Source organism: Hippopotamus amphibius, chromosome 4 (assembly GCF_030028045.1).
Source record: "Hippopotamus amphibius kiboko isolate mHipAmp2 chromosome 4, mHipAmp2.hap2, whole genome shotgun sequence".
Lineage (NCBI taxonomy): Eukaryota > Metazoa > Chordata > Mammalia > Artiodactyla > Hippopotamidae > Hippopotamus > Hippopotamus amphibius.
Genome location: NC_080189.1, coordinates 156,328,385 through 156,400,473, shown reverse-complemented (window position 1 = coordinate 156,400,473; position 72,089 = coordinate 156,328,385). Strand labels below are relative to the sequence as shown.

General features: G+C 38.9%; 1 protein-coding gene across 2 annotated transcripts; it reads left to right on the top strand.

Annotated features, from left to right (window-relative positions):
• Positions 1–26,899: 26,899 nt before the first annotated feature.
• Positions 26,900–71,661, top strand: SYNJ2BP (synaptojanin 2 binding protein). Of its 2 annotated transcripts, XM_057732131.1 has the most exons (5): positions 26,900–27,065; positions 50,321–50,457; positions 61,107–61,202; positions 69,001–69,262; positions 70,930–71,065. In XM_057732131.1, exons 1-4 carry the CDS (start codon positions 27,002–27,004, stop codon positions 69,232–69,234), a joined length of 531 nt encoding a protein of 176 aa, XP_057588114.1. In that variant the 5' UTR covers positions 26,900–27,001; the 3' UTR covers positions 69,235–69,262; positions 70,930–71,065. The 2 variants fall into 2 exon arrangements, with proteins under 2 accessions (XP_057588114.1, XP_057588115.1); XM_057732132.1 differs by lacking the exon at positions 69,001–69,262 and having other exon boundaries at positions 70,930–71,661.
• The last annotated feature ends 428 nt before the right edge of the window (positions 71,662–72,089 follow it).

Sequence of the window (72,089 nt, the reverse complement as noted above, 5' to 3'; positions counted from 1 at the left end):
ATGAAGATAGAGGCAAAAATCCTCAAGAAAATGTTAGCAAGTGAAATCCAAGAATGCATAAAAACAATTACACACCACAACCAAGTGGGATTTATCCCAGATATACCTTGAGTATACAAGGCTGTACACAGGCTGGTTCAACTTTCAAAACTTATTTAATGGGGCTTCCCTGGTGGTGCAGTGGGTAGGAATCCTCCTGCCTATGCAGGGGACATGGGTTTGAGCCTTGGTCCAGGAAGATCCCACATGCCTGTGCACCACAACTACTGCCTGCTCTCTAGAGCCTGCAAAGCCACAACTGCTGAACCCGTGCACCACAACTACTGAAGCCCATGCGCCTAGAGCCCATGCTGCACAACAAGAGAAGACAACACTATGAGAAGCCCACGCACTGCAACGAAGAAAAGCCACTGTCGCTGCAACTAGAGAAAGCTCTGTGTGCAACAACAAAGACTCAACACAGCGAGAAATAAATAAATAGTTAATGTGATCTATCTCATCAACAGGCTAAAGAAGAAAAATCATATGATCATATAAATACAGGCAGAAAAAACATTTCACAAAATCCAACACCTATTAATGATAAAAGCTCTCAGCAAACTAAGAATGCAGGGGAGCTTCCTCAAACTGATAAAGAACGTCTACAAAAGAACATCTACAAAAATCCTACAGCTGTCATCATATTTAATGGTGAAAAACTGGATGCTTTCTCAGTAAGATCAGTAGCAATACACAATGTCCCCTCTCACCACTCCTATTTAACATCACATGGAAAGTCCTAGGTAATGCAGTAAGATGAGAAAAAAAAAAAAAGGTATTATGGATTGGAAAAGTAGAAGTCAATATCTGTATTAACAAGTGACATGGAGAATGTCTTGGAGAATCAACAACAACAAAAACCTCCTGGAACAAGTAAGAAATTAAAACAAGGTTGCAGGATACTAGATTAATATACAGAAATCAATCACTTTCCTATATGCTAGCAATGAACAACTGGAATTTGAAATTAAAAGCACAGTTTCATTTGTTAGCATAAAAAAAACCTTTGGTAACTAACAAAACATGTACAAGAGCTAAATGAGAAAAACTACAAATCTTCTGATGAAGGAGATCAAGGAAGATATAAATAAATGGAGTGATATGCCATGTTCATGGATAGGAGGACTCAACATTAAGATGTCAGTTCTTCCCAATTAAATCTATAAAATCAATGCAATCCCAGTTAAATTCTAGAAAGTTATTTTGTGGCTATAAAGAAACTTATTATAAAGCTTTTTGGAAGGAATTCATCAAATAGAGAACATTGATAAAGAATTAGAAATTACAAAATAGAAACAAATGGAAATTATGGAGTTGAAAAGCACAATGACCAAGATGAAAAATTCACTAAAGGCAAAACAGTCGTTTTGAGTGTAGAAGAAGGATTTGAGTAATATGAAGATGAGTAGATTATGAAATTTGAAACACAGAAAGAAAAAAAGTTAATCTAGATAAGAAGATGAAACAATTATAAATATATATATACAACTAGCAACATAGCTCAGTAATACAGGAAGCCAAAAGTTAGATAAGGGCAATTCTACAACAATAGTTGGAGACTTCAATACCCTACTTTCTAATAATGGATAGAACAACTACACAGAAGATCATCAAGTAAATAGAAGACGTGAACAACACTGTAAACCAACTAGACATCTATGGCTCACTCTACGTGACAACAGCAGAATACATAAGTGTACTTGGAACATTTTACAGGATAGACCCTCTGCTTAGCCATAAAAGAAGCCTCAGTAAATTTAAATGCATTTCAGTCATACAACATTGTGGGAACATAATGGAACTAAATTAGAAATCAACTACAAAGTAAATGTTGGAAATTTACAAATATTTAAATGTAATTAAATGTCCAACTGGCCATTTGAGAAGGAGTCACAAAGGAAGTGGGAAATACTTTGAGATGAATTACGAAGATGAGTCAAAAATTATTTGCACTCTGATTATATTAAAACTTCTATAAATTCTACAGCCAGAGTGTGGATAATTTTTGACTCACCTCATGAAATGTAGATACAACATACGCATGTTACAAAAATAGAAAGAGATCTCAGATTTAGTAACCTAAACTTCCATCTTAACATACTTGAAAAAGAGCAAAAAAAGAAAACTACACAAAGCAGAAGAAAGTAATGTTAAAGATTATAACAGAAGTAAATGAAAGAGAATAGAAAAACAACAGAAACCAGTGAAACCAAAAGTTGTTTCCTTAGTCTTTAAATAAAATTAAAAAAAAGACTCAAATTGTCAACATCAAAAGGGGACATTTAAACAAAAGGGGACATTACTAGTGAGCTTACAGAAATTTTTTTTAAAAAGAAGTATAAGGGAATGCTATGAACAATTCTATGCCAATAAATTAAATAATTTAGATTAGATAAATGAATTTTTAGAAAGATGCAAATTATCAGAACTGACTCAAGAAGAAATATAAATCTGAACATACCTATACCAAGTAAAGAAACTGAATTAGTGTTTAAAAAATACCCACAAAGAAAAGCCCAGACCCAAAAAGCTTCACTGGTGAATTCTATCACATACTGGAAAGAAGAATTAATACCAATTATTCACAAAGTTTAGCCCCAAGAAAGAAGAGGACAGAATACTTCCCAACTTATTCTGTGAGACTAGTATTATCCTGATACAAAAAGTGGGCAGAGACATCATAAGAAAGTTACACTCCAAAATCTTTTATGAATGTAGATGTAAAAATCCCCCCCAAAAAAACTAGCAAACTGAATCCGGCAATGGATAGAAAGGATTATGCATCATAATCAAGTGAGGTTTATCTCAGGAATGCAATATTGATTTAATATTTTAAAATCATGTAATAGACTATCAGTAGAATTAAGGACAAAGACTACATGGTCATATCCAATTGCAGAAAAACACTTGACAGAATTCAGCACCGCCTTATGATAAACAACACTCAGCAAACGAGGAACAGAAAGAAACATCTTCAACCTCACAAAAGGCATCTACCAAAAAACCAAACAAATAAAACAAAACAAAACAAAACAAAACCAAAAAACGCCTCGCAGCTAACATATTTAATAGGCAGAGAAAGAGTGCTTTCCCTCAAAGATCAGAAAGAAGACCAGAATGTACGCTGTCACCACTGCTATTCAACTTTGAGTTAGAGGTTTTAGTTAGGATAATTAAGAGGGGAAAAAAATAAAATAAGCATCCAGATTGGAAAGGAAGAACTAAAGCTATCTCTGTCTGTAGATGACATAATCTTGTACATAGAGCATTTTAAGGCATTCACTAAAACTTATTACAGCGAATAAATGAGTTCAGCACTCATATGGGTATAGGACACTTATAGGGGTGGCATTAGGATTTGGTAAGACTGTAAACCTCAAGGGCAGAGAATATTTAGTAATCAATGTAAAGTAAATGGAAGATTTCCTAAAGAAGAGAATGTTTACCCTGCATAACTCAAAAAATACACTTTCTAAATTTCTCGTTCCCGCAAAGTCTCATGGGTGCTGTATCCTCTTCTCACTTAGCCATTTCTCTCTGTAGGGCCCAGCCTTGATAGATCCTGTCTTTTCTCTTTCTGGATCTTCTCTTGTTCTGCCTCCCAGCTCATTCCCTTCCCCTCACCCCACTTCAAACTCATTGCTTTTATGCGCACAGCTAGTTAGCTTTTCCCCACCTCCTGCAAACCAGCACACCCATCCCCAGAAGCTCATTCTGTCACAGGGAACTAGTGAGGAGTCATAGTGAGGAATGCTATATTCTATAAATTAAATATACAAGTATTATCTTGGAAAGATTACTTATCTACTTGGTGCCTCAGTGTCCTCATGTGGAAAATGGGGATCACAGTAGAGACATCACAGAGTTGATGTGAGCTGACTGATGCAAAGCAAATTATGCCAATAATTATGCATAGAGAAAGCACTCTACAGATGTTAGCTATTATTAAACAGGGAAGAATTGTTAGTAACAACAAAAATACTTATCAAAATGACACATCAAGGAGAGTATTTTAATAGCATTGCTCAGCAGTCTATTAAATTAATAGCAGTTAAACTTGTGTTTGTGTTGCTTTTTTGTCTGAAATCTTGTTTTGGATAATAAATGCTTTTTATATGAAAACTGATGGATGGATGAAATAAAAGTTTAGAAGGAAAATTTTTAAAAAAAGGAAAAAGGAAAGATCTATCTAAGTAATCTTGTCTCTTCCGTAGACAGCAAAGTTTAGTGGGAAAGTATGCAAACTGATAGACCTGAATTTGAATCTTGGCTCTGTCAGTTTGTCAGATTACAAACCGGGTAATCTTATACAAATTACATAACCCATTTGAGTCTCAGTTACCTTGTTTGTGAATTGGCATTTTGTAGTTGTCTATGTCAAATAACCTACATGAGGGATGTGAGGAACTCAGGAAAGGAAACATAGGTGATAAAAGAGTGGCTATTATTATTGACCAGTAGACGAAAAATAGTCTGTTTACAGATGACAGATACTCTGTCCTAAATCACTGCTTCCAGTACTTCTGTTTTTAAAAACTTTCTCTGGTTTGTTTTCTGCCTTTTGACCCTTAAACAATATTTAACTGGCTGGAAGCATCACCAAATGATGGGAGGAAAGTGGACAACAGGCTTCTGAAATGGGGTTTTCGATTTCCTCTAGATTGGGAAAGTGGAGACTAGACTTTGAGGACAGAAGTATTGAGAGGCATAATTGGTCTGCAGTGTTCCCAACAGAAATCATCCTGGTGTGGGAAAGCTTTGGAGTCACTGCCTATCACCACTGGAGGGTGTGCTAAGACCACACAACACTGAATTTGGTGGTCCAGCTCTTAAGTAAAGTCCAGCTCTGGTGCAGGGTGCACTCTCCACAGGGGTCCCATAGTCATCAGTTCTGCCTTGTTCTCTCTCTGCATTCTTCCTTTACCTACTGTGAGACCAGGAGATTCCAGGGTGGGTGAATCACCTTGGCTACCTCAGCTACTGCATCCTTGTGCAGGTCTGCCTCCCCGAAGAGTGGCTGATCCCTGCAGCCCAGGAGAGCCACATAAACCCTGGACTACACAAAGAGGAGATAAAAGAAACTATAGACGAGAATGTCTTCCACATCTGGTGCTTCTAGGACCTGCCAACCACCTCTCTCTGAGCTGTGCTCTACTCTCTGTCTTCATCTATATCCTTCTGCCTTCACGCTTTGTGCTCACCTTTCTGCTATTCCTTCTCAGCTTCTCTTTCCTTGCCAAGGTATATTGACCATAAGAAACCAGGGCTCTTTTGCATCAGATGCCTCTAGGAAATCATGATCAAATCTTCCTGTTGGTCCTTGAACCTACTGTTCCAAAAACATGCTGAAGCATATGCACATGTGTGGGCACGTGTGTGTGTGCGCACACACACACGTGCACCAGCCAGTCCCCCCATGGTGAGTGCCTGAGTGAGAAGAGGCCATCTGGGACAGCAGCCCTGGGAGGTAACTCTGAGGCCTGCCTTTGGTATAAGTTACCAATCTGTATCATATCCCCAGTGGTGTGTTCACTCTTGTGCACTGGAGGGATAATGTCCTTGCAGGTAGCATTTCACTTGACCTGGGGAATCTCTTTTGGGCAAATTAAAGTTTTCCTCAGGCACTGGGAGAGCAAGATAAGAAACTCCAAACCCTGTATTAGACACTGGGAGAAGACGCCCTTCTTGCAGAAATTCAAGCACTTCACCAACAAATGTTCAGTCGTGATGTTCTTTAAGGCTTATTTAGTGGTTTTTTTTTTTATGGTAGGCGTCCTGAGTGAGCAGACTGATTATACTAGAGCATGACTCTTTGCAAACACACAGGAAAAGAATCTTGACAAAACGCTTGCAAAGGTGTCTATTCCTAACCAGTTCCTTGGATTTTACAATGCAGTGAAGGCCCCAAGGGCAGCCCTCGCTCCCCTACCTCCTGCCTCCCCATCCTTCCCCATCAAAGAGGTTGTCACCGTTTTCCTCTTCTTTTGCTATGTTCTGTTAATTGCTTTTACCATGAACTTTCTCTGAAGTCCTAATATGTGAAGACTAGAGAGACTTGTACAGATAACCAAACAATATCATCCCTCGGTCTCAGGCCACTGTTTCTGATGCAGCCTCAGAAAATACTACCTTCTACAATTTACTAGGGAGAAAAACCAAACAGGTGTTTCATCAATTTTCCCGAGTTAATAACTTCAGCTTTTCTGACAACTGATACAGGGCCTATATTTATTAAAGTGTCAGTGAGTTAGAGAATATGAAAGTGAGAAAGAAGCTTAAGATCACCCATCTTCGACTAAGATCCTCATTTTACAAAAAGGATAGATGAGGCCACATAAGAAAGGCAACGTGCGTAGGGTCACACAGCTAGTTAGTGGAAGATTGTGGACTGAAATCCACAATCTTCAACTGGTAGTTACCCTGGCTACCAGTTGAAGACAGTCTTTCTGTTTTCACCCTCAGTTTAAAGGATTGAGTGGGAAACCATTATTTTTTCCCAAAGGTGATAAAGTCTGCATGTCTGTATTTGTGAATGTACGTGAAGAAAGAAGCCTCTGAGAGCTGGTACAATGTTTTCGGCATTTGTAGCAATGCTAGGTGAATACATGCTAAGAATATTTATTGAATGGATGGATGGATGTGTGTGAACAAGAAGGGGAGTGGCCATACCTACAATATTATCTATGACTCAACTAAAACAGACAAGTCAGTGACAAATAAATGTTAGGGAGTGTGTTTGTCCTCTGGGTACAAAGCTTGGGTGAGGGAGAGTGTATCTGTGTATAAGTGATATCTGTAAGCACCAGGTATGCAGAGAGTCCAGTCTGTGATCCCAAGATGAGCCTTAACCTCCTTGGGCTCCAGTTCATTATCTTCCTGAACATTAAGTGACTAGATAAGATCTCTAGGGATTGTCCCAGATCTATGTCAGATCACAGACCTCAAGGAAGGAATGGATTTCATTTCACTGACATGTCTTGTGGCCTTGTGACACTGTGCTGGTTTGTGTGTGTGTGTGTGTGTGTGTGTGTGTGTGTGAGAGAGAGAGAGAGAGAGAGAGAGAGAGAGAGAGAGAGTTGGTGGGTGGGTATGGGTGTCTTGCTGGAACTTGTAATGGCTAGAAAATCAGCATTCCTACCTATAGACCTCCAACATGTCTGGCTCCACTCCCAAATCCCAAGCCCCAGTTCTTGCTCTCCTCTGTTCATGAGGAATGAGAACTTGGAAAAAAGATAGAGGATTCAGTTTTGAAGTGCTTGTAGCTGATGAAACAATCTCAAAATAACCTGTGGGCTGTTTATATTTTTAGCACCTAGCTGGCCATTTATTTCATCTCATATCTCAGTCCATATCCATTGAAATCAAAGTCCTGTGAGTATTTATTCTTTTACCTTTTAATGGAAAATGTTCCAACACCATCCTCCCACCCCCCACTCCCCAGCAAAGGACCTGGTTTCTTAAATTACATTTCACACTACCATTCCCAGACTACCCACTGCCAGTCATGACTATATCTGCCCCACATCTCCAGTGCTGCCATATCAGGTAGAAAATGAGGCACAGGGGAGGGGACTGGAAAAAGAGTACCAGCGTAGACAGTTCTTCTCCTTTGGAGACTAGTTCCTGGCACTTGATAAGTCAGTTAAAGGAGGGTAAGTAAGTCTCTGAAGGTTTGCTGGGCAAACTCTGCTGCCTGCCTCCAACATCTGAGAGCAGGCTTAGCTGCTCCACCTGGGTCTGTGATCCCTAGCACAGGGAACTATAATACCGTGACTGGAGGATATCCTTAGTGCTGAGCCAAATTATAATTTGTTTCTCTAGAAATGCAAATTAACCTGAGCTTAATTTCTACCTCTCTAAAATAAAAATCAGATAAATTAAAAGTTTATACACCCTGACCCACATGATTTTCACTGAACTTGTTGCATGGAATGGGCTCATTTAAGTTCATTTTGACCTCATCAGCTAATGGATATCAGATTTAAATTCAGGTTCCAGCCTCTTTACTCAAATCATTTGTATGATACATTGCAGTGCACAAAAATACCCCTGGGTACTAGGGATTTGGTTCCTGATAGGCATGATGGATACACTGTGAAAATAAGTTCTATGAAGAAAAAAATGCTAGGAATGGAAACATTTAGTCTGAGACTGGTCAGGGTGAGGCTGGCTTAAATATGGTCCCCAATTGCGGGAATTTTGCAAAGCAATTGCTGATCAGCTTTTGTTTGTATAAGGGTATGAGGTTAAGGAAAAGCACCAAATGCTTTATTGGCAGCAAAAACATTAGAGATCCTGGACTGATGTTAAACAGGCCCACTTGGTATAGTTTAGGCTTTTCTAGTGGGCAATATGGGATCAGGGGCCTTAAAAGCTCAACTCACCTACTCTGGCTCATTCCAGCTGTTTTTTTTTTTTATCAAAACAGGGAAGAAGTTGCCTTTGAACAAAGTGTGCCTCAAAGCTCCTTCACAGCACCCACTTGATCAAGGCACTGGCATAGAAAACTTAGTAAAATCAACTACATCATTATTCATTCAATGAACATTTATTATGTGCTTGCCATATCCTAGGGAGTTTTCTGGATGCTGGGGATTCAAACGGGAAGGCTCTCTCCACTTTTTATCCTGCTTATACATCTGGAAGTCACCAACGTTTTACATTAAAAATTAATAGACTATGATATGTGCCTTGTGATATATATGAGTCCAGAGTTCTGAGAAAGGATTAACTTACATCACCTGCAGAGAAGGGGAGGCTTCATGAACCTGGTTCCCTGGGAGCTTCATTTTAAAGTTGTGGAAGTTCATGGAATACTTGAGGAATGGAGTGTGGTGTGAATAGGGGGTAGTGGTAGGAAGTCATGTCAAAGTCATATTACAAGAAGCCTGATATTCCCTGCTAAGAAAATCAGAATGAACACTGAAGGCAAAAGCAGGAGAATCCCATCATCATTTATGTCTTTTAGGTAACTTTCAGCAGTGTCAAAGATAGACTTGAAAATCATGTTTCTTTCCTTTCTTTTTTCCCTCCATGTTTGACACTGTAGCTCTGTTGACATGGGTATTATTAGATCAGCCTAAAGGCAGGAAAGAGATCAGGAGTTTCTTCTCTGGAGACCACTTAGGGGTGACTTTAATTGGTGGAAAGATGTTAAGGGATTAAGCCAGGAATGTTTTAGTGGCAATAGAGAGACAGGAACAAATGGAAAGATTTCAGTGATAGCATGGGAAATGTGACTCTGTCACTTGCACTCTCTACTATATGTCATCTCACACAGCCTTTGAGAGGGGAGGTTTTCTCTGACTGACCATGGCAAATGGCACCCGTGGGGCTGTTTCCCAAGCTACTGATGTACTCCAGACACACATTCATTTGATTGCCCCTTAGATTGCCAGGCTCCTTAAGGCAGCAATCCTCTTTTCATCTCTGTGTTCCTCAAGCCTCCTAATGACCCACAAAAAGGTGTCCTGGATGGTTGTTGAATGCGTGGAAACTAGACATTCATAAATGACTGAAGATTACAGGCTATTGGCTGCATTAAAGGTTCACCAATACCAAGAGATTACACCAGTTACCATTCAACCTAAACTCTCATAGCACGTTTTTTTTTTTTTTTAAATTAACCTGGTAAACTACCCATCCCACAAATAACCATAGAGGCTAGAGTACTAGCTCCAAACTAACCTTTTTACTTGGCTGATTTTATCTCGTAGCTATGTGCCAGGGAATGTTTTAAGAAGACATTGGTCACAACCTGGAACATGGCAGTTAGCAGTTTCCCTATAAGTTTGATGGCGAGGGTGATCTCAATACAAGCCTCTAAATCACAACTGCAAGCCAACGTGCTGGAACTGGACTGTGGACACTGTAATTTCAGGGCAGACTCTGTGAGTACGTGATGACTGACTGATTGCTCTTGTCTGACAGAGGCATATCAGGAGGGGACTGGGAGCAAAGAGGCTGTGTTAAGGCCAGGAGTCTGTGATGTTCTTGTTGGGATGGACACTGAGCCCCTGGGATCTGAGAGGCCATGCAGGGCCCGTTTGGCAGGGTGTCACGTTGGCCCACGTGGTGATGGGTGCCTTAGGCAAGAACGAGACCCTTCGCTTTGGAGTCTCCACGGTGGTGATGGAATTGAAGAGGTGAGAGCAAGAGTATGGAGGAAGAAGTGTCCAGCGGGATTCCAGAAGGGGTGGGGCCTTCTGCTTGGCCAAATGGAGACTGCAGGGTATCTGTATTGTGTGAGGCCAAAAGTCTGGGATGCAAGCGGCTGTCCGTGGATTGGGAGTTTTTAGAGAATCCTTCTTTTCCAGGGTGAGAGACTTTCAGGAGGCAACAAAATCAACATACCAGAGCCAGGTTTTCACTAAGTCTGGGTGATCACAAAGCTTGTATTCTTCTACTTACTACAGCATGACTCTTCTCAGGATCACTGGGACTAAACGTAGTTACTTAATAATTATACAATTTTGGCATCTCCCATACATCAGTTTCCAAGTTCGTGAAATGGGCTTAGTTCGTATTTCATATGGTTGTTGTAAGGACATATACAGTGTTTAGCACCCTGTCTGCCAAATGGTAGGGACTCCCAAGGTGGTAGCTGTGTTATCCTCTGTGTTTGTCTTTTTTTCCCAAAGGAATGCTGAGTTTTTAATGAGTCCCTTTAGCCTATGCCCCACTTCCCTCAGGGGTCTAGTTCCCCTGTCACAGCTTTCAGTGGTGTTCCCATAGGAAAGCTTGAGAAGCACTGAAGTAGAGCAACACCCCCCAAAGGGTGGCTCTTGGACGTTCATCAACAGCATCTCTTGGAAACTTGTGAAAAATGCAAATTTTAGGCCCTACCTCATATCTTCTGAATCTGAATCTCTGGAGAAAGGGGCCAGGAATTAGTATTTTAACAAGACCTTCAGATGATTCTCTTTTTTTATTTTTTATTTTATATTAGGTGATAGTTGATTTACAATGTTGTGTTAATTTCAGGTGTACAGCAAAGTGATTCAGTTATACATTTACATATGTCCATTCTTTCTCAGATTCTTTTCCCATTTAGGTTATTACAGAATATTGAGTACAGTTCCCTGAGCTATACAGTAGGTCCTTATTGATTGTCTATTTTATATATAATAGTGTATATATGTTAATCCCAAACTCCAAATTTATCCCTCCCCCAACCTTTCCACTTTGTTAACCACAGGTTTGTTTTCAAAGTCTGTAGGTCTGTTTCTGTTTTGTAAATCAGTTCATTTGTATCATGTTTTTAGATTCCACATATAAGTTCTGTCAGATGGTATTTGTCTTTCTCTATGTGACTTACTGTAATCAGTATGACAATCTCTAGGTCCATCCACGTTGCTGCAAATCGCATTGTTTCATTCCTTTTTATAGCTGAGTACTATTCCATTGTATATATGTATCACATCTTCTGTATCCATTCCTCTGTTGAGGGACATTTAGCTTGCTTCCCTGTCTTGGCTGTTGTAAATAGTACTGCAGTGAACACTGGGGTGCATGTATGTTTTCAAATTATGGTTTTCTCCAGATATATACTAAGGAGTGGGATTTCTGGATCATATGGTAGCTCTCTGTTTAGTGTTTTAAGGAACCTCCATACTGTTCTCCATAATGGTTGTACCAATTTACATTCTCACCCACAGTGCAGGAGGGTCCCCTTTCTTCCACATCTTCTTCAGCATTTTTTTATTTGTAGACTTTTTGATGATGGTCATTCTGACTGGTGTGTGGTGACAGGAAAACATACACAATATGAAAAGACAACCCACAGAATGGGAGAAAATATTGGCAAATGAAGCAACCAGAAAGGGATCAATCCCCAAATATATAAACAGCTCGTGCAGCTCAATAAAACAAAACAAAACAAAACAAAAACAAAAACAAAACAATAAAAAAAATGATCAGAATATCTAAATAGATATTTCCACAAAAAGACATACAGATGGCCAAAAAGCCCATGGGAAGCTGCTCAACATCGCTAATTATTAGAGAAATGCAAATCAAAACTACAATGAGGTATCCTTTGTGTTTCTACAGCTCTTTGTATGTACCCTTCATGTATCACTGCTCAGATGCTTTTCGATTGTGAGTGTCCTGAGAATGGGGTCTTGTTCCACTGATCAAGGGAATGCAAGTAGACAGTGCTATAACAATGGAAGGATTAGGCCTTGGAATCAGTTATACCTCAGTTCGAATCCAGATAATTTGCTGTATTTGCTGTGTGACCTTGGGCACTTTGTTTGCTTTTGCAATCCTCAGTCTTGTCCATAAACAGCATAATTTGCATAAAGGTTCAGAACACAAGGTAGGCCTTCCAATCCAAATCTAGTTATACTAATGAGGCCAAGGAGAAAGGCCACTTAATTTTAAACACAAAATAGTCTGTGTTTGGCAAGGGTTATAAGCCTTATCCCTGGTGGCCTGTCAAATATGCTAATTGACCTGTTGGCACAGGTGGAGTCAAGCAGAGAGAAAATACTGAATTCAACACTCTTAAACCCAACAAAACTATTGGTATGAACTCGAGTAAATATCAGTACATCCTCTTTTCTTTGTCGGAGTATTATGTAAAGAACAGCATATTATTGTTACTGTATTAACTATAATTACTATAATAATGACAGTAATTGTTATAATAATTACTATAATCACTTCAAAGTAGACTGTATCCTCTGACAAATGTTAGTAATCTTTATGGAACAACATAGAGAAGAGGGTTTTCCGTACACTAATAATCTTCTCTTTTCCTTCTCTGCTGAACCTTTTGAAAAAAAGAATGAATTTGCTGCTTCAGTTTCTTCTTACCCATTCATTGGTATCATCAGTGATCTGCTAGTTTCTAAATCCAATACTTTCTCATCTTACTCTACCCTGTTTTATATAGTATGTGCTACCAATGCTGACTTCAGGCTTTTCAAAACCCCTGTTGTCTTACATACACCCATCATGCTTTTTTTTTCTTCTAGCTTGTAACTCTTTCTTATTTTTCTTCATGGTTTTCATTGGTCTTTTCATTAATCTGTATTTTTCAGTACTCCATCCTAGGCATTTCTAACTCCATATGTTCAAAACCAAATTTGGCTTCTTTTCTAAGCTTTGTTCTTCACTCTTCATCTCCCTTCAGCCACCACTACCAGAGTTCACCAAGTTCTTATTCAGTCTGTGTCTTTAATGTCTCTCTATTCTCTCACCTGTTTACTTTCCCCACTACCTTGGTTTAGTTATGTCTTATATTTCTACTCAGAGTCTCACATTTCCTACTCCAAGGGCAGGAAATTGAATGGCTGGAGACTAGGATTACCTTGAGGCTTCTTCATGCCCATATTAAATTCCTAGGCTTTTTGCGGTAGCTTTTTGTGGTCCTTCAGTGTGACCCCTCCATGCTGCTCAGCGCATGGTACTGGATTCCCAAAGGGAGCATTCTGAAAGGGAATATCTGGAGACTGAGTTCCAAGAGAACCAGATGGAAACTACTTCTTTTTTAAAAATCTAGACTTGAAAGTAACCCATCTTCATCCCTGTAGCATTCTGTTAGTTACACCAAAACCACTAAAGCCAGCTGAACCCAGATTCAAGGGGAGAGGAGAGGAATTAAGACTCCATCTCCCTCTCACTGTGTGATACCACTTACATGTGGAATCTAAAAAATACAGCAAACTAGTGAGTAAAACAAAAAAGAAGCAAACTTACAGATAAGGAGAACGAACTAGTGGTTACCATTGGGGAGGGGAGAGGAGCAGCAATATTGGGCTGGGGGGGTGGGAGGTACAAAGTTGGATGTAAGATACAGGGAATATAGCCAATAATTGGCAATAACTGTAAATGGAAAGTAACCTTTAAAAATTCTATAAAAGGTAAAATAAAGTGTTTTAGGAAAATAAAAAAAAGAAAAATCTTTAAAATTGAAAAAAAATGTTTAAAAAGACTCCAACTCTCTATTTCTGTATTTTATTTTATTTTATTTTATTTTATTTATTTACTTATTTATTTATTTATTATTTTGGCCTTGCAGCACAGCTTGTGGGATCTTAGTTCTCAGACCAGGGATTGAACCCAGGCCCTCAGCAATGAAAGCACTGAGTCCTAACCATGGGCAGCCCGGCAATTCCCTGATTGTTTTAAATTTACATTTTATGAGGTAACTTTCATTTGTGACACTATGTTTCTTGCATTCAACTTTATATCCTACTTCTGTATACAGTAGAGGGTGCTCACCATCAAAAATTCAATTTCTATCCTTCAGCATATAGTTGATCCACGTTACCCATTTTGCCCTCCCCCTGCCCCTTCCCCTCTAATAACTACTACTGTATTCTGTGTATCTGCATTTTTGTGTAGTTTGGTTTGTTCATTTATATTCTTTGTTTGTTTTTCTGTTCTACATATGAGTGAAAGCATATGGTTTTCATCTTTCTCCATCTGACTTATTTCACTTTAACTTAATACCCTCAAGGTCCAACCATGATGTTGAAAATGGCAAGATTTCATCTTTGTTTATGACTGAGTAGTATTCCTGTGTGTGTGTGTGTGTGTGTGTGTGTGTGTGTGTGTGTGTGTGTGTGTGTGTGTCTGACATCTTCTTTATTCATTTCTCTCTTGATGGGCACTTAGGTTGTTTCCATATCTTGGTTGTTGTAAATAATGCCATGAAGAACATATGGATGCATGTAGCTTTTCAATGTAGTGTTTTCATATTCTTTTGATAAATACACAGAAGTGGGATGGCTGGATCATACGGTAGTAATATATCACTGTGGTTTTGATTTACATTTTCCTAATAATTTGTGATGTTTAAAATTTTTTTCATATCCCTATTGGCCATCTGTATATATCCTTTGGGAAAATGTCTTTTCAGGTCCTCTGCCCTTTTTTTAATTGGATTTTTTTTTATTGAGTTGTATGAGTTCTTTGTATATTTTGGATATTAACCCCTTATGCGATATATGATTTACAAGTATCTTCTCCCATTTGGTGGGTTGTCTTTTTGTTTTCTTGATGATTTCCTTTGCTGTGAATTAGCTTTTTAGTTTGTTTCCTTTGCTTGAGGAGACACATCTAGAAAAAGGTGGCCAAGACTGATGTCAAAGAGCATACTGCCTATGTTTTCTTCTAGGCATTTTATTAAAGGTTTCAGGTCTTATAGTCAAGTCTTTAATCCATTTTGAGTTTATTTTTGTGTATGGTGTGAGATGGTGGTCCAGTTTAGTAATTTTGCATGTGGCTGTCCAGTTTTCCCAACACCATTTATTGAAGAGACTGTCCTTTCTCCATTGTATGCTCTTGCTCCTTTGTCATAAGTTATTTGTCCATATATGTGTGGGTTTATTTTTGGCTCTCAATTCTGTTCCATTGATCTGTGTAATCTGTATTTCTGCCAACTCCATGCTCTTTTGATTACTATGGCTTTGTCATACAGTTTGAAATCATGGAGTGTGATACCTTCAGCTTTGTCCTTTTTTCTGAGGATTGCTTTGACTATTCCGTGTCTATTGTTATGCCATATAAGTTTTAGAATTTTTGGTTCAATTTTTGTGAAAATGTCCTTGGTATTTTGATTGCAATTGCAGTGAATCTGTAGATTTCTTTAGGTAATATGGACATTCTAATAATATGAATTCTTCCAATCCATCAGCACAATATCTTTCCATATATTTGTTTCCTTCAATTCCTTTCAGCAATGTCTTTTAGTTTTCAGCATACAGGTCTTTCACCTCCTTGGTTAAATTTATTCCTTGCTGGAGTCTTTAGGATTTTCAAAATATAATATCATGTAATCTGCAAATTGTGACAGTTTTACTTCTTCCTTTCCAATTCAGATGTCTTTTTTTCCCTTGCCTAATTGCTCTTCTAGGACTTCTAATACTGTGTGGTAAAAATGGATATCCTTTTTTGTTCCTGATTTTAGAGCACTAGCTTTCAGTTTTTCACTATTGAGTATGTGTTAACTGTGGGTGTATCATATATGTCCCTTATTATGTTGAGGTACATTCCTTCTGTACCCACTTTGAGTGTTTTTATTGTAAATGAGTGTTGTTGACTCTCACCAACATTTTTTTTTCTGCATCTGTTGTGATGATCATGTGGTTTTTATCCTTCATTTTGTTTATGTGATGTACCATGTTGATTGATTTGCAGGTGTTGAACCATCCTTCCATCCCTGGAATCAACCCCACTTGATTATGGTGTATGATCCTTATAATGTATTGTTGAATTCAGTTTGCTGATATTTTGTTGAGGATTTTTGCATCTGTATTCATCAGAGATATTGGCCTGTAATTTTCTTTTTGTGGTGTCTTTGTCTGGCTTTGATATCAGGGTGATGTTGCCCTTGTAGAATGAGTTAGAAGTGTTCCCTCTACTTGAAATTTTTGGAAGAGTTTGAGAAGAATAGGTACTAAGTCTTGTTTGAATTTTTGGTGGAATTCACCTGTGAACCCATTGGTTCTGGACTTTTGTTTTAGGGGAGGTTTTTTTTTTTATATAATTTTATTTATTTATTTATTATTTTTGGGGGGTACACCAAGTTCAATCATCTGTTTTTATACACATATCCCCGTATTCCCTCCCTCCCTCGAGTCCCCCCCCACCCTCCCTCGAGTCCCCCCCCCACCCTCCCCGTCCCAGTCCTCTAAGGCATCTTCTGTCCTCGAGTTGAACTCCCTTTGTTATACAACAACTTCCCACTGGCTATCTATTTTACAGTTGGTAGTATATATATGTCTGTGCTACTCTCTCACTTCCTCTCAGCTTCCCCTTCACCTCCCGCCCCCCTCCTAAACCTCGAGTTCTCCAGTCCATTCTCTGCACCTGCGTCCTTGTTCTTGTCACTGAGTTCATCAGTACTATTTTTAGATTCCGTATATGTGAGTTAGCATACAATATTTGTCTTTCTCTTTCTGACTTACTTCACTCTGTATGACAGACTCTAGGTCTATCCACCTCATTACATATAGCTCCATCTCATCCCTTTTTATAGCTGAGTAATAGTCCATTGTATATATATGCCACATCTTCTTTATCCATTCATTTGTTGATGGGCATTTCCATTGCTTCCATGTCCTGGCTATTGTAAATAGTGCTGCAATAAACATGATGGTACAAGTTTCTTTTGGGATAATGGTTTTCTTTGGGTATATGCCCAGGAGTGGGATTACTGGATCATATGGTAGTTCTATTTGTAGTTTTTTAAGGAACCTCCAAATTGTTTTCCATAGTGGCTGTACCAACTTACATTCCCACCAGGGGAGGTTTTTGATTATTGTTTCAATCTCTGTGCTAGTGATTGGTCTATTCAGTTTTTCCATTTTTTTATGACTGAGTCTTGGAAGAGTGTATGATTCTAAGAATTTGTCCATGTCTTGTAGCTTGTCCAATTTGTTAGCATATAGCTATTCACAATATTCTCTTATAATCCTTTGTATTTTTGTGGTATCCATTGTTATTTCTCCTCTTCCATTGTGATTTAGCAGAGCCTCCTCCTTTGTTTCATCAGTGTAGCTAAACATTTGTCCATTTTGATTATCTTTTCAGAGAACGAGCTTTTAGATTCATTGATTTTTCTGTTTTGTTTTAGACTCTATTTCAGTTATTTTTGCTCTGATCTTTATTATTTGCTTCCTTGTACTGACTTTGGGCTTCACTTGTTCTTCTTCTAGTTCTTTTAGGTGTATATTAGATGGTTTATTTGAGATTTTCTTGTTTCTTGAGGTAGGCCTGTATTGCTATAAGCTTCCCTCTTAATACTGCTTCTGCTGCATTCCACAGGGTTTGGTATGTCATATTTTCATTTTCATTTGTCTTCAGGTAATTTTTCATTTCTCCTTTGATTTCTTTGTTGACCTAATAGTTGTTCTGTAGCATGTTGATTTCTGTTTTCATACCATTGTGATTGGAAGAGATGTTTGATATGATTTCAGTCTTCTTAAAGTTATTGAGATTTGTTTTGTCCCCAACATATGGTCTATCCTTGAAAAAGTTCCACCTGCGCTTGAGAAGAATGTATGTTCTGCTGCATTTAGATGGAATGTTCTCTGCAAATCTGTCCAATCCATCTGGTATAATGGTTTATTTAAGGGTGTTGTTTCTTTGTTGACTTTCCATCTGGATGATCTATCCATTGTTGTAAGTGAGGTTTTAAAGTCTCCTACGCTTATTTTGTTGCTGTCAGTTTCTCCCTTTGTGTCTGCTAATACTTCTTTTACATATTTTGGTGCTGCTATGTTAGGTGTGTGTGTATATATATATATATATATATATATATATATATACACACACATATATATTATTAACTATTCTGTCTTCTCGATGAACTATCTCCTTTATCATTATATACTTTTCACCTTTGTCTCTTGTTACCTTTTCTTGTCTTCAAGTCTATTTTGTCTGATATAACTATGGCTGCATTTGCTTTCTTTTGGCTGCCATTTGCTTGGATTATCACACTCCATCTCTTCACTTTGAGCCTATATTTGTCCTTAGAGCTGAGGTGAGTCTTCTGGAGGTGGCAAATCATTAGGTCTTGTTTTTTAATCCATTGAAGTGCTCTGTGTCTTATGATTGGTGACTTCAATCCACTTACATACAGAGTAGTTACTGACAGATGATGACTTGGTATTGCCATGTTATCTTTTGTTTTCTAGTTCTACGTCTCCACTATTTGCTTTTCCTTGTGTTTCTGTCTGACTATCTTTTTTCTGTTTCTATGATGCTTTTCTCAGTTTACTCTTTTTAAATATTTTGTTTCATGTCTGTGGTCTAGATCTATGTTCTGTGGTTACCATGAGGTTGGTATAAAATTTCTCATAGATAAAATAGTCCTTTTTCTGCTGATACCATGTTATCTTTATTTACCTATATGGGTTTCATCCTTTTCCCTGTCCCCTTTTGTGTTTTTGTTGTCTCAAATTATCCCTTTTTATATTGCAAGTTTATTATGAAACTGAAGTAGTCAAACTTATTTTTCTGCTTCCTCCCTGCTTTAAACTTTATGCTATGATAAAGTGTTTAAAATCCTATTGTGGGGGGACTTCCAAGGTGGTACAGTGGTTAAGAATCTGCCTGCCAATGCAGGGGACACGGGTTTGAGCCCTGCTCTGGGAAGATTCCACATGCCATGGAGCAACTAAGCTCATGCACCACAACTATTGAGCCTGTGTGCCACAGCTATTGAAGCCCTAGTGCCTAGAGCCCATGCTCCACAACAAGAGAAACAACTACAATGAGGAGTCCATGGACCACAATGAAGAGTAGCCCCCACTCGCAGCAACTAGAGAAAGCCTGTATGCAGCAACAAAGACCCAATGCAGCCAATAAAGAAATTAAATAAATAAATAAATAAATAAATAAATAAACTTATTCAAAAAAAAAAAACCTATTGTGGGGAACTCCTTGGTGATCCAGTGGTTAGGACTCTGCATTTTCATTGCAGAGGGCCTAGGTTCAATCCCTGGTTGGGAAATGAAGATGCCACAAGCTGTGTGGCACTGCCAAAAAAAAAAATAAGAAATAAAAATAAATAATAAAAACCTATTCTGATAAAGAGTTGAGATTTTCTGATTCTGTGTGCCTACTTATTACCTTCCTCAAAGTTTTGTGTACTTTTCCCTTTTTGTTTCTGGTAGTAGAGCTCCTTTCAGCACTTCTTGTAAGGAGGTCTAGTGTTGATAGACTCCCTTACTTTTGTTTGTCTGGTAAGGTATTTATTTCTCTTTGTATCTGCATGGTCTCTTTGTTGGATAGAGTATTTGTGGGTGAAAATTTTTATCTTTCATTATTTTCAGTGTCATTTTACTCACTCCTGGCCTGTAAAGTTTGTGTTGAGGAATCTGCTGATAGCCTAGTGGGGGTTTCTTTGTAAATTACCACCCATTTTTCCCTGGCTGACATTAAAATTCTTTTTCTTTTTTAAATAAATAAATAATTAATTAATTTTTGGCTGCATTGGGTCTTCGTTGCTGTGTGCTGGCTTTCTCTAGTTGCTGGGAGTTGGGGCTACTCTTCGTTGCAGTGCTCGTGCTTCTCATTTTGCTGGCTTCTCTTGTTGCGGAGCACGGGCTGTAGGTGTGTGGGCTTCAGTTGTTGTGGCTCGCGGGCTCTAGAGTGCAGGCTCAGATGTTGTAGTGCATGGGCTTAGCTGGTCTGCAGCATGTAGGATCTTCCTGGACCAGGGATTGAACTAGTGTCCCCTGTGTTGGCAGGTGGATTCTTCTCCCTCTTTTCTCCTTCTGGGATACCCATTGCTCTGTTGCCCTTCCTAAAAGAGTCAGATAGTGCTCATAGAATTTCCTCACTTTTTAAGTATGTACTGCTCTTTCTTTTACTGGTACCACTAGATTTCTATCTTTGAGCTCACTGATTCTCTCTTCCATATGTCTGCCCTTTTTCCAGTGATTTCTAATGAATTCCTCATCTCATATATTGAGTTCTTCAGCTCCCGAATTTCTGTTTGGTTCTTTTTTTAGAGTTTCAATATCTTTGGTAAAGTGTTCTGTTCATTAAGTTTATTGCTGAGCTTATTGAACAGCATTTCTTAGTTTTCTTGTAGCTCACTGAGTTTCTTCATGACAGCTATTTTGAATTCTCTGTCACTTAGATTGCAGTATTTCATGACTTTAAGTTTGATTTCTGGAGAATTATCATTTACTCTCTGTGGTACACTGTTACTGTGGTGGGTATTCATGGTGCTTGATGAGTTAGTTGTTCATCTACTGATGCATTTGAAGTAGCAAATACCCTTCTACTTGATTCTGATTCAACACGTTGGAAATTAAAGGCTTTTCTTTTGTTTTCCATTAGATGACACTCTAGCACAGGTTTTGGTTTCTCTTACTTGGGCTGCCTCTGGTTAGAATTGAGAGTTAGTATTTTACACCCTCCACTACCTCTGTCAGAGGTAACACCCTGAGCCCTTGTTATGGCTTCTTGTGCCTCTGGGGTCATTGACGCCTTGTTGTTGCCAGTATCACTGGTGTTGCTGCCTGGGGCGCCAAGATGGTGGGCTCTTCTGCTGTGTGCAGGATCCCCTGAGTGTCAGGCTCTGCTGCTGCAGGGAGAGAGGGAGGCTGGAGGATGGGAGCCAGGATGCATGGGAGCCTCTGCTGTGTCTCATGTTTTAAGCTTCATGAGCTCTGCTGCTGCAGGATTGTAGGAAGCGGCTGGCATCGTGGGCACTTCAGTAGCTAGAGGGTCGGGGTCCTAAGCCCCACTGCTGCCCATTACCTGTGGCCACAGGTGCCACTGCAGCCAGGAGACTGGAGTTGTGTGCACCACCTCCCCTGCTAACATGGCATTCTCTGGAGGGCCAGGATTGCAGGCACCACCTCCGCTATTCCCCTGGTACCACCTCCTCCATGACACCCAGTCCAGCCATCTTTAGATGTATAGGTGTGTGGAATTCTTTGGCATCCTGATATATTGGGTAGAGGCACCTTTGTTGAGTTGTGGATGTTTTACTGGTTGTAGACTGAAGGGGAGAGACTGTGTCACTGTGTCATGCTGCTGATGTCATAAGACTCCATCTCTTGATGGCAGAATGGCAAGGTCACCTAGTATAAGAGAATGTGAGTTGGGAGATATCTTTAGGAACTGTTATCTGCATATATATGTATATATTTGTGTGTGTGCGTATGTGTGTGTATCCACAGAGAGAAATGTTTTCCCCTTGAAGAACAACAATATTAATAAATTACTCTTAACTTTTTTTCTGTTCTTTTGTAGGAATCAAGGTTTTTCCCCTGTGTCATTTCCTTCTTCCCTCCCCATTATTTTGTAGTAGCACTTGTGACTACTATAATATTATTTAACCAAGTGTTTTGAAACCTTTTGTCAAACTTCCAAATATCAAATATTAATTAAAGTTCTTTTGACCTGCAGCTAACTTTGGGATTCATTAGGGGGCCCCTAAGGCATCTCAAGGAGGAATATTTAACTAGTATTATTTTGGTACATTGAATTACATGGGAAGCATTGTCAAAGGGGTGATAAGCCTTCCTTTATTATACCATATGGATAAATGCTACTACTATAGATATTGTAGAAATTATATAAAGTTTCTAAAATGTAGATATGCCCTGGAATAATCTAGCAGCCATAATTCTGGCTATATCATAGCAACTTGATTAAATTGTATCAATACATTGTGATCAGATCTTTAACCTTGCCTGTTTTAAGTCTTTATTTAATAGACCGTTAAGCTGATGCTCTGCAAAATTGCTTCATCTTCAAGATTAATAGGAAGGACTTTGTCGATAAGTATAGGTCTCCCCTAAATTTCAGATTATACTTCTAAACTGGGTATGAACTTTAAAATCCTAATGGAAGATTTGATGGCTTCATAGAAAGATAACAAAAGGATGGATTGCTGAGTAACTGATGTATATGGTTATAATGTTTATGAGTTCTGTCTGGAATATTATTGATTTTGATCTGTGTTCTGCAGATATATAGGGAAACTTTTCCCCTCAAGTTACTCATGACTAAAAGCAATTTGGTAAATTTTACTTCTGCGAGTCTGGCTACCTGGCAAGAAGTCTCCCCCAGAGTGCCAGGTCCAGACTGGTTTTCAGGCTTATTCTCCTGGATTCCTCAGGGAATGAGGCCTTTCTTATGCAAGACTTGGATCCAGGACTTGGAAGTTGGGGATATTTCCAGCTCAGTATCCATTCCGCAAATCAATGTAGGACTCTCCAATTTCAGCAGGAAGTAGCTAGAGCAGTTGTCACCCCATTCCTTGAAAGACTTGGGGAAGGGTGAAACAAGATTGGTGTTGAAGCTGAGTCCCCCTAAAACTGAGTTCCTCTGTTGAGTTCATGATTAACCACTCTATCTAAAACATACCTGCGTGTTCGCCTCAAGATTGAGGAGTATCAAAGAAAAGCAGGGAATTGTAATAGAGCAGGGTGTGCAGCCATTGGAAGGTGGCCGTCACCCCACTGTTACAAGGCAACCATTACTGTGAAACCGCTAGCATGGTGGTTCGGAGGCTGATAGGCCAACCCTTGGACAAGTGGTGGTCATCCAGTGGAGGATGAGGTAAGAGGCAGATCCCAGCTTTCTCCTCCAGGCCCTTCAGCTCACCCAGCCTCGGGCTGCTGGGTGAGCTAGGAGGCCCAGAGAACAGGCTGGGGGCTGTATCCTGCACAGCTCTAGAGGCCTCACCAAGGTCACTCACTGGCAGGGCCCAGGGCTGGAGGTGGTGGTGAACATATCCCCATCACCCCCTTTGCAACCTAATGGCAGTGGCAGTCTGCATGGGTTGTGATCTGTGGGACCTGGCCCACTAATTACCATTTGGAGGGCGTGAGAAGCCTAAGAACCAGTTGGGTCCTGAGCACCTGGCTCCCTCAGTGATGATGGCTGGGCAGGGTGTGGAGACCTGGCCCTGAGGGCACCGCCAGCTGAGATCTGCATATTTAGCCTGGCCTGGGCACTGACAGGAGGACCTAGACTGGATGCTGGATGAATGCTCCCAGGCAGGGTAACTGGCCCCTGCAGGGACCCCCTCCTCTTAGCCAGGACCTGGACCTCGGAGGGTGAAACTTGTGCTTTGGGATCTTGCCCTTTCTTGTCAGAACAGAAAATAACATTTCTTTGGTGGAGATTTACAGGAACATTGCCACCTGACTGTGACCTGACCTCAAGCACAAAGGATCTGATACCAAGAAGTCAGCAATGACTCACCACGCCACTGCCTCACCTTTCCTATAAAAGGGCTTTGCTGAAAGCTTTCAAGGAGTTTGGAGTTTTTAAGGCATGATCCACCTGTCTCCTTGCATGGCCCTGCAATAAACCTTTCTCTATTCCAAACTCTGATGTTTTGGTATTGTTTGGCCTCACTGTGCATTTTCCACGTGGACTTGCTTTCAGTAACACCATGACTACCCTGATTCCATAACTTTTCTCAGTTGTTTCCTCTTAGTGGAAACTCCTATTTCCTCGTTTTCTGCCTTCCTACACATTAAAGTTTCCTCATTCTTAAAAATTATACTTACATTGAGGTATAAAAGCAATTTACATGCCTTATCTGTGACTCCACTTATTACCAGCACTTCTTAAACTTATTTGGTGACCCTTTTTCTTTTACTGCTCTTTGTGTTTCTTTTGAAGCTGAGTGCTCAAGTGAAAGGGGCAATCTTCCCAGGTACAGAGTGGTGATTCCCCTATCCCCTTGTAGTCTAAAAGAAACTTTTTTTCTCTTCTAATTTTCTTTTTTATTTTATTTTTGGCAATGATTTTTATTATTAGTCATCTATTTTATACATGTTTGTGTATATATGTCAATCCCAATCTCCCAATTCACCACCACTGCTGCTGCTGACCCCCCCCCCCCCCGCCACCGCAACTTTCCCCCCTTGGTGTCCATATGTTTGTTCTCTACATCTGTGTCTCTATGTCTCTATTTCTGCCTTGCAAACTGCTTCATCTGTACCATTTTTCTAGATTCCACATATATGCATTAATATACAATATTCGTTTTTCTCTTTCTGACTGGCTTCACTCTGTATGACAGTCTCTAGGTCCATCCACATCTCTACACATGACCCAATTTCATCCTTTTTTCAGCTGAGTAATATTCCATTGTATATATGTACCACATCTTCTTTATCCATAGGTCTGTCAATGGACATTTAGGTTGCTTCCATGACCTGGCAATTGTAAATAGTGCTGCAGTGAACACTGGGGTGCATGTGTCTTCTTGAATTATGGTTTTCTCTGGGTATATGCCCAGTAGTGGGATTACTGGGTCATATGGGAATTGTGTTTTTAGTTTTTCAAGGAACCTCCATACTGTTCTCCATAATGGCTGTATCAAATTTACATTCCAACCAAGAGTGCAAGAGGATTTCCTTTTCTATACACCTTCTTCAGCATTTATTGTTTATAGATTTTCTGATGATGCTCATTCTAACTGGTGTGAAGTGATACCTCATTGTAGTTTTGACTTGCATTTCTCTAATAATTAGTGATGTTGAGCAGCTTTTCATGTGCCTCTTGGTCAACTGTATGTCTTTTTCAAAATTTCTTGAAGACTTTCTTGATTTTCTTTTCCCATTTCAATTTCATCTTTTCTGTCTTGGCATTCCAGTGTCACCTACTTACTTTTTTTTTCACTTACCATATTTTGTTTTTTATTATGATCACTTTATTCACTCATTCAACTAATGCGCTGAGGAGGGCTAGAAGTTGAAGATGGCACAAATCTGAGTTTGAAGTTGAGATGTCATTTTTAAAATTTTCATCTCATTTACTCTTTCCAAAAACATTTTAAAGATCTATTATCATGCCCTTTTTAAGATGGGGAAACACAATTGGGAGATATTAGGTTGCCTGATCAAAGCCAGACAGCTGGAAGAAGATGGAGCTGAAACTTGAGATCAGGTCTTCTGACATCACCTCCTGTGTTCTTTCCAGTATTCTATATTAACTTCTCTCAGGATTGACAAAGAAGAGGCCTTGCTGCTGAATCTGCCTCTTTCTTGTTTTGTTTGATAAACACAGTAGCTTTTGGTTTGAGAAACAACCTGGAGTTAGACCACAGGGATTGGTGGAAGATTGAAAAGTGCAATTCCAATTAAGGCATTCCAATTCAGATTAAATAATTAAACCAGAAGCTACTGTGTTTACTAGTCTTACTATAAGGACTTAAAATAAACAACAACAAAAAAGACTGAATTTTCCCTCACAGCAAAAGGAAGAGATGTTTACCCCCTCCCCATTCATAGTGAATTTTCTTGATTATAATTATATATATTTACTTGTAATTATAAATCCTTCCTCTGTCTCCTTTATATGTATATAAGTCTTTTTAAAAGCTAAACAAGCCTTGGGCTTCCTAGGTGGCACAGTGGTTAAGTATCTGCCTGCCAATGCAGGGGACATGGGTTCGATCCCTGCCCAAGGAAGATACCACATGCCATGGAGCAACTAAGCCTGGGAGCCACAACTATTGAGTCCATGTGCTGCAACTACTGAAGCCCATGTGCCTAGAGCCCATGCTTTCCAACAAGAGAGGCCACCACAATGAGGAGCCCGCATACCACAATGAAGAGTAGTCCCCACTCACCGCAACTAGAGAAAGCCTGTGTGCAGCAACGAAGACGCGACACAGCCAATAAAATAAATAAATAAATGTATTTATTTATTTAAAAAAAAAAAAAGCTAAACAAGCCTCTTACCAGGAACAACTCAGTAAAGTTTATCTTAAGGTCCTGGGAGCCAACTCTTTGAAACCTAAATATCAAGGAAGGTTAGTGCCCCATCTGCTCGGGCCATAGAAGTTAGCCAGACTGTTGCTCCAAGCTGTACCTGCTTGTCACAGAAATAGAAAAGTTTTCTTTTTCTCTTGGATAATGGCAATTAAGGAACACACATGGCCACCCCGAGGGTGACCTACCAAAGAAGGTACAGCAACTGCTGTGGTTATGTAGCACTCTTACATGAGAACATGCATGTAGTGGATTCTATCTGCTTGCCTCTAAAAAGGAGTGAGATTTTTGTCTTTGCGATCGCATTAACAGACTGCCTGTGACACCCATCCCAGTCTGGTTCAATGCTTACTGAATAATATAATTTTTTTTTCTACATTCGGGGAGATTTTCTGAGATGGCAGGAGATCTTAGTTTTCATTTTTCCTTGACGATATCAATTCATTCATATCTCTTACCTTTCCTATCCGTCCCGCTCCCCGCCCCGAAGAGTAAATCAGGATAGAAACGCGCTCCTTGCTCTCCTCACAGTTGGCTTTGAAGACCGGCTGAGATAACGCTCCAGGGCGGCAGCCAGAACCACGACTCCCAGCATTCCTGGCGTTGGCCGCTCGCCCGACATCCTCTTCCGGTTCCGGGGCGGCTGAAGCCGAAAGTGCGGCGCTGTGGCCGCCGCAGGGTGAGTCTCACCTTGGCCTGCGCGAGCCCTCTTTGACCCAGGTTGGGAAGCGAGACGGGAGTAAAATATGAACGCAAGAGTGGATTCCTTGGTTACTGAGGAAGAGATCAGTCTCACTAGAGGACCCTCAGGTATGTGCAGAAGTGCTCATCGCTGGGAGTAGGGTACTTGAGGCTGCGATTGCAGGTTGGACTCCTCTTCTGCGGAGCCAGAGTGTTTTGGGCTCGGAGAAGGCCGGCCGCAACCGAGAGGTGTCACGCGTCGCTCGTGAGCACAGAGAAGACTATGTTGGCATCCAGCGTTAGCCCGAGACGGATCTGAGGAGTCCGCCTGGTATTTTGCAGTCAGATCACCACATGTGTTTATAGTCAGGAGGGGTTTCTTTCTGCTCGTGGTACTGGAAAATCCGAGGGAAAGCCTGCTTTTTTATCCAGCACCCGTGAACACCACACCCTTCTTTCCATTTGCCTGCTGTGTCCCTGTTTCTTTGAGAGCCAGTTTCGTAAAAATGGGAGCGTAAACGGTGTGGACTGGAAGTGCAGAGCCGTTTTCCTGCTGCTCGTATCCCTCCCTCCCTCCTTTCACTTCTGGGAGATTCATTTAGAGGCTCAACTGGAACATTAAAGCGGACAGAGACCCTAGAGATTTACTACAGATGTTCCCAGAGCTGGTTTCGCCTCACAGTTACCCAAGGATTTTGGGTTTTTCGGTTTTTCTTTAAAAAAAAAAAAAAAACAACAAGTTAGTTCCTAGGACCCATCTCTATGAATTTGGATTCAATGCAGGTGTTTCTTTGTTTGGGCTTTTCCCTCTCTTCCTTCCTCCCTTCCTCCCTCCCTCCCGCCTTTCCTTGCTTCCTTCTTCCCGAGAGGCCGGTCCTGTGATTCTGATACTACCAAATCCTCACTTTCGCCTACAGTCCCCTTACCTCCTGACGCTCTTCACTCCCTTCGGCTCTTAAAACTACTACATGCTGCACACGTTGGCTTTTGTTGCCTTTCCTTTACAGTTGCCTAGTGTATCAATTAAGAGCTTTAGCTTTGGGCTTATGTAGGTCCAAGTCTGGTGTCTAACCTCTTTACTAGTTCTTTAACATTTATTAGCTGACTAACTTTACTGCTGTAAGCCTTAATTTCTCACCTGTAAAACGTGCATGATAATATGCTTCCTATCGTTATGAGATTGAAATCAGTTAACCTATATAAAATATTTACAACATTGTGTAGTAAGCAGTGTGTGTTCACCACTACTGTTGCTTTTATTGTTAGTAGATAAATGGTTAGGTTAACACAGTAAATCTGCTGAATACTATTTCAGGAGTCTCCAAGAACTCATCAAGTACCATGAGCTCTATTGGAAATGTTTTTGTAAGCCTTTGACTCCTGTCTGTTTCCATCTTCACTACCTAGATCAGTCCATCTTTTCTCATCTGGAATTTTGCAGTAGCTTGACCACCACTCATAGATTATGTTTCATAAAATAAGGCTCTCAGAATCATCCATGCTCTCTCTTCTTTCTTGTTATGAAAAAATTGGAAATCATCTTGACTTATGAGCGTGTACCTTATTGCCAATCTGCATGGTTTACTGTCATGCTTCATGTGAGCTCCTAAACTTTTGTCAAAGGCTCATTGAGTATACCCAAAGTCTCTTCGGTACACTTTTCCTATTTTATGTAAATTTCTCCTTCTCTCCCTGTTAGTGGTTATTGACTTTTGAGGCTGACATGGAGAATTATTGTTAAACCAAAATCTGTTTTTCTGTACTTTTCATCCATTGGTACTTGTTGTTCTCCTAGGGTGAGTTGAAGCAATGGTAGTTCAATTTTCTAAGTTCCCTGCAAGTTTTCAAAATCATCTGCTTTTTCTCCTGTTTTGTCTCTTCCTCCTACGGCCTAAATATCCCTAGTTGTTACATTAGCTCTCTTGTGATGTGATTTGAGGTTTGATTCTTGTTTCTTGCTTAAGCATTTAATGTATTTTGACATGGTCCTTTTGCTGCAGGATCCACTGTATTTTCAGGATCTCCTGACTGGAGCAGAGCAGAACTCTGATATTCTCTTGCTTATTCCAGTCACTAAATGTTTTTAAAGTTTAGTGTAATATCACTTCACCTTTTTTGATATTTATGTAACAGTGTTGCTTAATGTTCAGCTCACCATTCACTGCAATTTCTGATCCTATTGATCTTGCAGACCTGAAGTTCCTAGAGATACCATTTCTCTGAATCATTGGAATTAGGACAAACATCAAAAGGACTGATTAAGAATAATTGTATCTAGGTAATATATCTCGCCTCAGAGTTGTTTAATTTCTCTTTTGTATGTGCATTCATTCAAAATGAATGAATTTATTCACCTATTGACTTTTTAGTTTTTTCTAAGCATTTTCATGTTTACTCACATAAGTTGATAAACTGGAAAGTTTAGGCGAGTCGAGCCACAAACTTGGATTAAAAATAAAAATATTTGAGGTTTGATTGGTTCATTTAACAAGGTTCCAGGTGTCTGTTTATCATGTCCCAGAGCTAGTCACCTGCTATGTGGTGTTCCTAAGAAGGCTCACAGTCTACCTTTGCTTTTCCTCACTATGTCATCATAAAGGTTCATAGGGAAGAAGTCAGTTATCACCACTAGAAGCTTCCAGTGATTTTGGTAGTCCCATAGCGATCTTTCTTTCTATAGAAGAACTATGAACAGGCTCTATTTCCAAGTATGCATTTCTGTTTGTAGGCAGCATTGTCACTCTTTGTTTCAGTACAGCTTCCTTTGCAGGGACCTGTTAGTTTAATCGGGTAACTGCAAGAATGTGTATACGAGGGTGAGTCAAAAATTATCTGCACTCCAGTTATATTAAAACTTCTGTTGGCCACAGTCTTATCAGTGCTTTCTGTTCAAGGCTGCTGTCTTCCGAGTCACTGCTGTGCAGTTGAGAACGTTTACATCAGTTCATTTGTAACTGCAGTGGGAGCAAAAATGAATGCCCCACTTGTGATTTGCATGAAAGAAGAGCAGTGTGCAGTGATTCATTCTTTGTGGTCTGTACCTGGTGCCGTTATTTATTGAAGACTGTGTGCAGTATGGAGAAAGTGTTTTGTTGTGAAGAAGTGTGTATGAATGGATAGAGAAGTTCAAGGAATGTCACACAAGTGTTAGCCATCAAGAAGGAGCCGGATGCCTGTCCACGTCCACGGATTAAACACAGGGGACTGCTATCCAAGGGCGTTGTGATCTTGAATGACAATTCACAACCACACATTTCTCCCCACACTGTTAACAGGCCAGAAGCTTTGTTTTGAGATGTTAAAGCATCCTCCCTATAGTCCTGATCTTGCTCCATTGAACTTTCACCTGATTGGTCCCCTGAAAGCAGCCCTATGAGGACAAAGATTCATTTCTGAGGAAGAAGTGAAGACAGCAGTGCATTTGTGGCTCCCAGCTCAGCCTAAAACATTTTTAATCAGGGAATATGAAAGCTTGTTGACAGATGGACACAGTGTATGAAAAGCAAGGGGGTTATGTCGAAAAGTCATTTATCTGTCTTTTCTAAAGTTAATTAAAATAAATTCTATAGCCAGAGTGCGAATAGTTTTTGACTCACCCTCGTATTTTGGCTTTTTTGTGTCAGTGTTCTGTGAAGGGCAAGAATCTGGGAAATTCCAGTGTTTGGGCCCATTTTGCAAGGCAAATGAACCTATTCTGTCTGATCTTGCTTACCTCAGGGGAAATGAAATCTTGGGGAAATCATGACAATGAAGTGAGTATCTGGTGAGGCAAAAAGAAGATTGGTATGTAGCTTGACATCTCTTCTGTGTCTACTTCCTCGGTCGTGTAAGGAGAGCCTTATGCTGGATGACTTTGGAAGTTTCTTCCACTTTCAAGAGTTCATGATTCTTTGGCCCATTCCATGTTGTTTTATGATTTCTGCCATTTTGAACCAACAGTAGGTGGTCTGAAGAATCAGTCACAATCTCAAATGCCTTCAAGGTTTGAAGAGTTCACTTTTTATCCTTTATGAAACACTCTTTTCTTTCTGTGAAAGTCCAGCTTGATTATAGTCTCAAAATATCCTATGTTTTATCAAATTGAGAGTTCTTAACGTTGGAAAGACTCAGTTACTCTAAGAAGTACAACAAGAATCTAATGTAGCTTTTTTCATTGTAACAGGTAGATGTTGGCCATAAAGACAACCCTACTTCATGTTGGATGTTAGGATTCCTTGTTAGGACTGAGTTATCAATGAGTTTCAGCAAGTTGCTCCTGATTACCGTCTTTAGGGAGGGAACAGAATCTCTATTTTTCTACTTTCTTTAAATGAGCTGCAGAAGATAACGGATTGGTACAATCTTTTAATAATGAATAATTAAGGAAGTATATATATACTTTTTTTTTTCCTTCACAGCCACCATGAGTGATGATTAATCCGCAATATTAAATGAGGAAATTGTCTCTCAGAGACGTTAAGGATTTGCCCAATTTCTAAAGTCAGTAAATTTCAAAAGCCAGGAATTTAACCCAGATCTGTTGATTATGGTGTTCCATGTATTACTTCCCGGTATAGTAGCTGTGTCTAAGGAGTTGACTGCCACCTTTTTCCTGACATTTAGGAAAGATTTTACAGTTTGCTGTTGGCAAAGCTGACAGCATATCAAGGTGAGGACCTAAAAACAAGAAACTTCATTAAGTCCAAGCATTTAAGCCTCTACAGACCTGCCATGTGCTTTGCATTTAACCCTGAGACTGTTCCTAACAGTTTTACGACCCTTCATGTGGCAAGTAGATCTGAGGGTAATGTGCTGTATCCTTGCCCTGTTTTCTCTTGATTAGGTGAAGTCTAGCTCTCATGGATATACATTCCAATGGAGGCATGACATTCACATGTAAAAAGTTAAATCTCAGTGCAAAGGTGCAGATGGTTAAGGACTATGAGGAGCCTGTATGTTTTGGGAAGGCAAAGGAAGTATTTAGGGAAGTACATTGATCTAACCCTGTGTTGGAAAAGGTGAAAGAATGGAGCCATTGATGGGGGCCAGACTGACAAATTACAAGAAGGTGGAACTTATGCTGGTCTTATACACAGGCTTTAGGCTAGTGCCAGAAACAGGGCTGGCCTAAGAAGAAGTAGATAAAAGAAAATAAGTAAGCATATTCTGAGATCAGTGAGTAAACCAGCCTGGATAGAAGGAAGGGTTCATTTCCGGGAGTTAAGGGAGAGGAGGTTGCTAAGGTAGGTAGAGACTGGATTATGAAAAGTTCTCAGTGCTAGTGTGCAAACTTAACGTTCCTCGAAGATTCCATCTTGCTTCCTTCCCCTCCCTTTTCATTGATTAAGACTCAATTCAAGAGTCACCTCCTCCAGGAAGCCTTCCCTATCCAGGTTAGATGCCCCATTTTTATGAATCTCGAATACCATTTATTGAGTGTCCGTCACGTGTTGCCAAACGAAGCACTTTGTCTCATCTGCTCCCAACAAGGAATAAATGAAATGGTTGTTCTCCCATTTTACAAAGGAGAAAACCTTGACTCTTACATCACACTACTTTTTAAGTGGCAGAGTTAAGAATTGGATCCAGGTCTGTGTGACTTAAAAATCCAGGCTCTGAACGATCCTAGAAAGATCACAGAGTCCTGTGGGAGCATAGGGAGAAAAACATAGTGTTTATTTTTATATTTGCTTCTTTACTTGTGTTTCCTCCTCCCTCTACTTCAGTCTGAGTCTGAGCTCTTCTGATTGAAAGGATATACATTTCATCTCGTTTTCCTAATGCCTTGCCTGGCACATGACATAGAGTGGTCAATAAATGTGCATGAAATGCCTAGGCAGATTGATGAACATCAGAAAGATATAATAGAATGTTGTTACATTAAGATAACCAGTAACATGATGTGTTTCAGCTTTCAAAAAGTCGTAAACAGGGTTCTCCACTAAATACAGTTTATGAGAGAAGAATGAGTTTGGTCATAATATGATATAATGGGTAGGAGATGTACTAATAACATTCTAGAAACAAGGAGATGGAATAAGTGGAAGAACACATAGAGTGAGAAAAGTATATGATACATAGAATGTATCTCTAAAGACTGCTTCAAGGGTCAATCTTATTAAGAATCTTTTTCAAGATAGAATTAGAAAGGCAAGCTGATAGATGCTCAACTGTAGAAACATTTTGTAGAGCCATGTGACCAGCATGACCAGCAGCAAAGTAGCCAATGACTACTGTATTTGAATAAATGGGAAATAATTTATTGAGGAAAACTATCTATACTTGATTGATTGAATCAGAACAAACTTGGGAAATAAAGGGAAGCTGTTTTAAGAAATACTCATTTAGTATTTCCTGTGTACACTATGATTAGAAATCATTGATACTAGGATAAAGAATAAGAAATGATCCCTATTTTTAGGAATTTTGCAATTCAATAGGAGGGTAAGTATGGTAGGCATGTGTTAAGTACCCTTAAGAGGTAGATTATCCAAAGAACATATCATATGTTACCAGTAGAGTCAGACTCAGTGGAACATTTCAGACCAAAGACCAGAGGAAATACTAAATGCCTTTAGGAGGTGTTTTGGAAATGAATTAGATAATGTCATTCTCCCTTTTTACAAAGCTATGGTGGAAGAGGCAGCAGAGTAAGAGGAAATTGAAAAGAGGGCAACAGATAGCGTACAAAGTGTAACATCAGGCAAAAATTAAGAGATCAAAACATTTTAAAAGCAAGGGAGTGAGTTAGAGACATGATCTAGTAGAGACCAGACATGTACATTAAATGCTTGCTCAAGGGCTTATCCTGGACTGAGAGAATAAGGATACTGTCAACTGAAAAAAATGCACAGTCTAAATGCTGGGAATTATGTTTTATTTCGTGGTCTCTCAGAGGACTTGAATCACTTATTTGAATCATTCATTCTTTCTTTTCATCTACACACTTCGAAGCAATGACTGTGGGGCAAGTTTCTGTGCTAGGCACTGTAGTTACAGAGAGAATTGAATTTTAATATAATTGCAGTGAGCAGCGGAGCATAGTGATTAAGAGCCAGAATGGCTGTATTACTAGCTATGTGCCCTTGGGCAAGTTACTGCACTTCTTTATGTTTTGATTTCCTTAGCTCTAAAATGAGAGTATGAATAGCACCTATTCAGAGTTGTTGTGAGAATTAAATGAGGTTTTTGTTTTGTTTTGTTTTACAAATCCTCTTATAGTGTTGATTCTGTATCAGGCACTCTTCTAAGCAGTTTACCAAAGATAAGTCATTTAATTAATTTAATGGTGCCTGTCATTACTGCCGCTGTGTGGAAAATAGATTTGAGAGGAGCAAGTGTTGAGTCATCCAGGAAAGGCGGGGGTGGGGGGGTAGCCTGTGTCCGAGGCATTTTAGGGACATTGGGCTTCCCCTTCTATATGTCCCTCCTTTTCTTTTGTGCCTTGTATTTGGGGTTATGAAGAAGCCTCCTAGAGGCTCACAGAGACGTTTTGAACCTTGCCTCATTTCCCCAGAATTAGAAATATTAGGAATTCCTGGCCTTAGGTGTTATTGCCAATGGCTTTAACACTCACTTCACACCAACTGAGGTCCGTATGTGTACTAGGTACTCTGTGGGCACAGGAGATACAAAAATGAACAAAAGCCAGCCCCCTGTACATGAATGTTTATAGCAGCTTTATTCATCATTGGAACAACTGATAAATACTGCAATAAAGGGTTAATTTAACATGTAATTTCAGTGAAATGTGTTTCTGTGCAAAAGGAAGAGGATATCGAAAATCATGGAGACATGGAACAGCTGTGTGTGGAAGGGTGAAAAGCAGGGAGGTGGTAATTATTATTTTTTTTAATTAAGACTTTATTTATTTAGAGCAGTTTTTATTTCACAGCAAAACTGAGAAGGTACAGAGATTTCCCATATCCCCCATCCCCACCTATGCATAGCCTCCCCCCTCATTGACATCCCCCACCAGAGTGGTAACTTTGTTACAATTGATCAACCTACAATGATTGACACATTGTAAATACCCAAAGTCCATAGTTGACATTAGAGTTCACTCTTGGTGGTGTATGTTGTGTGGGAATGGACAAATATGTCATGACCTATGACCGTCATTATGGTATTATACAGAGTATTTTCACTACCTTAGATTCTCTATGCTCCACCTATATATTCCTCTCTTCCCCCCAACCCTAATAACCACCGATCTTTTTACTGTCTCCATAGTTTTGCCTTTCCAGAGTGTCATATAGTTAACATCATACAGATTGGCTTCTTTCACTGAGTAATATGCATTTAAGGTTTCCCACATCTTTTCATGGCTTGGTAGTCTATTTCTTTTTAGTGCTAAGTCATATTCCATTCTCTGGATGTACTACCCTTTATCCATTCACCTACTGAAGCAGTTTTGATTCCTCTAAGTTTGGGTAATTATGAATAAAGTTACTGTAAATATGCATGCATAGGTTTTTGTGTGGACATAAGTTTCTGACTCCATTGGGTAAAAACTAAGGAGCACAATTGCTGGATCATATAGTACGAGTATGTTTAGTTTTGGAGCATCTTTTCATATGCTTCCTTGACATCTGTATATCTTCTTTGGTGAGGACAGTTATTAAATTTTGTTGTTACTGTAGAGTGCAAAGCAGGGAGGGTCCAAAACTGGCTTGAAAGGTAGCTTATGAGGATTTTGAGTTTACCCTTCAGCTTCTAGATCAGCATTTTCCAATTTTTTTTTAACTTTCAACTCTCAAACACATTAACATCTTGAGACTATACTTTGAATTTTAAAAAATCATTTTATCATATTTGCATGAAAAGGATACTGTGTAAGAAGTAGGGTACTGTAATCACATTTTTTGCCCAATTATCACCAAATAATTATTGCTTCAAGTAACTTTAGGCTGTCTTTTATTATTGATTAATAATAAGTTATTTATAGATGTTTAGGATACTTGGATTTTTGCACTTAAGAATCACCGGATTCATTTTTTAACCAATTTTATTGCAGTATGATTGACGTAATAAAGTGTATCCAGTTTAAGTGTAAAGTTGTAAGAAGTTTGGCAAAATTTATACACGTGTGTAATCATGACTCATCCCTTTAGAAAATTCTCTGTGTGTTCCTGCAGTGACCCTCTCACCCCATGTTCTCATCAACCACTGACCTGATTTCTATCACTGTAGATCAGTTTTGCCTAATATAGAACATCATAGAAATGGGATCATATTGGGTGTCTTTAGGCTTCTTTGACTCATCTGTGCATTTATTTGTTATTACTGAGTAGTATTTCATTGTATAAATATACCACATATACCACATTATGATTATCCATTCACCTATTAGTGGCCATTTGGATTGTTTCTGGGTTTTGATTATTAAAAATAAATCTGCTGTGAGTATTCCTATGCAAGTCTTTTGTGTAAACATGTGTTTTAATTTGTCTTGGTTAAATACCTAATAATTGGAGTGGGTTTGGTGGGTTTGGTGGGTAAGTGTGTGTTTAGCTTTAAAAGAAACTGCCAAACTATTTTTCAAAGTATGTGTGTCATTTTACACTTCTAGCAGCGATTTATGACAGTTCCAGTTATCTCCCATCCTTGCCAACATTTGATATTATCATTCCTTTTTATTTGAGCCATTGTAGGAGTTCTGGAGTGGTTTTTATTTGCATTTCCCAGATGACTAACGATGATCAGTGTATTTTTATATGTTTATTGACCATTCATATATATTCTGAAGTATTTGTTTAGGCGATTTACCCTTCTTTATTGGATTGTTTGTTTTCTTATTATCAGATTATAAGAGTGCTTTATATGTTCTGGACACAAGTCCTTTGTCATCTATATGTGTTGCAGATATTTCCTCTTGGTTTGGCTTGCCTTTCCTTTTCGGAAAGTAGGGTTTGTGTTTTGAAGAGTAGAAGGCTGTAAGTTTTATGAAGAACAGTTTTTTGTTTGTTTCTTTTATGGTTGGTGCTATTTGTGTAATGTCTAAGAAATCTTAACTACCCTAAGGTAAAGAACATTTTCTTCTATATTTTCTAACAGAAATGTTATAGATTAGCGTTTATGTTTAGTTCCATGATCCATTTCAAATTAATTTTGCATGTGTTTGATGTTAAGCATTAAAATTCATTTTTATCTGTATCTCACATAGATACACAGTTGTCCCAACACTTATTGAAAGCATTATCCTTTCATCATTGAAATACATTATTGTCTGTATCAAAAATCATTTGATCATTTGTATGTGGGCCCAGTGTTGATCTCAATTTGATTCCATTAGCCTGTCTTTCTCTATACAAATATCACAGTATGTTGGCAAATATAGCCTTGTAAAATATAGCCAAATATAGCCAAAGTAAACCTTGAAGTAAAGTGTGAGTCTCCCAATTTTGTTTGTTCCTTTTCAAAAATGTTTTGACTATTCTAGAACTTTAATAATGTAAATTTCAAAAAAACAAAAACAAAAACAAAAACAAAAACCCAAAATCCCAGAATATCAATTTCCATGTAAATTTTAGAACCAGCTTGTCAGTTTCTACAATAATATCTCTGTTGGGATTTTGATTGGGATGACTTTAAAATTATCCATTTTATGAAATAATGCCATTTGCAGCAACATGGATGCATCTAGAGATTATCACACTAATTGAAGTAAGTCAGAAAGAGACTGACAAATACCATATGCTGTCACTTATCTGTGGAATCTAAAGTATGACACAAATGAACTTATCTACGAAATAGAAACAGACTCACAAACATAGAGAACAGACTTGTGGTTGCCAAGGGGGAGGGATAGAATGTGAGTTTGGGATTAGCAGATGCAAACTGTCATACACAGAATGGATAAACAGCAAGATCCTACTGTATAGCACAGGGAACTATATTTAATATCCTGTGATAAACCATAATGCAAAGTACTATGAAAAAGAATGTATACACACACACACACACACACACACACACACACACAAGGGTGAGACAAAAATTATCTGCGCTCTGGTTACATTAAAACTTTTATATATTCTACAGCCACAGTGAGGATAATTTTTGACTAAAGCTTCGTGTGTGTGTGTGTGTGTGTGTGTGTGTGTGTGTGTGTGTGTGTGTGTGTGTGTGTATACACGTGAATCACTTTACAGCAGAAATTAACACAACATTGTAAATCAAGTATACTTCCATTTAAAAAAATGAATAAGTAAAAACCCATATTAATTGAGAGCAAATTGTATCTTAAAAGTACTAAGACTTCTAGTCCAGGACATGGTGTATCTTCATTTATTTAGGTTTTAATTGTGTCCCACAAATTTTTTTAAAGAACTTTTATTGACATACAGTTAACAGACAATAAACTGCATGTATTTAGAGTATACAATTTGGTATCCCAATCTCCCAATTCATTCCCCCCCAACCCTTCCCACTTTCCCCACTTGGTGTCCATATGTTTGTTCTCTACATCTGTGTCTCTATCTCTGCTTTGCAAACCAGTTGATTTCTACCATTTTTCTATACTCCACATATATATGTTAATATACGATATTTGTTTTTCTCTTTCTGACTCACTTCACTCTGTATGACAGTCTCTAGGTCCATGCACGTCTCTACAAATGTCCCACTTTCATTGCTTTTTACATCTGAGTAATATTGCATTGTATATATGTACCAGATCTTTTTTATCCATTCATCTGTTGATGGCCATTTAGGTTGCTTCCATGTCCTCGCTATTGTAAATAGTGCTGCAGTGAACACTGGAGTGCATGTGTCTTTTTGAATTATGGTGTTCTCTGGGTGTATGCCCGGCAGTGAGATTGCTGGGTCATATGGTAGTTCTATTTTTTGTTTTGCAAGGAACCTCCATACTGTTCTCCATAGTGGCTGTATCAATTTACATTCCCACCAGCAATGCAAGAGCATTCCCTTTTCTCCACACCCTCTCCAGCATTTACTGTTTGTAGATTTTCTGATGATGCCCATTCTAACTGGTGTGAGGTGATACCTCACTGTAGTTTTGATTTGCATTTCTCTAATCATTAGTGATGGTGAGCAGTTTTTCATGTGCCTCTTGGCCATCTGTATGTCCTCTTTGGAGAAATGCCTATGTAGGTCTTCTGCCCATTTTTTGATTGGGTTGTTTGTTTTTTTGATATTGAGCTGGATAAACTGTTTATATATTTTGGAGATTAATCCTTTGTTCATTCGTTTGCAAATATTTTCTCCCATTCTGAGGGTTGTCTTTTCGTCTTCCTTATCACTTCCTTTGCTGTGCAGAAGCTTTGAAGTTTCATTAGGTCCCACTTAATTATTTTTGTTTTTATTTCCATTATTCTGGGGGATGGATCAAAAAAGATTTGCTGTGATTTACGTCAAAGAGTGTTCTTCCTATGTTTTCCTCTAGGAGTTTTAAAGTGTCTGGCCTTACATTTAGGTCTTTAATTCCTTTTGAGTGTATTCCTGTGTATGGTGTTAAAGAGTGTTCTAATTTCATGCCTTTACATGCAGCTGACCAATTTTCCAAGCACCACTGGTTGAAGAGGCTGCCTTTTCTCCATTGTATATCCTTGGCTCCTTTGTCATAGATTAGTTGACTGTAGTTTATCTCTGGGCTTTCTATCCTGTTCCATTGATCTATATTTCTGTTTTTGTGCCAGTACCATACTGTCTTGATCACTTAGCCTTGTAGTATAGCCTGAAGTCAGGAACCGTGATTCCACCAACTCTGTCTTTCCTTCTCAAGATTGCTTTGGCTATTCGGGATCTTTTGTGTTTCCATACAAATCATAAAATTTCTTATTCTAGTTCTGTGAAAAATGCCATTGGTAATTTGATCAGGATTGCATTGAATCTGTAAATTGCTTTTGGTAATATAGTCATTTTCACAATGTTGATTCTTCCAATCCAGGAACACTGTATGACCCTCCATCTGTTTGTGTTGTCTTTGATTTCTTTCACTAGTGTCTTATAGTTTTCTGAGTACAGGTCTTTTACCTCCTTGGTTAGGTTTATTCCTAGGTATTTTATTCTTTTTGTTGCAATGGTGAATGGGATTGTTTCCTTAATTTCTCTTTCTGATCTTTCATTGTTAGTGTATAGAAATGCAAGAGATTTCTGTGTGTTAATTTTGTATCCTGCAGCTTTACCAAATTCATTGATGAGCTTGAGTAGTTTTCTGGTGGCATCTTTAGGATTTTCTATGTATGGTGTCATGCCATCTGTGAACAGTGACAGTTTTACTTCTTCTTTTCCAGTTTGGATTCCTTTTATTTCTTTTTCTTCTCTGATTGCTATGGCAAGGACTTCCAAAACTGTGTTGAATAGTAGTGGCGAGAGTGGACATCCTTGTCTTGTTCCTGATCTTAGAGGGAATGCTTTCAGTTTTTCACCATTGAGAATGAGGTTTGCTGTGGGTTTTTCATATATGGCTTTTATTATGTTGAGGTAGGTTCCCTCTATGCCCACCTCCTGGAGAGTTTTTATCCTAAATGGGTGTTGAATTTTGTCAAAAGCTTTTTCTGTATCTATTGACTTGATCATGTGGTTTTTATCTTTCAGTTTGTTAATATGATGTATCACATTGATTGATTTGCGTGTATTGAAGAATCATTGCATTCCAGGGATAAACCCCACTTGATCATGGTGTATGATCCTTTTAATGTGTTGTTGGATTCTGTTGGCTAGTATTTTGTTGAGGATTTTTGCATGTAAATTCATCAGTGATATTGGTCTGTACTTTTCTTTTTTTGTAGTATCTTTGTGTGGTTTTGGTATCAGGGTGATGGTGGCCTCATAAAATGAGTTTGGGAGTGTTCCTTCCTCTGCAATGTTTTGGAAGAGTTTGAAAAGGATGGCTGTTAGTGCTTCTCTGAATGTTTGATAAAATTCACCTGTGAAGCCATCTGCCTGGACTTTTGTTTGTTGGGAGATTTTTAATCACAGTTTCAATTTCATTCCTTGTGATTGGTCTGTTCATATCCTTTATGTCTTCCTGATTCAGTCTTGGAAGGTTATACCTGTCTAAGAATCTGTCCATTTCCTCCAGGTTGTCCATTTTATTGGCATGTAGTTGCTTGTAGTAATCTCTTATGGTGCTTTTTATTTCTGCAGTGTCCATTGTAACTTTTCCTGTTTCATTTCTAATTTTATTGATGTGAGTCCTCTCCCTCTTTTTCTTGATGAGTCTTGCTAGAGGTTTATCGATTTTATTTATCTTCTCAGAGAACCAGCGTTTAGTTTTATTGATTTTTGCTATTGTTTTCTTTGTTTCTATTTCATTTATTTCTGCTCTGATCTTTATGATTTCTCTCCATCTACTAACTTTGGGTTTTGTTTGCTCTCTTTCTCTAGTTTCTTTAGGTGTAAGGTTAGATTGTTTATTTGGGATTTTTCTTGTTTCTTGAGGTAGGATTGTATTGCTATAAACTTCCCTCTTAGAACTGCCTTTGCTGCATCCCACAGGTTTTGGATTGTTGTGTTTTCATTGTCATTTGCCTTAGGTATTTTTTGATTTCCTCTTTGATTCCTTCACTGCTCTCTTGATTATTTAGTAGCGTATTGTTTAGCTCCATGTGTTTGTGGTTTTTACACTTTTTTTCCTGTAATTGATTTCTAATCTCATAGTGTTGTGGTCAGAAAAGATGCTTGATACGATTTCAATTATATTGATTTTACCAAGGCTTGACTTATGACCCAAAATGTGATCTATCCCAGAGAATGTTCCATGTGCACTTGAGAAGAACGTATAATCTGCTGTTTTTGGATGTACTATCCTAGATATGTATTAAATCCCGCTGATTTGTTGTGTCATTTAAAGCTTGTATTTCCTTATTAATTTTCTGTGTGGATGATCTGTGCATTGGTATAAGTGGGGTGTTAGAGTCCCCCAGTATGATTGTGTTACTGTTGATTTCCTCTTTCATAGTTGTTAGCATTTGCCTTACGTATTGAGGTGCTCCTATATTGGGTGCATATATATTTATAATTGTTATCTCTTCTTCTTGGATGGATCCCTTGATCTTTATGTAGTGTCCTTTCTTGTCTCTTGTAACATTTTTTATTTTAAAGTCTATTTTATCTGATATGAGTATGGCTACTCTAGCTTTCTTTTGAGTTCCCTTTGCATGGACTATCTTTTTCCATCCCCTCACTTTCAGTCTGTATGTGTCCCTAGGTCTGAAATGAGGCTCTTGTAGACAGCATATATATGGGTCTTGTTTTTGTATCCATTCAGCCAGTCTGTGTCTTCTGATTGGTGTGTGTAGTCCATTTACATTCATGGTAATTATCAATACGTATGTTCCTATTACCATTTTCTTAATTGTTTTGTTTTTGTTTCTGTAGGTCCTTTTCTTCTCTTATGTTTCCCACTTAGAGAAGTTCCTTTAGCATTTGTTGTAGGGCTGGTTTGGTGGTGGTGAATTCTCTTAGCTGTTGCTTGTCTGTAAAGCTTTTGATTTCTCCCTTGAATCTGAATGAGATCCTTGCTGGGTAGAGTATTCTTGGTTGTAGGTTCTTCCCTTTCATCACTTTAAATATATCATGTCATTCCCTTCTGGCTTGCAGAGTTTCTGCTGAGAAATCAGCTGTTAACCTTGTTGGGTTATTCCTTGGGAATTCCCTTGTATGTTATCTGTGGTTTTTCCCTTGTTGCTCTTAATCACTTTTCTCTGTCTTTAATTTTTGTCAATTTGACCACTGTATGTCTTGTCGTGTTTCTCCTTGGGTTTATCCTGCCTGGGACTCTCTGTGCTTCCTGCACTTGGGTAGCTATTTCCTTTCCCATGTTAGGGAAGTTTTCAACTAGAATCTCTTCCAGTATTTTCTCAGATCCTTTCTCTCTCTCTTCTCCTTCTGGGACCCCTATAATGCGAATGTTGGTGCATTTAACATTGTCCCAGAGGTCTCTTATGCTGTCTTCCATTCTTTTCATTCTTTTTTCTTTATTCTCTTCTGCATCAGTGATTATCACCATCCTGTCTTCCAGCTCACTTATTTGCCCTTCTGCCTCAGTTAACCTGCTGTTGGTTCCTTCTAGTGTATTATTTACTTCAGTTTTTGTGTTGCATATCTCTGTTTGTTTGTTCTTTAATTCTTCTAGGTCTTTGGTAAACTTTTCTTGCAACTTTTCGATCTTTGCATCCAGTCTTTTTTCAAAGTCCTGGATCATCTTCACCATCATTATTCTGAATTCTTTTCTGTAACCGTGCCTATCTCCTCTTCATTTAGTTGTTTTTCTGGTGTTTTATCCTGTCCCTTCATCTGGTACGAAGTCCTCTGCATTTCATTTTCTGTTTCTGTGGTTGTGGTTTTCAGTTCCACAAGATGAAATACTGCTGATACTGCTTGATTCTGCTGTCTGCCCTCTTGTGGAGGAAGCTATCTGTGAGGCTTGTGGGTGCTTCCTGATGGGAGGGACTGATGGTGGATAGGGCTGGGTGGGCGGAGCTCAGTGAAACTTTAATCTGCTTGCCTGCCAGTGGGTGGGGCTGTCTTCCCAGCTTGCTGGTTGTTTGGCCTGAGGCTACCCAGCACTGGAGCTTACAGGCTATTTGGTGGGGCTAATGACAGACTGTGGGTTGGCTCACACCAGTGAGCACTCCGCAGAACCCCTGCTGCCAGTGCCCCCATCTCCTCGTTGAGCCACAGCTGCTCCCCACCTCCGCAGGCAACCCTCTAACACCAGCAGGTAGGTCTGGTTCAGTGTCCTATGGGGTCACTGCTCCTTCCCCCTGGGTCCTGGTGAGCACACTTTTTTGTGTGCCCTCCAAGAGTAGAGTCTGTTTCCCCCAGTCCTGTGGAGGTCCTGCAAGCAAATCCCGCTGGCTATCACAGTCTGATTCTCTGGGGATTCCTCCTCCCATTGCTGGACCCCCAGGTTAGGAAGCCTGATGTGGGGCTCAGAACCCTCACTTTAGTGGGTGGACTTCTGTGGTATAACTGTTCTCCAGCTTGTGTGTCACCCACCCAACATTTATGGGATTTGATTTTGAGACAGTTGCGCCCCTCCTACCATCTCATTGCGGCTTCTCCTTTGTTTCTGGATGTAAGGTGTTTTTTTTTTTTTTTTTTTTTTGGTAAGTTCCATTGTCTTTCTGTTGATGATTCTTCAGCAGTTACTTGTAAATCCGGTGCTCTTGCAAGAGGCAGTGAGTGCACGTCCTCCTATTCCGCCATTTGATTCTCTCTCGTCCCACAATTTTTAAGATATTTTGATTTGTTATTCAACTAAAATGTTTTCTATTTTCCCTTATAATTTCATCTTTAACTCATAGGTTATTTGTTTTCCAAACATTTAGGGGTTTTTTAGATAACTTATTGTGGAGGACAATGTTGTGTCCCTCCAAAATTCACATGTTGAAGCCCTCACCTCTAATGTGACTAGATTTGGAGATAGGGCCTTTATTGGAGGAATTAAGGTTAAATGAAGTCATAATGATGTGGCCCCGATTCTATAGAATTTGTGTCCTTATAGAAAGACACCCAGAGAGCTCCCTCTTTCCTTGTGCATAACAAAGACGTCACAGGAGCAGAGAGCGAGATGGTGGCCACCTGCAAAATAAGAGAAGAGGCGGCAGAATGACATCTGTCTTGCTGGTACCTTGATATTGGACTTCCTAAGCCTCCAGAACAGAATTTGTTAAGTCACTCAGTCTGAGGTATTTTGTTACATCAGCCCAAGAAGATTAATATACTTGTTTTTGTTAGTTTATAATTCAGTTCTGTCTTTTGACATTTATTGAGACTTACTTTATTGACCTACCATCAGCCTTTGTGAACATTCCCTGTGCACTACAAAAGAATATTGATTTTATAGTTGCTGAGTATGTTGTTTTGTAAATGTAAACCAGATCAAGTTCATTCTTGGTTTTGTTCAAGTGTTCTATATTTTTACTGACTTTTGTGTTTACTGGTTCTATCAATTGCTGAGAGAAAAATGTTGAAATCTACAACAGTCCTTTTTGATTTGCTTTTCTCTCGTTTCAGTTTTTGTTTCATTGATATTCAGGTTCTGGTAGTGGGTGCATTCATATCTAGTGCTTTAATGTCTTTTAATGAGTACACTCCTTTTTTATTAGGAAATGTCCCCTTTTATCCTTTGTAATATTCCTTATTCCAAAGTTTACTTTTTATTATATCAGTAGGGCCAGTCTAGCTGCTTAGTATGTCTGTGTTCATCCTTTTCATTTTGAGTTGCATTTACCCACGTATTTACGATTTCTGGTGGTATTCATTCCTTCATGTAGATCCAAGTTTCCATGCAATATTTTGTTCTTGCCTGAAGAATTTCCTTTAGTATTTATCATAGTATAAATCTGCTTAAGACACATCGTGTTAGCTTTTGTTTTGCTGAAAAAGTGTTTCTTTTGCCTTACATTTTGAAAGCTGTATTCACTGGAGATGGAATTATAAGTTAACTTGTATTTTTCTTTTCGCATTTTAAAGCTGATGCTTCATCACCTATGGCTTGCCTAGTTTCTAAGGAAAAGTCTATTGTCATTGTTATCTTTCCTCCTTTGTGTTTAATGTGTCCTTTTTCCCTATAAGCTACTTTTAAGGTTTTCCCTTTATACCAGGTTTTGAGCATGGTGTTACTGTTTCTTTCTTTCATATTTATCCTGATTGGAGTTTGTTGAGCTCCTTGGCTCAAGTTTGTTTATCTTGTCATCAAATTGGAGCCAATTGTTTTCTTCAGACATTTTGCTCTATCTCCCTTTTCTCCTCTCCTTCTGGAACTCTAGTTACATATATATTAAACCATTTGCTATTATCCCACATGTCACTGTGCTTTCCCTACTAGGTCTTCTCACTTATTTTTTCCCCTGTGGTATCACATCTGTTGTTGTTCACATCTGATGTATTTTTCCTTTCAGATAAGGTAGTTTTCAAACATATAAGTTTCATTTTCCTAAAAAACACTTCCATTTTCACACATAGGTCAATAGAACAGGATAGAGAGCCCAGAGATAAACTCATGCATATATGGTCAACTAATTTATGACAGAGGAGCTAAGAATATACAAAGGAGGAAGGATGGTATCTTCAATAAATGATGTTGGAAAAACTGGACAACCACATGCAAAAAAAAACTGGAATTGGCCTACTGTCCCACACCATGCACAAAATTCAGCTCAAAATGAAGTGGACTTCAAGACTTGGGGAGAAACTTTTATTTTCTCATTACGTTTGACTCTTTAAAATGATTTCCATATAGTTATAATGACTTTTAAACATCCTTGTCTGCTACCTTCTATTACTTCTGATTCTGTTTCTATTGACCAGTTTTTTCCTTAATTCTAGATCATGTTTTCTTCCTTCTTAGCATGTTAAAATTTTTTAATTAGATTCTGGATGTTGTGATTGTTGCATTGTTCTGTGTCTGCATTTTGTTTTCTTACATTAACATTTTTAATATTAACATTGTTGAATTTGCTGTGGTAGGCAGTTAAGTAACTTGCAGGTCCATTTCACCTCTTTAGGCCTGTTTGTAAGCTTTTCTAGGGTGAGTTTAAAGTAGCATTCATATCAGGGATAGTTGAGCCCTCCAAATGTTCAAAGTGGTTTGCCACTGGGTTTCCTAGTGAATCACTGAGGATTTCGATTCTGGTTGGTCAAAATTTGAAGGTCTTCCTGCCTTGTGTGGACTCAGAGAATTGTTCAACCTATAACTTACTAGTTTTTATTTGTCTAGTCTTGTGGAGTTGCACTCAACATATACACGTTCTCTTGGAAATACTAATGCAAATACCTGGAGCACTTTTTTTTTTTCTCTCTCTCTCTTGCTTCCTCCTTTCCAGAACTTTTCCCTGCAACTTCCAGCAACCTCACCCTCCCCAAACTGTGATCCTCATTTCCTCCAACCAGTGAAGCTGCTGGATTCTATTTGGGTCTTACTCCCTGTGGTGGTGATGCAGAAATTGTCACCACACAGAAAGCTGTGGTGATCATAGAGCTCCATGGTTTTAATTCAGCAGCCTATTAAGAGGATTACATACCATGACAAAGTGCAATTTATTCCAAGAAGGCAAAGATGGTTCAATATAAGAAAATTGGTTGTTGTGATACAGTAAATTAATAGAAGAAGTAAAAAAAGCCCCTGTGATTATCTCAACATATAGAAAAAGGATTTGATAAAATTCAACACCTTTCCATGTTAAAAACACTCAACAAACTAGGAATAGAAGAAAACTTCCTCAACGCGATCAAGGTTATATTTGAAGAATCCACATATGGACATGTCATACTTAATGATGTAAGATTGTAAGCTTTTCTTTTAAGATCAGGAAGAAGACAAGTATGCTTGCTTTCATCAGTTCTATTTAACACAGTGTTGGAAACTATCCAGAGCAGTTAGGCAAGAAAAAAGAAATCAAAGGCATACACGTTGGAAAGGAAAAAGTAGTTTGTGTCTGTTCAGAAATGATACAATCCTATATGTAGAAAACTCTAAAGCTTCCACCAAAAAAACTTAGAATTAATAACAAACTTAGGAAAGTTGCAAGATACAAAATCAACACATGAAATTAGTTGAATTTCTATATATGAGCAATCTGAAAAGGATATTAAGTAAACATTTCCATTTACAATTAGCATCAAAAATAATAAAATACTCATAAGTAAATGTAAGCAAAGAGACAAAAACTTGTACACTGAAAACTACAAGATTTGGCTGAAAGAAATTAAAGGCGTGAATAAGTGGAAATATCCACGTTCATCGATTAGAAGAGTTAACATTGTTAAGGTAACAGTACTATCCAAAGCGATCTGCAGACTCAATGTAATCTGTATCAGAATCTCAGCTGCTTTTTTGCAGAAATAGAAAACCCCATCCTAAAACTCATAGGTAATCTCAAAGGACCCTCTAAGAGCCAGAGCAACCTTGAAAACAAAGGAGAAAGTGGAGGGACTCACAACATCCTGATTTCAAAACTTACTACAAAACTGCAGTACTCAAAACAGTGTGGTACTGACATAAGGACAATATATAGAGCTGTGGAATAGAATAGAGAGCCCAGGAATAAGCCCTCACCTATATGGTCAAATGATTTTTGAAAGGGTACCAAGACCATTCAGTGAGGGGAAAGAGTCTTTTCAACAAATGAGGTTGGAAAAACTGGATATCCACATGCTAAAGAATGAATTTGGATCCCTGCCCTACATCATACACAAAACAACTAAAAATGGATCAAACAGCTGAATATGAGCTCTATGACTAAAACTCTTAGAAGGAAAGAGGGAAATTTTTTTCCTGACATTGGATTCAGTGATGATTTTTTCAACGTGACACCAAATGCACAGGCACAATGTTGTGTTAGTTTCTACTGTACAGCAAAATGAATCAGCTATACGTATACAAATATACCCTCTTTTTTGAATTTCCTTCCTGTTTAGATCACCATCCACTCTCCTGTATAAAGCACTGTTTTGTAGCTTTAAACATCCACTCTTCTGTATAAAGCACTGTTTTGTAGCTTTAAATAACCAGTAGCAGAGTCCCTTTTCTTTCTAATTACTGTATTGCATTCAGCTGCTTAACACACACTTCCTCTTCTCAGGATCCCCAGAGGCAGCTCTAGTGCTTGGTGAGGATGTTGGATTTCATGGAAAGATTTTCTCGAAATAGTTTCTTCCAGTACTGAGACAGGCTGGTTGGCTTCAACCATTTTGCTCAAACCTGTCACAATCTTCAAGCTATTTCAAAGCCTTTTGTAATCAAACTCTACCTACCTTTCCATCTGATCTCAATTAACTACCTCCCATCCCCTTTCCAATACCTCCCACCTGTTATGATTCAAATTAAGAGCTTTCTGAGAGAAATAATTTAGTAACCTAAAAGTTTTATACCCTACCCTTTAAAGCAGTTGACATAGTCATCTTCCAGTGGAAGTTCTATTACCTAGCCTTCTTTCCATTCTCTAGCTGCAGATACTCTGTATCCGAGGTATGCTATTTTAGTTAGACATTTCTTCCTCCTCCTTTCTTTGGCCATGTGTTTCCTTAAATCATAAGTTGATTTGCTAGTGCTTATGTTAATACTATGGGGTTCACTCATAAACTTTCATCTCACCCCTTTAAGTATTTGTTTTCTATGGAAACCCAGTAGTAGGCTATTTTGATTACAGCAATTTTTTTCAACTGTGCTGCCAGACATTTGTTTTTCAGTTGTTTCCAGACTTTCTCCTTTCTCTTTGCACTGTGGCTTTGAATTCTACAGTACCTGACGTACAGAAAGCCCTAGGGAAGTTCTCTTTTCTTTCGTTTCTTTTCATCACATAGATAAAATACCTTAATAACAACGGTTTTGTAAAATGAAGTCCTTCCCACAATTTAGTGTTTGGTCCATGGAAATAGTACCTTGGTTGTCAATTTTCTTTCTTTTTTTCGTTCAATTTTATTTTATTGTGGTAAGAACACTTAAATGAGATCTACTCTCAACAGATTCTTACGTGTTTAAAAAGAATATTGTTATTTATAAGGCCCAGTGTTGTACATCAGAGTTCCAGAACTTCCATCTTGCATAACTGAAGTTGTATGCTTGTTTAAAATAATCACTCATTGAAGTGAAGAAGAGAATGGTAGTTTCCAGGCGCTAGGAAGAGGGGGAAGGGGGTAGTTGCTAATCAATAGGTTATCAGTTATGTATAGTGAATAAAACTTGGCCATTACTGTACCCAAGGTTGTGGTTATTTGCACTTGAGGTATCAAAGGAAAGAAGAATGAATTTGGTGATTTAGTCCTGTCCTGAAGCATCAGTTATCTTTTTAGTTCCCAGGTTTTCTGCCAACACCTATAGTACTGCCCCCTCAATTCAATCTGGAAATAAATAAACAAACAAACAAACTCCCAAGACCATTTCTTCCAAAGCACCACCATACGGAAACTCTCCTGAAGTTTGGAAGAAGTATAGAGGGTAAGATTTGTTTAAGAATCTCTCTCCAGCTAAATAAGGAACAGTTCATTTGTCGATTATTTAAAAGCATAGTTTCTTCTAAGCAGGAAAGTCAAGATTTGGGTCCTCCAGATGCCCACCAACAGAATCAAAATCAAATGTGAGCAGGAGCACAGCTTAGAAGAATCACCATTATTCACTGAACTCAATATAGATCTTTCTTTTTATATTCAACTAACCATATTGATTACTGTCTTTGTAATTTTAGTCCTGCCTGTTCTGAGTGGCCAACTCTGGGCACTCTGGACCTCTGTTGGTGGTACTAATCAGTGACCTTGCCCATAACTAGCCACCAGCTACATTACAGTCTTGACTTCCCCACCCCCTAGTCTCCCCACTCCCCAACCCCCACCCCTGCCACAAGGCCTTTCCTTTCTCTTTCTCCTCATCTTCTCTAATCCCTTTCCTTCTTCTTCACCCCATCTCCTTTACAACTCCTCCATGATTTTCTTAGGGCTGGGCTTCAACATCGTCGGTGGGACAGATCAGCAGTATGTCTCCAATGACAGTGGCATCTTCGTCAGCCGCATCAAAGAAAACGGGGCTGCGGCCCTGGATGGGAGGCTCCAGGAGGGTGATAAGATCCTCTCGGTGAGAACTGGCTTCTGCCTCCTTCACTGTCCCTGTTCCCTACACCCTAGTTCCTGCCCCCAACCCCTTCCTTGGGAAGATTCCTGCCTGCCCTTTTGGATCTGGAAATACAGTAAGTCTCCCACATACTAATGAGTTCTGTTTGGAGAGCACGTTCGTAGGATGGATTTGTTCATAAGTCCAACAAAGTTAGCCTAGGTAGCCAACTGAGACAATTGGCTATGTAGTACTGTACTATAATAGGTTTACAATATTTTTCACACAAATAATACATAAAAAACAACACAAAAAATAAAGAAAGCATTTTTAACCTTACAGTACAGTACCTTGAAAAGTACAGTACTGCAGTACAACAGCTGACATATGGGGCCAGCATCAAGTGAACAGACAAGAGTTTCTGACTGGAGGAGGGAGAGGAGGTGGGAGATGGTAGAGCTGAAGGATCATCAGCAATAGGAGACATAGGGCAAGCTGCAATTTCACTCACACCTTACGTGATTGCACACGTGAACACAAGTTCACGTTTTTGAAAGTTCACAACTTGAAGGCTCCTACTGTATCCAGATTGCAGAGCTTGATAAGAGGGCCTTGATCAGTCATCTTTTCCATCCCTACCATAGAGCATGGAGGATATTACCTCACTTGACAGATAAGGCAGATTAAGTCCAGAATGTGAAGGTCCTTACCTAAATTCAGAAAACATGAGACAGGGAGGGTGAGGGATTGATGTGTGGGAAAGGGACTTAAAACCCACATGTTTTGTTATTCTTTTATTACACTTTATCACTTCCCTTTTGTTGATTAAGCCACTAAAGTGTGTCTTCCTTTACTCCAAAAGAAACAAAAGTGGAAGGTAGCAATTAAGTGTCCTTTTAGACTCAGAGGCCTTTTTTACCCATTATTAAAATGAAAATTTGAAATGGAATCTGATTTGGATACCTGTCCACCATGCTCCCATTTCATTCTGCTAATGTCTCTCATAAGGCACTTACTACATTGTAACCATTAATTTTATTATTTTCTGGAAGTTCCTCAAGGGCAGGAACTAGATCTTTTTTAACCTTTTACATTCTAGCACAATGCTTAATGTATAATTAAGAAATGAAGAAGTTAAGAAATTTAGGCACACCCAGAAAGGTTGGCTAATCTAAAATATAAATAATAGTATCGTGGATGCTAATGCCCCACTTTAATCCTTCTCACTGATTGTTTTGCCTCTTTACAGTCTATTAAGCTTCTTCTAGACCCTGTTTATTAATCTGTGTGATAAAGACAGTGATAATCTACCTAAGTTTAGATGCAGGTTATTTCTTATTGGTCCCAGGAGAAAGACATTCTGAAAACATGAAATCAACTTGAGTGATATATGTTAAGGAAAACTTGAGAATGGGTTGTTAAGATTAAAGTATAGCATGTAGTTAGAAACTATGCAGTTTAATATTTTGAAACATAATTGCATCCTCTCCAGAACACAGGGAACTAGGCTCCATGGTGAAGAGGACTTGAAAAGTATAGGGGTTAAGAAGAGAGCTGTATTATTCAAAAAGCTTTGGTTAAAGGTGTAAATTATTGAAAAATGAGAATGGTTAGGAGGTTTTGGAGATTCTATGCCAAGCAGTGTGCTGAGAACTTTAAACTTATTTAATATTGTAGCAACCCTATGAGGTGATACAATTATTATGCCTATTTTGCAGCTAAGGAAGCTGAGTCTTGGTGAGGTCAAACAGCTTGCCCAAGGTCGTTCAACTAGTATACGGCAGAGGAGTTGGTCTTTGAATTTGGAACCTGTACTCTTAACTATGTACTATATTGCCTCCTAAAAGATCAGCTAGGGTTCATTATCCTAAACAGAAAGTTACATCGTTATTTAATAAAAGAGTTTATGTATGGTTTTATATAAAAACTGAAGTTAGTCTTTTCTTTTAAGGGTAGAATTAGGGAACAAAAGAACATAAACGTCAATGTGAGAATTTATTACACATAAGCCAAGACAAGGAGCCTTTCTTATGTGAGCCATCGCCTCAGAGAGAAAATAAATTCTTGGAAGGCCACTCAGGTTTTTTTAAAAAGATATACTAGAAGATAAATGTCAATGAAGAGAAAAGTAGATATCTAAAAAACTCAGCTCATTTGTCTTTAAAATTGATAGCAAAGAGGACTTGACTTTATCCAATTAACAAAAATTAAAGAATTATTACAAAGATCTCTACAAGATATAAAATGCTGCACACACACACAGGTGAGTCCAAAGTTACCCGCACTCCAGTTATATTAAAACATCTGTAAATTCTACAGCCAGAGTGCGGATAATTTTTGACTCACTCTCGTATATAAGACATTCATTCAATGTTATGTTCTAGCCAATTAAGGAAGAGGTATGTGAAAGAATAAAGGAAGAAATGCCAGGCAAAGAAACGGCAAAAATATAAGACAGATATGGGGAGAACGAAAAACGACAGAGAAAAAGGGTGGAGCTTATGCAAGAGGAAAAGGCCAGCATATTCTCTATGCTCTCTAAGGCTATATTCTCTGACTTCAGTTTCCCTGCTCAGAGTTTGCTCCAAAATTCAAATTCTAGATCCCATTTCTTAAGAAATATTGCCTCACCATCCTATTTCTTCTGTATCTGTAAGTGAACTTGCTGGGCGTTAATCATTAAACGGTTCCATCTATTCTTGAGCTCACTTTATCTCTTTGATGTACTTAAGTACTCATTTATAATTGGGTTTGGAGTCTCTGTAAAATGATGGTAAATTATTTATTAGCCTATATTCCCATTTATTCTTGATCACTATTTTCCTCACATGGTTATTTTTGCATATTGTAAAATTTGCTCCAACTCTTTCAAGTGTTGCTAGATAATCAGACTAAGAATATGTCTTTTCCTTAGTACATATGCATTCTGGGTAACTAATAGAAGTATCATTAAGTGATCTAGATTTCATGTGAGTTATATTGACTATTAGTTTAATCTTTCCATTTCTCCCTAAATAGTGCCTATGTTTTATCTTTTTCTTTTTTTTAATACTTTTTTTTAAAAATTTATGTATTTTATTGGCTGCATTGGATCTTTTTTACTGTGCGCGGGCTTTCTTTTAGTTGCAATGAGCAGGGCCGACTCTTTGTCGTGGTGCACAGGCTTCTCATTGCCGTGGCTTCTCTTGCTGCAGAGCATGGGTTCTAGGCACGTGGGCTTCAGTAGTTGCAGCACATGGGCTCAATAGTTGTGGCTCACGGGCTCTAAAGTGCAGTCTCAATAGTTGTGGTGCACAGGCTTAGTTGCTCCGCGGCATGTGGGATCTTCCTGGAGCAGGGATTGAACCCGTGTCCCCTGCCTTGGCAGGTGGATTCTCAACCACTGTGCCACCTAGGAACCCCCCCATGTTTTATCTTAATTTCAGGTTCTAAAATTAAACAATTGCATGACTTATCATGCAGTTTCTCCTTTCTCATCAAAAGTATAATTTAATTTTTTGTGATCACTGTGGAGGAATGTAATTGATTTTTAAGGCCCTGTTGCATCTGACATCCATGAAACAAAAACAGATATCACCCATAGAGGAAATGACCTGAGATGAGGGTTGGAGAGCCATCACCCAAAGTTCATTTTTGTGTGTGTGTGATGGTGGGAACGGTTTAATATTTATATAGGTTATCAGAGAACCTGAGGAACTTTTATTTTTGTAAAAAAAAATATGTAAATCATACTGTTTAGGTTTCTCATTTCCCCTATGTGTCTACCTAAATGATGGGAGGTAGATAGTCCAGAATAGTCAATTCTCAGTGAACTCTACATGTTTAATGAAACTTCTAACTTCAGGGTGAGGTACCTTATTATTATAGGACACAGATTAATGTTCCATTTTGACCAAACCTGTTATGTAAGAGAATGGCACGGATTGGGCCATTAGTCAGCTGCATTTCATATTCTCTTCAAACACAGTTCATAATTTGGGGAATAAAAGAGTTGAGTAGTCATCAACATTTGTTAATATTGTATTTGATGGCCTGCAGAGCACTGTGCCAGGTGCCATAGAAAATGAAACATACAGAATCCTTTAGACAAAGTACCTTTAAGGAAGAGTTGTTGTCTTCCCACTTCTGTCCACAGCATGTAGGCCTGTAGCTGGCACAGAGTAAGCATCTAGTAAGTTAGTTGCTCTGTGAATGAATTATAACTAAGTTTTTTGGTTTGGCTTGATTAATTAGAACTAGATAACCTATTTTTTTAATCTTCCTTCAACTTTAATGAAAAAAGAGGACCCTTCCCCCCAAATTATAAATCATTTCAAGATTTGGGGAAAAAAGTGAAAATATCCAGCGTATAGTCTGAGGTCAGTGCTTATTAAATTGAGCCCATTCTTTCTCTATATCTTATACCTCTGTATTTATTTTATCCAATAGTTATTGCTTCAGTAACTCTTACATTATCCTAAGACAATGTTAGATTATCCTGAGGCTATCCAAAATTATTAATCATCCAAGAAAATTTATTCTAACTCAGTTTACTCCTCTCCTAAGGCAAGAAACAGGAAACTCGTTTTTAAAGACTGATAACAATCGTAGTTAGAGTGAAAAATTGTATGACTCCCCACCGGCTATTCTGACCCTCTGAAGAGTCAGCAAAATTTTCTAGCATGTTGCAACTCTGTCATATTGCAAGTTTAACACAGTTTACAGTACCATGAGTTACCGAAACTGGAGTAGCAAGTTTAGCAGTTTTCTCAGATTTCTCATTTGAATAGGTCTGATTGTACAAGGTCCAAGGACCATCTGGCCATCACCTGGCCAGAGTCTCAGGAAGCTCCCCAAACCCACTGAGATAAAAATCTGCATTGTAACAAGATCATTGGGTGAGCCCATGAATAAAGTTTGAGAAGCACTGATGTACGCAAATGTTTTTCCAACATTTTGAATTATGACTTGTAATAGGAAATACACGCGCGCACACACATAATTGAAACCAAGTTTAACAAAATACCTATCTCGTCTATAGATGATGCATTCTGATACGTTGTGTTTTCTTCTCATTTCACTTATTTAAAATCAAATACTGGTCTTGACCCACTGGATTGACTTCCCTATCTTTTGTAATGGGTCAACAGACCTGTATTTGAAAAATCACTACTCCAGTAAATGGAAAATCACTGATGGAATCTGTGGATTCATAGACTATGGATGGATTAAGTAGGGTAAGTAGGCCGGGTGTGGAGAAAACTTTCAGGCAGTTTAGGTTAAAGCTAACTCAAACTTCAGAATCACCAGATTGCTAGGATGAGGCCCAACAATTTGTACTTTCAACAAGTTCCCAAGTTAATGCTGCTGGTCCTGGGACCATACTTTGAGACCCTCTGATCTGTATTAGTAAGAACGGTGATAAAGAGTGGATTCCACATATATGTAGGGGTAACAATCTATATAACTCGGAGTTTAGAAATATGAGCTGAAAGCTGTAGAAACACTTAGAGGAGGTAAATATTGGAAAGCAAATTTGGCTTTGGAGTAGAGAGATATATTGTCAATTGACAAAGAATCATCATTTGTTTTATGAAGCTGGTTTACTTGCAGCATACTTGGGCAAAGGATGAGAAATGATTCTTTAAAAAAGAAATTCTCTTTGCATTTTTAAAAGGCCTCTTTTTTTTTTTTAATTTTTAAGCCATTAGAGTAGCTGACCTCTTATATTAGAATACCTTTAGAATTAAGTAGGAGGGTTGAAAGCATAATTGGCCTGTGCTCTTCTTTTTTCTGATGTCACCCAATGTTTTTCTTCCCTGCTGGCAAAAGGAAACTCACAGGAGGAGCAGGATTACACGCTGAGTCATTGGCAGCTAGAGCTGCTATTAGAGTCCAGGCCCTTCAGCTTTGTGTAATATCAATAACTGTCACCCAGGCTTTGTGTAGTTATGGCTTTTGCAGAATATACTCTGCAGCCAAACCTCAGGAAATTGTGTGGCACTTATTATACTCAAATGTTGTTCAGATCTCTATTTAGGTGCTATAGGGGTTATACTGATGAGCTGAGATCCAGCCTCTTAAGTTATTTACAGTCAAATGTAAGAATGTAAAGTGTTATACACAGGAGTTCAGTTTGAGCTTTAAGATAGTTACATTGTATGGAGATTCAGGAAGGAAATCATTCTCACCTAGTGCAGTTATCTCAAAAGGCCTCCTCAATGAAGTGGCACTTAACTAAAATGCTTTTTTAATGTGAATGCTACTTCAATATATAAAAATGAATAAAAATATTAACATACAAACACTGTTTTCATACAACTCTAAAATTTTTTAAACATATAGTATAACATTAGATAATAATGAAACTGCAAATCCAATAAAAATTCAATTTACAACATTAATGTGATGGATAGCGATAGACTGCTGAAACAAACTTCTTGCTTACAGTGTAGATTTCTAAAGTTTAGTGTTATTCAGTGAAGGTTTGGGGGCTGGGCTGCTTGAGTTTGAATCCTAGCTTTGCTACTTCCATTCTGTATGCCCATGGACAGGTTGCTTTTATTGTTTTATTACTCATACAATGGGGGTTCCTAACTTATAGGACTATTGTGAAGATTAAATAAGTTAGTACATGTAAAATGCAAATGGATAGACAGCTCCAGACATGATAATAAATATACAGTGATTCCTGGCAATTAAAACTGACTGCTATAGTGAAGATTATTTTGAGCTCAGTATTCCTGTCATTGGATGTCACATAGTGACTCAGTTCTCCCACTTGGATTCATGTCCTTATGAAACTTGGCTGTGATATGGAGCTGTGACATCTTTGACATTCGTTGACAAGACTGCATCACTAACTTATTTGTCTGCCTCTTGAGAGAAAATACGTATTCCTTTACAATGAGAAATAGTTACCCTATGGGTGAATTTAGTTAAGTGAGCATTCCCACTACCATCAGCAGTCTTGTACCTATGCTCTCTACCAGGAATTAACTAGACAACTGAATCTGAGAATTCATTGTGATGGTTCTTGAAATTCTGAAGTTCTTTCCCTTTGACATATCTGCCCCCCAAAAAACCAAGACATAATCAGGAGGTGGCTTTGGTAGCATGAAATCACAGTTCATCAACTAGAAAACCCTAAATTCATTTCCATGCTATAGGTAGCATCAATGATCCTATTTAAGATCAATCTTGGGAGATAAATAGAATTTTTTAAAAGGGAAAGGTATTCAGATGATGGGTATAGCTTGAGCACAGGTATGAAGGTAAGAATATGTTTTTTGTCCCAGGTTCAGTGAGTTGTGTAAGTTAGCTAAAGCATAGGATGTATGAAAGAGAGTAATGAAAGATTAAACTGGAAAGGTAGGTTTCCAGTCCTCCATTTCCTGAAGGACTTTGCATACCACAATGAGAAATCAGGCATGCACCCTTTCCTCCCCTGCTCCCAGTTTCATTTTTGTTTTTGAGCAATAAAGTGGTATTAACAGAATTGTACTTTAGGAAGATTGATCTGGAGACATAATGTTTGAATAGATTAGAATGAGGGAGGACCTAGACGAAAGTTAAATCAGAGAGGAGGTAATCCCAGTAGTTCAACTAAGAGTATTCATAATCTAAAGAGAGAGGTAATAGAAAGAAAATAAGGTATGAGTAATGTCATTATGTTGGACTACTGGAGTTGGCAACATATTACATGTAAAGATTGACGGAGTGGAGAGGGTTTTAAAATATTACCAAAATTTTAGCCTGAAGGCATGATAGTGTCAATAAAACAGAAATCAGAATAGTTTGGTTTGGTGGGAAATAATAAAGAGGCTTTGGATATGTTGAGTTGGGGTCTAACAGAATATGCCCCATGTAGCAGAGTAGGCATCCAGCAGGAAATTGGCAAATCCAGAAGTAGAAGTAGGGATGAAAATGTGGGAGTTGTCAACAGATTTTAGTTGAAATTGTGAAAAGTCACCATGGGAGAGAAGATGAGAGGACAAAGGACTACGGATACTGAGGAATCTTTACTTACCTTAAGAAGGAAGGAAGGGATACAGAATAGTTCAAGGACTAAGAGACCTGTGTTCAAAAGCTAAGACAGGAGAGCACTGCAGAAGGGAGAGGTGGTCTGAAGACTGAAAAGGGGCTATAGGATTTGGTGATTAGAAGTTACTGCTGACCTGCAGGGACAGCATGTTCTTCCCTGCCACCCCACCCACCCGCCCCCTACCTCATATGTTGAAAACACAAGGAAATAAACAGGGAAGAGATGCTGAGGGAGTGGAGACAGTGCATGAAATGGTTCTTTCAAAAAGATTGGCAATGAAAGAGAGGAGAAAGAAGGTGGGAAGGTGATGTGTTTTTTTTTTTTTTTAACATGAGGGTAATTTTAGTTGAGAAGGAGCAGACAGTGATAATAAAGGAATCAAGAGGGTAAGTTGAGTGTTAGGAGTTCTGTTAGGAGGCTGGAAGGAATATGATCAAGAGCCTGGTAAGTGGGTTAGCCTAGATAAAGGAAATAGATGTAATTCAGAAGTAAGGGGAAAGCAGCACTAAGGATACCAAGAGACTTTGAGGGAAAGGAAAGAAAATGGAGAGTGTTTGTCAGAAGTTCTCAACATTCTCAAGAAAGATAAGGCAGAGGAATTGGCTGAGAAGAGAGATGTGATTGGAGTTGGAGTTTGAAGGTAGGAAAAGTCTTGGAACGGTTACCACTGCATATTTATTAGGAAGCTCACCAGATGAGAAGGGTTGTAAGGATACAGCAGGAGCCAGCTAGCGTGGGTCTGTGGTAGAAAATGTGAGTGTGTATCTTTCTCTAGGAATATGTCATCCATCGAAGACAAGGAAAGTTAATGCAGTGTGTTGCCCAGGACTGGAAAGAAAGCAGAAGATCATGGGGATAAGGGATTCTAATAGTTTCCCAAGTTCCTTTTTTGAAATGATAGGACCACCTAGCTGCGTAAAAGGCTTTGATGAGGATAAAGAGGGAATTCACAGAGGTATAGGAAGTACGAAGAAAATAGAAATTGTTTTTTCAAGAGTTTGAGGTACTGGAGCTGAAGCATGCCTAATGTTGAAGTTGAAGGCTTATGCCAATTGGTGACTAGAATGGAGTAGAGCTGGAATGCTTCAGTTTGGAAAGGTAGACAGTTTATAAGGCCAGTGTGTTGATAGATTAATTCAGTAACGATATTGGCAGGAAATAGAGTGGAGGGACAATTATGAACCTCTTGGAGAAGGAAAACGGTGCCAAGGAAGATGAGAAGGTAGAACAAGTCAATGACTGGATCTTCAGCTGAGGAAAGAGTAGTTGGTGAGTCAAGGTAGAGGAATAATAGTGCAGAAGGAGCAGTAAAAGGCAAGGGCACTTTAGACTCCCTTCTGGGATATAAAACCCCTAGTGCTAGCGTCTACACTTACTATAACTTTGGGTAAATTTCCTAGCCTTGCTGAGCTTCAGTTTTCTCATCTGTGCAAACAAGATAAAACTAGTGTCTAGCTAATAGGATTGTTATGAGTACTCAATGAGATAATGTATGTAAAGCATATAGTACAGAACCTACCGAATATGTTAGATGTTCTCACTGCTGCTGCTGATACTGACATGTATAAAAGATATGTAGATTTTGCATAAAGTGGGCTATGCTGTGTCACTGAGTACAGCATACAATAGATACCGCTTGTGGCAGTGTCACTCCTGACACTGAGAAGTGTTAATACCAGAGTCCTTCACAATCTCTCACCTTCACGGAAATATTTTTAGAAGTTTGTGTCATCCCAGAAATATGGTTTTTAGTAAATTTGAGGAGGATAGGAGTATCCATGGAATCAAGGGAAATTGTTCAAAATAGAACAAGAGCAATAGAAGGGGCTAGTAGATTTGTACCATATCAAACTGAATTGTGGGAGAGCTTCCTAGAGTTGTATTTCTAGAGCTGAAGCTGGCCATGCCAGGGATTAGATATAAAGGATAGAGTGGTACCCTGGGAGACCATGTTAGCTGTAGGGAAGCAGGCTGATGCTCATGGAAGACTTACAAATATAGTAACAGAATCCTAAGTGTTGGGCTTCCTAGGTGGCACAGTGGTTAAGAATCCACCTGCCAGTGCAGGGGACACGGGTTCAATCCCTGCCCCGGGAAGATCCCACATGCCATGGAGCAACTAAGCCTGTGCGCTCCAGCTACTGAGCCTGCGCTTTAGAGCCTGTGAGGCACAAGTATTGAGCCCATGTGCCGCAACTACTGAAGCCCACCTGCCTAGAGCCCATGTTGCGCAACAAGAGAAGCCACGGCAGTGAGGAGGCCATGCACCACAACGAAGAGTAGGCCCTGCTTGCCACAACTAAAAGAGAACCTTTGCACAGCAAAAAAAAAGAAAGAAAGAGAAACCTAAGTGTCAAAAGAAGGCGGAGTAGGAGCTCAGAGAAAGGAGAGATTCCTTTTGTTGTTGTTATTGTTGTTTTAAACTTAGGTCCTCTCCAGATGGCCCGTGTAACCTCAGTTCTAGGAAAACATAGCCTTGAAGATGAAAAAACATTGCTCTGAGTTCTAGGTAACTTTACTCCTTCTAGCCCTTGGAATTTGCTCTGTAAGGGTTTGTTTTTTAAATCTTTGGTCACTTGAAAGTAAATCTTTGACTTCGGAGAGTTCACATTCTAAGTCTCTTACTACTTTTCCTCGATGTTGTTGACAGGTAAATGGCCAAGACCTAAAGAACCTGCTGCACCAGGATGCTGTAGACCTCTTTCGTAATGCAGGCTATGCTGTGTCCCTGAGAGTGCAGCACAGGGTAGGTGTCATTTGCTGCCCCCAGGCTTTTGTAATGGTGTGAATAAATCATGTGGGTTAATCTTCAGTAACGTGTTTGGTTTTGTCCTTTCACTCTCATTCTTTTGAAGAGCTTGTCTGGCACAGGCAGGGGTCCTCTGAGACTTGTGCTTATCATTAAAGGGAATTCATAACAGTATGTTTGCATCCCAGGTCCTAGCTTCAAGGTAGTGTGCCCTAAAGATAAAGCTTGCCAACCAAATTAAAATAAATGGGGAAAAATACAACCAGAATCAATTTTATTTCTTAGTAGGGAAGGAAACATATGTCTTCCCTTGAATGTTCTTATTTATGACACTGTAAGTGCAAAGATGGTGGGTTTTTTGATACCCACTCCCTATCACCACCGTGAACCCTTTTCTTATCAATTGTGGATCCTCTTGACCAAAGCTCTACTGCTCAAAGGGGAGCTCCAGGAAAAAGGAAATGGAATTCAGAATTCAGTCAAGTTAGCACCTATCCTACATCCACTCCTTAGTGCCTAGTGTTTTATAATGTGGATGATGAGAAGTGAAGCCTGAGTGGACATAATTCCTCTCATAGCATGAAGGACTTTGGAATGCACTTACAACATAGGTTCACTGTACCTCTGAAGTTACTCCCTCTTAAATTGATATTGTCTTTGCCTCACTCAGCTCCTGAGTGAGACTTCAAAGGCTGAAGAGTTCAACAGGAGATGGTAAACAAAAGTGGAGAGGGCAGAGCATGAAAGATATCTGAGAAAACAGCCCAGTTGATAGGAGACATATTGGTTTTCAGCTGCTTCTGCCTTGGCTCTTCTTTGTTTCTAAAGCATGAGAGAATGTATGTAATAGATAAGGGCAAGCAAATATAGGCATAGACTTTTTTTTTTTTGGAATATAATTGCTTTACACTCTTGTACCAGTTTTTGAGGTACACCAAGGTCAATCATCTGTATTTATACACATATCCCCGTATCCACTCCCTCCCTCGACTCCCCCCCACCCTCCCCGTCCCAGTCCTCCAAGGCATCATCCATCATCGAGCTGAACTCCCTTTCTTATACTGCAACTTCCCACTGGCTATCTATTTTACAGTTGGTAGTATATATATGTCTATGCTACTCTCTCACTTCGTCCCAGCTTCCCCTTCACCCCTGCCCCACCAAACCTCGAGATCTCCAGTCCATTCTCTGCATCTGCGTCCTTATTCTTGTCTTGTCACTGAGTTCATAAGTACCATTTTTAGATTCCATATCTATGAGTTAGCATACAATATTTGTCTTTCTCTTTCTGACTTACTTCACTCTGTATGACAGACACTAGGTCTGTCCACCTCATTACATTATAGCTCAATCTCATTCCTTTTTATAGCTGAGTAATATTCCATTTTATATATATGCCACATCTTCTTTATCCATTCATTTGTTGATGGGCATTTAGGTTGCTTCCAGGTCCTGGCTATTGTAAATAGTGCTGCAATAAACATTATGGTACAAGTTTCTTTTGGGATTATGGTTTTCTCTGGGTATATGCCCAATAGTGGGATTACTGGATCATATGGTAGTTCTATTTGTAGTTTTTTAAGGAACCTCCAAACTGTTTTCCATAGTGGCTGTACCTACTTACTTTCCCACCAACAGTGCAGGAGAGTTCCCTTTTCTCCACACCCTCTCCAACATTTGTTGTTTCCAGATTTTGTGATGGTGGCCATTCTGATCGGTGTGAGGTGATACCTCATTGTGACTTTGACTTGCATTTCTCTGATAATTAGTGATGTTGAACATCTTTTCATGTGTATGTTGGCCATCTGTATGTCTTTTTTGGAGAAATGTCTATTTAGGTCTTCCGCCTATTTGTGGATTGGGTTATTTGCTTTTTTGGTATGAAGCTGCATGAGCTGTTTATATATTTTGGAGGTTAATCCTTTGTCTGTTGTTTTGTTGGCAACTATTTTTTCCCATTCTGAGGGTTGCCTTCTTGTCTTGTTTATGGTTTCTTTCACTGTGCAAAAGCTTTTAAGTTTCGTGAGGTCCCATTTGTTTATTCTTGATTTTATTTCCATGATTCTAGGAGGTGGGTCAAAAAGGGTGTTGCTTTGGATGTCATAGAGTGTTCTGCCTGTGTTTTCCTCTAGGAGTTTTATAGTGTCTGGCCTTAATTTAGGTCTTTAATCCATTTGGAGTTTATTTTTGTGTATGGTGTTAGGAAGTGTGCTAATTTCATTCTTTTACATGTAGCTGTCCAGTTTTCCCAGCACCACTTATTGAAGCGGCTGTCTTTTTTCCATTGTATATTCTTGCCTCCTTTGTCAAAGATAAGGTACCCATATGTGTTTGGGCTTACCTCTGAGTTCTCTATTCTATTCCATTGATCTTCCTTTCTATTTTTGTGCCAGTACCATACTGTCTTGATCACTATGGCCTTGTAGTATAGTTTGAAGTCAGGAAGCCTGATTCCACCAACTCCATTTTTGCCTCTCAAGATTGCTTTGACTATTCAGGGTCTTTTGCATTTCCATACAAATCGTAAGATTTCTTGCTCTAGTTCTGTGAAAAATGCCATTGGTAATTTGATCGGGATTGCATTGAATCTGTAAATTGCTTTGGGTAGTACAGTCATTTTCACTAAGTTGATTCTTCCAATCCAGGAACATGGTATGTCCCTGCATTTGTTTGTGTCGTCTTTGATTTCTTTCATCCGTGTCTTAAAGTTTTCTGCATACAGATCTTTTGCCTCCTTCAGCAGGTTTATTCCTAGATATTTTATTCTTTTTGTTGCAATGGTAAGTGGGAGAATTTCCTTAATTTCTCTTTCTGCTCTTCCATTGTTAGTGTATAGGAATGCAAGGGATTTCTGCGCATTAATTTTGTATCCTGCTACTTTACTAAACTCATCAATTAGTGCTAGCAGTTTTCTGGTAGAGTCTTTAGCATTTTCTGTGTATAATATCATGTCATCTGCAAAGAGTGACAATTTTACTTCTTTTCCAATTTGGATTCCTTTTATTTCGTTTTCTTCTCTGATTGCTGTGGTTAAAGCTTCCAAAACTATGTTGAATAATAATGGTGAGAGTGGACACCCTTGTCTTGTTCCTGTTCTTAGAGGGAATTCTTTCAGTTTTTCCCCATTTAGAATGATGCTGGCTTTTGGTTTGTCATATATGGCTTTTATTATGTTGAGGTAATTTCCTTCTATTCCCATTTTCTGGAGAGTTTTTATCATAAATGGATGTTGAATTTGTCAAAAGCTTTTCCCACATCTATTGAGATTATCATATGGTTTTGATCCTTCAATTTGTTGTTATGATGTATCATGTTGATTGATTTGCATATATTGAAGAATCCTTGCATCCCAGGGATAAACCCCACTTGATCGTGGTGTATGATTTTTTTAATGTGTTGTTGGATTCTGTCAGATAGTATTTTGTTGAGGTTTTTTGCATCTATATTCATCAGTGATATTGGCCTGTAATTTTCTTTTTTTGTGACATCTTTACCTGTTTTGGTATCAGCGTGATGGTGGCCTCGTAGAATGAGTTTGGGAGTGTTCCTCCTTCTGCTATATTTTGGAAGAGTTTGAGAAGGATAGGTGTTAGCTCTTCTCTAAATGTTTGATAGAATTCGCCTGTGTAGCCATCTGGCCCTGGGCTTTTGTTTGTTGGGAGATTTTTAATCACTGCCTCAATTTCCGTACTTGTGATTGGTCTGTTCATATTTTCTATTTCTTCCTGGTTCAGTCTTGGAAGATTGTATTTTTCTAAGAATTTATCCATTTCTTCCATGTTATCCAATTTATTGGCATATAGTTGCTAGTAGTAGTCTCTCATGATCTTTTGTATTTCTGAGGTGTACATTGTTACTTCTCCTTTGTCATTTCTAATTCTGATTTGCTTCTTCTCCCTCTTTTTTTTGATGCATCTGACTAATGGTTTATCAATTTTGTTAATCTTCTCAAAGAACCAGCTTTTAGTTTTATTGATTTTTGCTATTGCTTCCTTCCTTTCTTTTCATTTATTTCTTATCTGATCTTTATGATTTCTTTCCTCCGGCTCACTTTGGGGTTTCTTTGTTCTTCTTTCTCTAATTGTTTTAGGTGTAAGTTTAGGTTGTTTATTTGAGATTTTTCTTCTTTCTTGATATAGCACTGTATTGCTATAAACTTCCCTCTTAGAACTGATTTTGCTGTGTCCCATAGATTTTGGGTTGTTGTGTCTTCATTGTCATTTGTTTCTAGATATTTTTTGATTTCCTCTTTGATTTCTTTAAGGATTTCATGGTTGTTTAATAGTGAATTGTTTAGCCTCCATGTGATTGTATTTTTTGTAGGTTTTTTTCCTGTAATTGATATCTAGTTTCATGGCATTGTGGTCTGAGAAGATGCTTGATATGATTTCAATTTTCTTGAATTTGCCTTGGTTTGATTTGTGACCCAAGATGTGATCTATCCTGGAAAATGTTCCATGTACACTTGAGAAGAAAGTGTATTCTGTCGTTTTTGGATGGAATGTCCTATAAATATCAATTAAGTTGAGATGGTCTAATGTGTCATTTAAAGCGTGTGTGTCTTTATTTATTTTCTGTTTGGATGATCTGTCCATTGATGTAAGTGGGGTGTTCAAGTCTCCCACTATTATTGTGTTACTGTTGATTTCCCCTTTTATAGCTGTTAGCATTTGCCTTATGTATTGAGGTGCTCCTATGTTGGGGGCATAGATATTTACCATTGTGATATGTTCCTCTTGGATGCATCCCTTGATCATTATGTAGTGTCCTTCTTTGTCTCTTGTAATATTCTTTACTTTAAAGTCTAATGTGTCTTATATGAGTATTGCTACTCCAGCTTTCTTTTGACTTCCATTTGCATGGAATATCTTTTTCCATCCCTTTAGTATCAGTCTATATGTATCCTTTGGTCTGAAGTGGGTTTCTTGTAGGCGGCATATAGACGGGTCTTGTTTTTGTATCCATTCAGCCAGTCTGTGTCTTTTGGTTGGAGCATTTAATCCATTTACATTTAAGGTGATTATTGACATGTGTGTTCCGATTACCATTTTCTTAATTGTTTTGGGTTTGTATTTACAGGTGTTTTCCTTCTCTTGTGTTTCCTACTTAGAGAAGTTCCTTTAGCACTTGTTGTAAGGCTGGTTTGGTGGTGCTGAATTCTCTTAACTTTTGTTGTCTGTAAAGCTTTTGATTTCTCCCTCAAATCTGAATGAGATTCTTGCTGGGTAGAGTATTCTTGGCTGTAGGTTTTTCTCTTTCAGGACTTTCAGTATATCCTGTCATTCCCTTCTGGCCTGCAAAGATTCTGTAGAAAGGTCAGCTCTTATCCTTATGGGTTTTCCCTTAGATGTTATTTGTTGCTTTTCACTTGCTGCTTTTAATATTTTTTCTTTGTGTTTAATTGTCATTAGTTTGATTAATATGTGCCTTGGAGTAGTTCTCCTTGGGTTTATTCTGTATGGGACTCTCTGTGCTTCTCAGACTTGGTTAATTATTTCCTTTCCCATGTTGGGGAAGTTTTCCACTATAACCTCTTCAAATATTTTCTCAGACCCTTTCTTTTTTTCTTCTTCTTCTGGGATGCCTATAATTCGAATGTTGGTACGCTTAATGTTATCACTGAGGTCTCTGAGACTGTCTTCTATTCTTTTTATTCTTTTTTCTCTTTCCTGCTCTGTGGCGGTTATTTCCCCCATTCTATCTTCCAGCTCACTTATTTGTCCTTCTGCCTCAGTCATTCTGCTGGTTATACTATCAATAGCATTTTTAATTTCAGTTATTTTGTTATCCATTGCTGTTTGTTCTTTAGTTCTTCTGAGTTCTTATGAACTGTTTCTTGTACTTTCTCTATTTTGTTATCGAGATTTTGTATCATTTTTACTATCATTACTCTGAATTCTTTTTCAGGCATTTTTCCTATTTCCGCTTCATTTATTTGGTCTTGTGGGTTTTTTTCCCTGCTCCTTTGCCTGCATGGTGTTTCTTTGTTTCCTCATGGTAGTCCAAACTTCTGGGGTTGCTTGTCCCGGTGATAAAGGGGTTAACAGAAGACTGTCCAAGCCCCAGACTAATGTCCTAGTGTTGGGTTAAACAAATACTAAGTCTAGGAAACACATACATGTATAAGACACACAATTACTGAATCCATTAGGACATAAGGCTCTTGAGAGACCTGACAGAAGAACCCCAGTATGCTATCAGATATTCAAAGAGAAACCCACAACAGAAATTGAAAACCAAAACAGAACAAAACAGAAACAAAAGCAAAAACAAACAAACAAACAAATAACACCTTACACTTACAAACACAAATCCAGGGAGATATTGAAAGCTAGGATCAAATATAAAAAAGAGCTAGAGTACCACCAGACAGAATGGAGATTTTCAGAATGAAATTAGACAATTGTACTAAGAACTAAGATAAAGACAAAAAGCTAATATTAAATACCAAGGTGGTGTGTCATCTAGAGAATAGAGCAAGACATCTGAGCAGATCAATAGTGTTGCTTATAAGTATGTTAAGATAAACTAAAAATGGATGGAAGACAGGGGAACAGAAGATCGTAGTGTGCCTATAAATATGTAAATAAAAAGAAGGGAATAGAAATGTATAAAGGATAGAGATGAAAGGAAGGTAGGAGAGATACATAGTCCATACTACCAAAAACTTAGCTAGAAATAGAAGTATATTAAAAGGCTAAAAATAAAAATAGAATAAAAAAATATGTTATAAAACTTTTAGATCCCTTAGGACTATGATCGTAATTAATAAAAAAAAAAAAACAAAAAACTGGAACTGATCCCAGAATGGACCAGTTCAATAGAATTGATACTAATATTTCTGTTCCCTTAGAGTGTCAGCTGTAAGTGTCCTTCTACTCACCTTGGGTTTTTTGTATTATTCTGTGACCAGCAGAGCTTCCTTTATTGTTCGTCTGTAAGCGTTGGTGTGTGGGGAGGGAGAGGGTACAATAGTGGCTCCTTCCCCTGGGAGTGAGTGAGCAGTGGCGCTCTGTCATTTCAATTGGGCTTGGAGGTGCCTGTTGCAGAGGGGCGCCGGTGGCTCAGGTGTAAACAGAATGTCTCAGAGTTGGGCCTCTCTCCAGGCTTCTTTGTTCTTGGCAGCCTCCCTGCTGCCAGAGTTCCAAGGGGTTTTAAGCTAGCCCCGCCCAAGGGCCTGAGGGTCCCTGTTATCCCTGAGTGCCTTCGGTGGCCCACAGGGGTCCCTCCACTGTCTGCTGCAGGCGCCGAAAGAGAGAGAGAGGCTATGCCAATGGCTCCTCCCCGCACCCCGTGAGCCTGCAGCATCCAGCTGCCATCATGGCCGGGCAGCTCTCAGGGGCAGGCACTCCTCACCACGGACCTCTTCCATCCTGTCCTCTTGGTCCGTCACCTTACTGGCAACAATTTTTCTCACCCGGAACCAGCTCTCCAGTTCCCACACTCCCGCTCCCAGACCCACTGTTCAGCTGTGAATCGACGTCTCAGTCCGAGAACACTGAGCTGTGATGCAGACCCTCCATGTGTTTCTCACTCCCTCCCATCTGCCACAGCTCAGCCACTTCACCCTCTTTGAGCCGTCATGGGTGCCTCCCTACCGGTTATGGCGGTATCCTTGTGGTCCTTTCTGGTGTCCAAGGTTGTCAGCTGGTGTTCAGTTGGTTCTCTTAGGGATTTACTGCATTTTTTGGTGCGTTCCCAATGCACCTGCAGCCTTTTTGTGACAAGAAATAGCCTCTTTGTACTTTCCTGCAGCTAATAAACGATCTGCTTGTCTGCTCTGTTGATGAGCCAGGTTGAGGGGTCCTTCCATTACTTCCATAGACCCTGGGGTAAGCGGCGGCCTGAGGAAGGGGAACGACGGAGCCCAGGCACATGGATGGGAACAGCTGGAGAGCATGACGCAGCAGCGGCGACTGTGGCCCCACTCCCCGCCCCGGGAGCCAGCGGCGGGCACAGAGGGAGCAACAACCGTACCACTTCCTCCTCCGGCACCGCGCTGCGGGCCCGCCCCAGGCATAGACTTTAGATATGATTAGAGTTCTTTTTGAAGGCAGGTGAGAAATGATTTCCAAAGTTCATTTTTTAGGAAGCATCCGTGAATAACTCCAAACAAAACAGATTCTTCTGGTCAAGGAATTGGGCTAGCCCTAAAAACCACGTCTTTCTATTGAGCATGTTCTGTCAAGACATCTCATCAGGAAATGAATGAAAGATGTAGAGGTGGGATAGAGGATAGAAAAGGTAGTTTGTTCAGGCTTGTCTTTCAGATTGAGGGGTCATGGTTTCACGGATTGTAATGAGGAGATTAAATCTAACAAAAACAAGATGGCATCACTGTTGCTGCAAGTTAGCTGTTAAAAGTTAACGTTAATCTAATTTTAAAAGATACATGCACCCCAGTGTTCATAGCAGCACTATTTACAATAGCCAAAACATGGAAGCAACCTAACTGTCCCTTGACAGATGAATGGATAAAGAAGATGGGGGGGGGGGGGTGAAATGGAATATTACTCAACATAAAAAGAGAATGAAATATTGCCATTTTCAGCAACATGGATGGACGTGGAGATTATCATAATAAGTGAAGTAAGTCAGAGGAAGAAAGACAAATATGGTATGATATCACTTACATGTGGAATCTTAAAAAATGTTACAAACAAATTTATTTATGAAACAGACTCACAGACATAGAAAACAAACTTATGGTTACCAAAGAGGATCGTGGGGGCAGCAGGGAGAGATAAATTAGGGGTGTGGGATTAACATATACATACTACTATATATAAAATAGATAAACAAGAGCCTACTCTATAGCACAGGGAACTATATTCAGTATCTTGTAATAACTATTATGGAAAAGAATCTGAAAATGAATACATATATATATCTGAATTGCGTTGCTGTATACCTGAAACTAACACCATATCGTAAATTAAGTATACTTCAATTTTAAAGAATGGTTTTTAATGTTAAGAAAGGCTAGCTTTTACAAAGTTGGCTGAAATGAAGAAAGACCACCAGCCTCAAAAGGGAATGCTTAGACAATGGAAAATTATAACCATTAGGATATGATTTATTTTTACTTATTTACCTTTGAGTCTTTTACCTCTGTTCCATATATGTGTCACCTTTATCTTTGCCTAGTATTACAGAGTAGGGGATGAAGGTCAGGACCCCATTTTCAGAAGGAGGGGGTACCTTTTGGGAATTGGAAAGTATTTCTAAATAACGACATTGCACCTGTGTTAACATTGCTCAGATCTGCTCTTATTTTACTCTGATGACTGATAATCTTTCTCAGTAAACATTTCTAGAAAGATGGGCACCCCCTGTGCCCACCCAGTAATTTCCAGGCTCCCTGCAGGATCAATAGGTTTCATCTCATGTCTTCATTTTCCTGGTATGATACACATATAGCTTGCTGGAGACAGTGCAGAAGTAGAAAGAGGTTATCTGGCTTACCCTCAGGGGTTCCTTCAGGTCAGTAGCACAGCAAGGTTAAATGCCTCCGCATGAGACTTATTTTATTTCCAAAGAATTGCTGACATTGATGTATCAGCTCAGGACAAACAGAGAGGACTCCCTCCATTCAGTAGTGCTTGGGGTTTCCAGTTTTGGGTGGTATAGAGACTGTAAACCCAGGTAATGTGTCAGCTTGGACATTTCAGTTGTGGTAAACACACGTTGGTCACTAGAGTTAACATTTTTGTTTCCCTTCCAGTTACAGGTGCAGAATGGGCCTATGGGACATCAAGGTGAAGGGGAGCCAAGTGGTATTCCCATAACTATGGTGCTGGTGCCAGTGTTTGCCCTCACCGTGGTAGCAGCCTGGGCCTTTGTGAGATACCGGCAACGACTTTGAAAAGCTTGCTTGCTTCCAGTGCTCCCAAAGCAGAAGATACATTTCTCTCTTTCTCTAACACTCCTCCCCTACCATTCTCCCATAACTTTCCTTCTCTCTACAGTGCCAACCCAGGATTTAAAGAGACTCTACCCAACCAGAACCTTGCTGCTCGAAATCTCTAAGTGCTTGTATTCTAGTGGGAGAGTAAAGGCATTGTTTGAAGGAAAGCTGAAGGAAGGACTTGCTTACAACAAACGAAGAGTTATATATTTTACTAGGACTGCCAATAGAAGTTCAGCTACAACCCAAAGAGGGAAAGGTCCAGTCTTCCCATCACCATGCGCGATTCCTTTTTTCTTACCTGGCATGTGTCAAAGGCCAGCTATAATAAGAGGAAGAAAGGATTTTTCTCTTTAATGATCTTCCTTGGGAAGTTTTTGTGGCTTTTATTTAATTTCTAACTACCTACTTGGGCGCCTGCTTTGTATCAAACAAAGGTGCATGAAAAGAGCATTTCTACTTTTTTCAAAAAGCAAATACATAATATATATAGTCATATATGCTAGTATAATAGTGATGCCTTATGGAGAATTAAAGAGGTAGGAAGCAGCTCTGGTTTCTGGGTTTCTGATGTAAGGATTAAGGGATAATCTTAACTGAAGAATTCGACACATAGTGGGAGTGAGAGAGTGAGTCTTAACAGAGGATGCGCAATCTGCGTCATTTAAAAAAACTAAAGCAACTAATTAAAAATCTTAGAACAATATTTCTTCTCATAATAGCTGTGGTGAAGTTGAGGTAAAATGCCATAATCCAGCTTTGTGCAAGTCAGTCTGTGTAAAAAACTTGGGAGATGTAAGGATAAATGTTACTAATCTCTGGGCTACCCTAGTGACTGTTTTGGTACCTTATAGTCCTGTTAAAGGATCAGCTGGAATGACTGTGGTCAGAGCTGTAACTATCTACCAGGCTGTCTACCAGTCTTTCCTGTTTCTATTAACAGGCAAAATTTGAGAAAGGGACAGCTCCCAGCAGGA

Bases quoted from the DNA above. Each gene is read 5' to 3' on its own strand.
- SYNJ2BP (XM_057732131.1), top strand. From the start codon at position 27,002: ATGAACGCAAGAGTGGATTCCTTGGTTACTGAGGAAGAGATCAGTCTC. The intron at 27,066-50,320 runs GTATGTGCAGAA...TGATTTTCTTAG, and splicing joins TCTCACTAGAGGACCCTCAG to GGCTGGGCTTCAACATCGTC. The intron at 50,458-61,106 runs GTGAGAACTGGC...TGTTGTTGACAG, and splicing joins AGGGTGATAAGATCCTCTCG to GTAAATGGCCAAGACCTAAA.